Source organism: Dermacentor albipictus, chromosome 3 (assembly GCF_038994185.2).
Source record: "Dermacentor albipictus isolate Rhodes 1998 colony chromosome 3, USDA_Dalb.pri_finalv2, whole genome shotgun sequence".
In the NCBI taxonomy this organism is placed as follows: domain Eukaryota; kingdom Metazoa; phylum Arthropoda; class Arachnida; order Ixodida; family Ixodidae; genus Dermacentor; species Dermacentor albipictus.
In genome coordinates this window covers 43,278,688-43,350,436 of record NC_091823.1, presented here as the reverse complement: position 1 = coordinate 43,350,436, position 71,749 = coordinate 43,278,688, and the positions used below count along the sequence as shown (strand labels likewise).

The 71,749-nt window shown below is 47.2% G+C and overlaps 2 protein-coding genes, 1 long non-coding RNA gene and 1 pseudogene across 4 annotated transcripts; 1 reads left to right on the top strand and 3 right to left on the bottom strand.

The window, feature by feature from the left end:
• Positions 1 to 4,113: 4,113 nt before the first annotated feature.
• Positions 4,114 to 5,982, bottom strand: LOC135902598 (uncharacterized). Its single transcript, XR_010564545.2, has 2 exons — positions 5,646 to 5,982; positions 4,114 to 4,255 (listed from the first exon to the last, which is right to left on the bottom strand). It is a non-coding gene; the product is annotated as an uncharacterized lncRNA (long non-coding RNA).
• Positions 5,983 to 18,518: 12,536 nt separating this feature from the next.
• LOC135902520 (uncharacterized) lies at positions 18,519 to 29,868 on the bottom strand. Of its 2 annotated transcripts, none has more exons than XM_065432636.1 (3): positions 29,609 to 29,868; positions 23,811 to 23,893; positions 18,519 to 21,621 (listed from the first exon to the last, which is right to left on the bottom strand). In XM_065432636.1, exon 3 carries the CDS (start codon positions 21,603 to 21,605, stop codon positions 19,632 to 19,634), a length of 1,974 nt encoding a protein of 657 aa, XP_065288708.1. In that variant the 5' UTR covers positions 21,606 to 21,621; positions 23,811 to 23,893; positions 29,609 to 29,868; the 3' UTR covers positions 18,519 to 19,631. The 2 variants fall into 2 exon arrangements, with proteins under 2 accessions (XP_065288708.1, XP_065288706.1); XM_065432634.2 differs by having other exon boundaries at positions 29,496 to 29,625.
• Positions 29,869 to 41,629: 11,761 nt separating this feature from the next.
• LOC135902522 (adiponectin receptor protein 1 pseudogene) lies at positions 41,630 to 53,840 on the top strand (annotated as a pseudogene).
• A 134-nt stretch (positions 53,841 to 53,974) lies between these two features.
• On the bottom strand, positions 53,975 to 65,981 carry LOC135902521 (hemicentin-1-like). Its single transcript, XM_065432637.1, has 5 exons — positions 65,665 to 65,981; positions 63,623 to 63,781; positions 62,759 to 63,016; positions 59,199 to 59,377; positions 53,975 to 55,639 (listed from the first exon to the last, which is right to left on the bottom strand). Exons 1-5 carry the CDS (start codon positions 65,893 to 65,895, stop codon positions 54,706 to 54,708), a joined length of 1,761 nt encoding a protein of 586 aa, XP_065288709.1. The 5' UTR covers positions 65,896 to 65,981; the 3' UTR covers positions 53,975 to 54,705.
• Positions 65,982 to 71,749: the final 5,768 nt, after the last annotated feature.

The window sequence follows — 71,749 nt, the reverse complement described above, 5'->3', positions numbered from 1 at the left end:
TTGACGTAAAGCCGGACGCACTAAGGAAAGGAGAAGTGCTCCGACGGTATCTTTTTTTTTCTGCAAGGCTATGTGGCTAATCTTCAAACAGAGGCAGTAATTATGACAGGTGCTGCTTCCCTTAGTAAAGAAAGTCAGGCGGCGCGCGCATTGTCTAACCGTCTGTTTAATCTTTTTCGCTTTACCTACCCGACTTCAGCTCAGAGTGTCCTGGCTTGACGTAAGCAGTCTTCATATATTTCCTAAGCAGTCGCTGTAACTGACTGCGTGTAGGTTTTGTTTATTCTCACGCCTGCTTTGTTTCTTCTCCGGGATGCCGGTTTAAAAGATGTTGGTGACGTGTTTGATTATGAAAACAAGTGGAGCTAAGACACAGTAAAGCCAGTCGACGCTACGCCATCGGCAAGCCACGTTCTTAAACACGTTAAGTATACAAAATGGGCTTGCAAAAAATCTGTTCATTAGTCTTTGATCACTTCAGCTTGACTCCTATGGCACGAACACCAAATGAAAATTATTTATACTTAAATGCATCTTGCCAATCACTTGTGAGATGCCTTGGGCCTCGCTATTGCGTTGATCTGCCTTTTACAAACATCGGCATATTCTTATAACTGCCGCGAGGTTTAGGGATATTACGATTTTGGATGGTCCTGCTGAATCCTGTATTGAACGGTTCTTTAGGCTTCTAGCAGCTTCGCTTTTTTTGGTGCAGTAGACAGTGTCCAGCACGAAAGATTCAAGTCTCCCCTATAGGTGACTGCAATGCGGATGGCCTTAGCCTAAAGTTTAATTGCGCAGTTCTTCTGTCGCTTCATCCCGTTTCTGTTCCCGGGCGAAAAATAAGAATGCGATATTAAAATGACGCACACATCGAGATTTTTTCTTTTTAGAGAGAAATATCGGTAATGCTACGCACGAAACTTGCCATGAGCCGCTATTTTTTTCTCGACTCCAACGTTTAGTACGTCTACCACCGAGTGACATAAGTATCCTTTGAGGTACAGAATTCAGCAGTCGTAGAAGATCTGCAGCTTTCTTGACGACGTTTCTGATTAAATATTTATGACCTAGCTTCAACGAAGTCTTGTTATGCTGTCACAAAAACTGGGCTAAAAGAAGTTCTCATGTGTGAATACGTATACCTCTAGTTCAATACCAGAATATCTGAAACATTATTAACAGTTTTGCAAGTCTTCTAACCGTAAACGGAGGATACATTGTCTTCTGATTGGCAATCCTGCTGCTGTAAATCTGTTTGTCTGGTAGCGCTATTTACTTTAGATGTACAAAATTTGTGTAATAAATGTACGTCAATGTGATCTTACAAAAGAGGGGTCATTATCTGCAAAAACCAGCAAAAAAAAATTGGGTGGGCTGTTTTAGGGGTGCAGCCGCGCAGAGGTGTACTTGAAACATCTTGTGCGTGCTTGTATGGTACTGAGGTACAAGAATGACGGAACGAAATACAACAGTTGCATTTTCTCACGCATTAGAAAGATTAAGCTCACTTTCCTAACTGATGTTACAGCTATAGAGGGGGGTGGGGTGGGGAGGTGTCTTACGGTCTAATTTTGCGCTCGTGCTCGCTCCCCGTTCCTTCCCTATTCGCTCCCTATGTTTGGACACCAGGGTATAGAAATCACCGCCCGAGCCCGCCGTTCTCGTAGACGGTTTGGGCTCCATGCGCTTGCGCTCCCTACGGAGACTCGCGCATTCCGCCGTGGACAGGCGTATTTTTCTTACTTGCTTGAGTAGTAGTAGGAGGACTATGTTGCAGTTTCGGGGGTGGGGGTGGGGGGGGGGAATCCAGCCTCGAAACTCATGCTGGCAGTTGCTCAGCCCGAGTGCCAGCCTGCTTTTAGAAAAAGCCGTCACAGTTCAGAGGCACAGCTCGAGACGGGTGAGCAAGGCGGGCCGCGCCCAGCGAGGCGGAACAGGACGTGCTCGCAGCCTGTATTCCATTCCGCGCGCACCGTACGTACCGCACCGGGATGCCCGCTGCCCGACGCAACGCTTCGAAAGGAATCCGTTAGCCGCTACTAATCAATGGCCACAGTTACCATCAAAAAAAAATTGGAGGACGCTTAAGCTTCGCCTTCAAGAGTGGAACGCGACAGCGTTCCCGTCGGCCCGCCAAGGGGTGTAAGACAGTGGGCTACGGCGCAGCGACTACGCGCCCCGCATCGGACGCGGTGAGCGTCGAGCAGCGCCGCGTTCGGCGCATCAACGAAATGTGCGCCTGAGCAAGCGACGCACGCCTGAGCCTTAGAAACAGCTCGTTTCTAAGGCAACACCGCATTCACTAGAGACGCTTTTGTACCGCTTTCAAGCATCCAACTCGTGGCTGAGTGGTAGAGTCTCTGTCTCACACTCCGGAGACCCTGGTTCGATTCCCACCCAGCCCATGTTACAAGTTGTTTTTTATTCATGAAGTGCCTGCTGGGATTTATCGCTCACGGCCAACGCCGACGACGCCGACACCGACGCCGACGACACCGGCTTTTCTGCGACACGAGCTCCTTAACGCTGTCGCGTTAAAAAATTGGAGGACGCTTAAGGTGCGCCTTTAAGAGTGGAACGCTGACGGCGTTCAAAGATCCCTTACTGCTTTTCATGCTTCCCGGCAACTGTAGCTTAGTAACCGTAACGTTTACCGGGAAATGCTGGCTGCGAACGGCTATGCACTGTTACGAACGGCCTGCAAGGGTACCGACCTACAATGTTTTCCCAGCCAGCTGTTGCTGCGGGGGTGGCGAGCTTCCCAGAAGCGACCGCGGAACCCCTCCCCACCTGTTGCGGCGACTCGCTTTGTAGGGGCGACGATGTGCCGCATCGTGCCGATGTGCCGATGGCGCCGCTATGACTAAACGCGGTCGGCGGACCAAGTATTGTTAGTGAATTCGCCGTTGCCATCACGGCTTGTTTTAAGCGGTGGAAATCCTGGGAGAAGATGTCTTGCGGCCGTCTCACGGGGCTTAGAAGTCATGGACGGACGCGGCGGCCGTTGTCTGCGGAGTCAACACTGGGATGAAGAGGCGCCTGCTCGGGTCAAGCACCGTGTCTGCGAAAACCCTCTCACCTTGGTGGGGTCAGTGCAACCTGTGCAGAAGTGAGTGCGTAAACCCTCCCCCTCAAAGGCGGATCGGCTACGATGACTTTGCACGCTCCGAATTGGTCGGCGGTGAACTGCCGTTTTCCCTCACCTAGGGATCTAGGGAGGATTATTTAAGGAGCCGTTGGCGGCTCCTCAGTGTGCATTCCTCTTTCAGTCGTATTAGACTGGTGAATTGTAGCGTTCTCATGTAAATACTGTAAATAAATCTCATATCCCTCGTTGTCGATGAGAACAAGTCTCTCCCTTCAACAACGTCCTCAGCGTAGGTAAGTTGGACGAAGGCATGGGCCAGCTACCTTCTATTTCATGCCCAACTCCAATAATTACAACACGAAGGCGAGCTTTCTGATAGAAACGCGGCCTCTTGCGTGAGTCGATCTCCTGTTATTGTTTCGCACTTTTAATATTTAAGTCTGAGAAAAGCTAACATAAAGGACATGCGCTGTCGGTGTTTTTTTCCCCATTAGATTTGTTTCTGAGCTGCCGTTCTCAAAATTCCGAGGAATAACTTTGCAAAGAATGAAAAACAAGGTATGAGCAACTTTGGTGGTGCAGTTGGGTATGCGCTGTTCGTAATCTGGTTCGAAATTTTGCCATAGAGAAAGAAAAAAAAGTTAAGAGCGGCCACTCCCATACACCCCCAGCGGCCCAATCGAACCTAGCGCACCTGGCGGTTGATGAGAGCAACTGGCCTGCACTTCCTGTTTCGGTTCCGCTGGCGCGAAATTTGGATTACCCCGCGTAACCGACGTTGGGCTGTCGCGGAAGCTTGTCATTTCAGACCACTTTTCGTCACCCAAATGGCAACGCTTTTATTTGTCGCTTTGATTTAGCGATTCACTCTTTTGTCTAGTTCAATATTTGGTGTGAATTGAGGTAGTGACGCAATTTTTATTTCGATTAAGTTGTAACAGATGGAGATAGAGGTAATCATAATTCACTACGGCTTTATCCATCGCGCTTGTCTTTTGTGTTTTGGTACAAGCGCTCATATGTATCAAAGAGACAGAGTTTCCGCAATGTTTTTATTGCAAGTCAAGATAGGCTTCTTCTGGGTTCTGCCGTTGTCAAAGCACCACGACACACTGCAGTAGCTGCCGTAGCTTGGACCGCCGGACGGCACGGCATCAGCACGGTCTGAAAATGTCAATAAGTGCACGCTTCATTATTTACCAAAAACATATGCACACGTCATAACTGTACCAGGAAACCGCTTTGAATGAATAGCGAACCGATGCATAATATAAAACCACCGACACATCCTGACCTCTGGCCCATATAACCCGGACTTACAAGGATAAATGTTGATGCCCCGTACAGGGGTGTTCAAAAGTTCCCAGGCCGCTTTCCCATTTAATCCCATGGAGGGCATCGCGGCCTGTGAAGTTTTGGACACCCCTGTACGTACTCAGTATAAGGAGTACATTGGTAGGCAAAATAGCAGTTCACATAAGCGTGATGAAAATACATTCGAAACGTCCAAATACGAGGCCTTTGTTCAAATGCACGCCACGCCACGCCACGCCTACGCGACAATACGTTGTGCAATGTCTTCGCCACAAAAAAATGATAAGGAACCGAAAATTACTAGAATGCGCAGTGCTTCCCAACACGGCCGCCGCAATAAGTACGTGCAGTAGTCACTGGTGACTTTTCTCCACCGTTACTTTTCTGTATAAACAATCCGCACGGACGCATACACCAGCGTCCATCCGTGCGCCTTAGATACACACCTCGCTAAAGTACCAAACGCAATAAGCTATGCTCGCTGTTTATGTCACATGCCATTGTTTGCAAGCAATATCGTTAAAATATTCAGGAGCCCTTACTCTATAAAGGAAACGAGCAAGCAAAACTTCGCTACAGCGTGCCTAACGACCTGCTTTATTTAGGTAGCGCCCGTCCCCGGAACGCCGTTTTCGGACTGAATCAGCGTGGCGTCTTTTATGTTCTTTCCAGCGTTCGTCAGCCTCTAGAACGGGCCAACGAAAAGACCGTCAACCGTGACGCGATCATTTAAACGCGGTTTAGGAATTCAATTTTCTCGAAACCGGAATTTTCCTGAAATGCGCAATTCATGATATCGACCTTAAGCGTTGTCCAGCAGATCATTTTTAATCCGCCAACACGAACTATTTTAATGGAACGCCGATACCGCGGTTATCGCAAACAGCGCTGGGCAAGAACGGTTTACCCTCGCAAACCTAGACGCAGCGTCTCGATGGCGTCTGACAAGCTGCGAGTCGCAGTGCAGTGCACAGCCGTGAACCGGTGGAAGGTAATGGCAGCTTCGCGTCGTTTGATTATTTTCACGGAACGCAACCAACAAAGATTATGCCGTTCTCGGTGGAGATAGCAAGGAAGTACAGCTAGTACAGCCCTCTTGCTACGCGTTTCTCGAGGGGGGATGCTTTTCGCAATGTTCGCGTCTCGCCGCCTCATATAGAGCCGCAAACTGCTTTTTTTAGCGAACCTCGTCGCGCTCACAAGTCAATTACTCCAAGCTTCGCTTAAAAACGTGACTCACCTTTCTCACACACAAGAACACCGCCGCAGTCGACGTTCACGAGACGTTCCCGCTGGCACGCCGCTGGTGTTGATTTCTTCTCCATGGACGAATGGTGATTGGTGTTGATGGCAGTACGAATGAAGAACAAAAAGCACGGAAGGTGTTCTCGATAAATTCTGTTCTTATGTATCAGAAACACGCCAAATTTGGGTGTATAATTATTATTTTGTAAAGCGATTGAGCAGAATTCATTACAACATTTTCTTTTTTTGCGCCTGCGTCCTCTGGCGTTTGATGAGAGCATTCGTTCGTTACGTAGCCGTGACGTAGTTCCTGAGGCCAGATTTCTCGGAGTGTCCGCTCTTAGTCTTTTTCTTTCTCTATGATTTTGCTGAGAGAACGTCCGATGCTGGAAGCCGACATGGACGGACGCGGCGCCGACGTCGACGCCGGATTTCATTTTTTTTGATGTTTTAACGCTTTTGCGTTAAAACATCAGCAGGAGTCGAGACACCTCCTTCCCGAATGTCCAGTGTCCGCGAGGAAACACCGTGTCGTTCACCCCAGCATGTGGAAAGCCTACACGCTGGATTGCGCCAAGCAATAAAAGTTGCGCTCTGCAACAGGTTCAGGACATGCCAACAAATAGTGTTCTGTCTTGCTGCCCGAGTCTCTGCACGCCATTTCTGAACCATATACGTATCGAACGCCAGGGGGCCACAGCCGAGCAAGCGTGAAATTTCTGCAACAAATTGAACGTTTGTGCAAGGTGTCGAATCTAAAAGTCTTTCAGTCTCGGTTCGGAGTCTGGTTCAGGCTTCTGCATACATACCGGTTCGGTTCAGGTTCGGCTTCGAAGCAAAAATATAATGGCTCGAATAGGTTTCAGTCGGCTCATGCAGGTTCATAACAGTTCGGAATTAAGGAGATTGAAATGACTTTATAAAATGACGTTTTGCAGCCTCATTCGCGAATTTATTTGAGTGTAATAAAGTTTAACTTTATTTTTAAGTGACGCGTACCGATCTGCGAGGCCTGTCCCAGAGGTTCATGCAGTGAGTCAGCCATATAGTGGGAGACTCAAACAGAAAAAATGTTGGACGGCGATTCAATCTCTAGTAGAACTCGACGAAAGACAGCCTTCTTGAGCGTGTTGGGGGCACGTTGGGACTGAGATAGGGTTGTATTCACTGCACACGGCACTCTACCGTGTCACCCCTCACGTGAAGGGAGCAAGAGGAGCGTCGAACTACTTCTGCTGGATTGAACAGCGCCCTGTCAGGTACGAGACGTCTAACAACTCTGGCCTGATGAAGAGCGCCGTCAATGGTGCTCTACGCCTATACAGGGGCGCCTGCACGTAGGCTTCCTATGCACACCGGTGGTGCACGAGGTGTGGCGTAGGGAGAAGTCGGCGTTCGCCGTTCTGAAAAACGCGCCAAGCGTCTCGACGCACTCGCTAGCATGAGGGAAATTCTTAAGGGAGTTATTTCTATTAAGGCATGCCTGCGTGGCGCAATGGTTGGAGAAGCTGGCGATACCATGATCGAATCCCGCGGCAGGACATTTCTATTTTTGTTTAGTTTTTGGTTAATTAAACTTCTGTGTCTGTTTAACCGGAACATCACTGCGGCCAGTGGTCCCGGGCCACATACCCAGCAGCACATATCGCCTCACATTTTTTAGGCTGCACAATGTCCGGGATCGCCCCACGAAAGGGTAGCCCCTTTCGTGGGCCGATCCGGGAGATAGTGCATACCCGACACGGAAAAGTGGTGGTAACTCACTAAGAAATCAATGCGAAAAGTTATGATTCTGACTGCAAGTGCAAGCTTTTCGAAAAAAGGATTGATACGTGTTTAGTACGCTTGAATAAAAGACTTACTCTTTAAAGTAAATGCTTTCACATGATTTCTTTATTTTCAAGGCTTTTTTGCATTCTGAAAGTTGCATTGAAAAATATAATTGAGAAATGCAGTCCGAAGACGGGGTTTGCTTGAGGGAAAATACAGTCATGAGATGCGGGACCTCGGCTCCGAGAGGAAATGGAATATTGCTGGGTCCTCTTCCGCGGATTGGGCATGTTTCTCTAGATACGCCTTCTCGAACCATTATACAGTAGAGATTGCCCAATTGTATATGCAATGAGTGAGCAAAGAAGTGGGAAACAAAAATAAGGGCCAGGCTGCTGCATGACAAAGCATAATTTTATGCGCACACTTTCTCTGCAAAATAATTTTTACTCGTTGTAGAAATAGAAATCGACGAATAGACGGAACAAGCAACCGGTACGAAGTTTATTTCTGAAATTTGGTATTGAAATTTAGTCAAGCATTGTGCAAAAATTTATCAAATGTTTGTCACCCTATTTGGACTGAAATTTTCGAAATGAAAAAGGTTTCCGCCAAGGGAGTGCCAGGACTACTGACTCCCGAGGAAGAAATGCGACGAAAAATATATTTTATATAAAAAAGCGATAAATTCCTGCAAAAGGTCATAACCGTGACGATACGCAAATTTATGAATACGACATTGCGCTGAAGTCACAGAGCAAGGACGGGGAAAAAATACCAGCCAAAGCAAAAAAAAAAAAGTTAGAAAGAACAGAAAAAAAAGCAAAGCACACGTCGCAAAATTATCTTCCTACAAAAAAAAAATATCGGTAATGCTATGCACGAAACTTACCATGAGCCACTATTTTTTCCAAAAAGAGGAATTGGCGATAGTCGACCCCGACATCTAGTGCGTCTACTACCGAGTGACCCAAGTGTCTTTTGAGGTAAAGCGTTCAGCAGTGGTCGAAGATCAGCAGGTTTCGTGACGATGTTTCTGATTAAATATTTATGACCTAGTTTCAACGAAGTCTTGTTATGCTATCCCAAAAACTGAGCTAAAGAAGTTCTCACTTGTGAATACGTAGCTCTTGTTCAATACCAGCATATTTGAACATTCAGCATATTTGAGCTTCGTAGAGCACGTGCCCCCAGGCTCTTGCGATTAAGGGCCTTGACGCGGCAGTAATGCTACTGACATTTCTACTTTTCAGCATGCCATAAATTTAAACCATATATTTCATGTCCCTTAATAAACTCGCCAGGCGCTGTCATTAGTTTAACACGTATATACTTTACTCACTTTTCAGAGACAGTCTTCAGGGCCGGTATTTTGTAGCGATGCCTTTTCCGATTCTATGCTTTTTCAGGCTTTTCGCGCTTGGCCACTGGTCAGAGCGACGGTCTGCCCGCATTATCAACGCGATCACGCCGCCGTGTGTGGTGGATGATAAGAATAGCATAGAATAAGGCATAAGGCATCGCTACAAAATAGCGACCCAGGCCTCTTTACAACCACGCTACATCTATACATTCACCATTTGTCAATGACCACATCATCCACCAGATTATACCATTGGATGGCGATGTTTTTTCCAATCATTGGCCCTTGCGTCATAAAACTTCGCAAATCAGCATCACCCCCCCCCCTTCCACCATAAGTGTCCAGTACGTTGAAAACAGACTCCATTCCATTTAGAACTTGAGACTGACTCCAACCAAATAACTGAATTTTATTAGCCCGACGTTTCGGAGCCCATTGGGCTCCTTCTTCAGGGGGTTGTTCTTCGGGGGGTGGCGGTGTGCCTCTTTTAAAGCGTCTTTTTTGAAGAAAGGAGGGGGGGGGGGGGGGAACACGGGAGGTGGGGAGACACTCCACAGACGGAAAGGTGGGGGGGAACAAAAGGAAAGGGGGGTTTGTGTTGTTGACCGCTTCCAAGGAGCTGCGATGACCGGTGCTGGGTGGAGTGCTCACGAGGGTGCCCTTGATGGGCCGCGGGGGGGGGGGGGGGAGGTTACAGGGTCGCGCCGACGTTCTGTGTTGGTGAAACGAGCGGGAGTCTATCTGGCTGTGCGTCCTTTTCTTCTTTTCGTCATGTCGCCAAGGCCATGGACATAGACCGAGGGTAGGTTGCCCTTCACACGGTTTATGTTATTCTCCGTATTCTGAATGTGCCATGACTCCAGTAGTAGTCTCTTTCGCCAGTTCGTTTCTGTTTGAAGGATTTCAGTTTCCTTGAAAGCAATTTTGTGGTCGGCGACTTCAGAGTGTTCCGCGACGGCGCTGCGAATACGGTTGAATGTCCTGACGTCGTTCTCGTGTTGTCTGATCCTTTCTTTTAGATTTTTGGTTTCCCCGATGTACGACGCCGGACAGTCAGCACAACTGATTTTGTAGACGACGCCTTGAGCTTTTTCTTTTGGTGGACGATCTTTTGGTTTAGGGAGGAGGATATTGAAAGTGTTTATTGGTTTGTGCGCCACTTTGAGGCCTTCTTTTTTTAATATTCGGCTGAGCGCTTCGCTGGTACCTCTGATGTACGGGATGGACACTCGCTTCTGGGGTTGGGGAGAAGTAAACGGCTGAAGGTCCCGCATTTTGTTTCTTCTTTTTTGTTGTCTGGTTGTCTTTCGAATGAAGTCATCTGTGTAGCCATTCCTCTTAAGTTCGTTGAGAACCGTTCTCTTTTCTTTCTTTAGATCCGATTCCGATGAGGAATGAGTTTCGGCTCGTTTGAATAAAGAATTTACAACAGACGCCTTGTGGTTTGCCGGATGGTCGGATTGGAAATGAAGATAGCGGCCTGTGTGGGTTGGTTTTCGGTAGACTGAAAATTTTAGAATGCCGTCTTTTCGTGTAACTTGTACATCTAAGAATGGGAGTGATCCGTTCTGTTCGCGCTCATATGTGAACTGTATATCCGGGTCTATGGAGTTTAAGTGTTTCTGCAAGTTTTCGACTTGGCTCGTCTTCACGATGCAAAAACAATCATCCACGTACCTGAGGAAGACTTTTGGTTTCGGGAAAAAGTATTTAAAGCTCTCTCCTCGATGCTCTCCATAGTCAAGTTAGCCATGGCAACGGAAATTGAGGCCCCCATAGGAGTTCCTTTGACCTGTTTGTAGTAGCTGCCTCGGAAGGTGAAATAGGTATTGGACAGGCACAGTTCGAGAAGGCGGCAGATCTCGTCTACACTCAAAGGGGTTCTCTCACTGAGCGTATCGTCACGTTCCAGTGCATCTCTAGTTGCGGAAACAGCCAACTTCCATTCCCATCACTCCCATTCTTAGATGTACAAGTTACACGAAAAGACGGCATTCTAAAATTTTCAGTCTACCGAAAACCAACCCACACAGGCCGCTATCTTCATTTCCAATCCGACCATCCGGCAAACCACAAGGCGTCTGTTGTAAATTCTTTATTCAAACGAGCCGAAACTCATTCCTCATCGGAATCGGATCTAAAGAAAGAAAAGAGAACGGTTCTCAACGAACTTAAGAGGAATGGCTACACAGATGACTTCATTCGAAAGACAACCAGACAACAAAAAAGAAGAAACAAAATGCGGGACCTTCAGCCGTTTACTTCTCCCCAACCCCAGAAGCGAGTGTCCATCCCGTACATCAGAGGTACCAGCGAAGCGCTCAGCCGAATATTAAAAAAAGAAGGCCTCAAAGTGGCGCACAAACCAATAAACACTTTCAATATCCTCCTCCCTAAACCAAAAGATCGTCCACCAAAAGAAAAAGCTCAAGGCGTCGTCTACAAAATCAGTTGTGCTGACTGTCCGGCGTCGTACATCGGGGAAACCAAAAATCTAAAAGAAAGGATCAGACAACACGAGAACGACGTCAGGACATTCAACCGTATTCGCAGCGCCGTCGCGGAACACTCTGAAGTCGCCGACCACAAAATTGCTTTCAAGGAAACTGAAATCCTTCAAACAGAAACGAACTGGCGAAAGAGACTACTACTGGAGTCATGGCACATTCAGAATACGGAGAATAACATAAACCGTGTGAAGGGCAACCTACCCTCGGTCTATGTCCATGGCCTTGGCGACATGACGAAAAGAAGAAAAGGACGCACAGCCAGATAGACTCCCGCTCGTTTCACCAACACAGAACGTCGGCGCGACCCTGTAACCTCCCCCCCCCCCCCCCCCCCCCGCGGCCCATCAAGGGCACCCTCGTGAGCACTCCACCCAGCACCGGTCATCGCAGCTCCTTGGAAGCGGTCAACAACACAAACCCCCCTTTCCTTTTGTTCCCCCCCACCTTTCCGTCTGTGGAGTGTCTCCCCACCTCCCGTGTTCCCCCCCCCCCCCCTCCTTTCTTCAAAAAAGACGCTTTAAAAGAGGCACACCGCCACCCCCCGAAGAACAACCCCCTGAAGAAGGAGCCGAATGGGCTCCGAAACGTCGGGCTAATAAAATTCAGTTATTTGGTTGGAGTCAGTCTCAAGTTCTAATCAATTTCCCAACCAGACAGGCAATTCTGTCGAAATGTTTAGCTTCCATTCCATTTAGTTTGCCCCGTAAGCTTCCTTACGTTGACGCGCACATTTTTTGTTGATGCTGAAACACCTGCAGTGAGGAACTATTATATTAAGATGTCAAAAGGATACATGCATGTGTGACAGGATTTGCCTTTACAAAGGGTGTTTTTTCTGCACAACCTTGAACTGCATTCTAACGACGCGCCGATTCAAATTTCGTTATTTCAAATGGCTGAAACTTAGAAGTTGTCACATGTATTCTTACGCACCTATTACATTACGGATTTTTGCGCAATTTTGTAGCTTGATGAATTAGTTGGTGTAGACGAATTACGTTATGGCGATGGTACACTGCACCCAGAAAGCAGCTACCTAGGTTGTGTTTATCGTAGTTCAGTCGTCGTATTCGTAGTTACATCAAACTGCACCGATGACCTGGTATCATCCAAGTATCTGTACGAAGTAGAGAAAACTTGTGCCGCACTGAAAATTTGCTGGAGTTCTAAATAAAAATATTTACTTCTTTATCAAGTACGCACTGGCCTGTAGTTTCAACGGAGAGCGTTCTTCCTCTATTTCTTTCACCGTCATTGTCACACGAAACATCGTCGGACCACACGACTTTGTCCGAGGTTCCAACTCTGACGCGTCCTCGCAGAGCGTCCACAGTGCCTTTCGAACCGCTTTTCGAACCAGTTCGCAACGGTTCCTCCAATAAGTTCTGGCTCATATTCGGTTCCAAGATGGCGGAATAATAACGGTTCGGATCAGTTACGGTTCCGCTGAAAGTAACGGTTCAGTTCCAGTTGTCGGTTCAGTTCCGCTTCAGTTCGACACCCTGAATTTGTGGACCTTATAACTCTTGATGAGCAACAGTTAGAGCTTTGTGGATAACACCTACTGTGGCCGTAGTGAGCTCTCTCAAACGCGAGCATTCTTTCTCGGATGTACAAACGTGCCGCCGAATCACGCCTCACTGGACGCTGCATGGGAGGCTAAATTTAGCTCCGCTTACGTCATACGTGGCGCGACAGTGGCGCCATCTGCGCACGCGACACATGCATGACCGAGTAATGGCTTCTTTCTTCAACACAACAATCCCAAAGTAAGCCGCGTGGGTAGTACGGTTGCAAATGTAGAAGCGATAATGCTATAACAAGTTCTCGTTGCACGCGGTTTCAGTCAGAGACCCCCTTGACCGAACTGAAAGTCGTTTTGCGCCAAAAGTACATTGAAACGCTTGGTGGGCAAATATACGGTTATACGACGGAAACTATCAGGAGCAGCTTTCAGTACTCGAGAAACGTTCGGGGAACAACTCGCCTACCACGTGTTCTAAAACATAAGCGAATAAAAAAGGTAACGAGACATTTTCTTTCAAACGCGCGAATTTACGTGTATAGTGTTACTGGCGACAGCATGCGGAACGGGTCCCTTTCCTTCCGAGACCATTGACGAACTTTTATTCGGCAAGAACCTACGAGACGTGTCGGGAATGCGCGTAACATGTGTTCGAGTAGCGTGGCCCGGCAGCCAGCCGCCTCTTTACGGTAGCTCACGTTCGCCGCTTCATGAGGCGCACGTGCGGAGGTCGGCGCATTGGGGAGGGAGGGAGTCGTGTGTTTATTGGGACGATGTGCGGGCGCGAGGCGGAGGGGAGAGACAGCACAGTATATATACGGTCGCCCCGTCAGTGCTTTTGTGGCGTCTAACAACTGCTTCATCACCGCGAGTCGGCTTCACGCGGCCGGCTTGTAGACGCTGCGAGCACAATGCTCTCTCATATTGGTTGCACTTATTTCTCCGCGCGTCACGTTTGTCTTTCTCCGACTCGGCACTTAAGGAGGACCCGCGTTTGGCTTTTATGCAATCTTTTCCTCGTTTCTTTGTGTGCCTAAACGAATGACTTATACGTTAGAAGGCGTACAGTTATAAAGGAAGCATGTCAAAAAGAAATTAAACGATTGAAAAAAAAATTACAATGAAAGCGAAACTGTTCTTGGGAGGCGGTGTCGCGCGGCGTGCCGCGCCTAATGCGCATCGTCCTTGAATAGCTATCTTCCGCGAATTTAAGAGCACCGACGCCAGGTGCGGCGCAGCGTGTCTGTCTATTGTGTCTAAACATCAAGCTTATTGTGTCTCGCGCAGCGCCCTCGGTCCCCTTCAGGTCAGGTTTCCCGTGACATACGAGAGGTGAGCATATTCATAGCAAAATATATTGTGCTACCAAACTGTGGTGTCTGTTCTGGAACGTTTCACACGGGGAAGATGAAGGAAACAGGGTAGGCACACGTCGTCTCTTTACGCGTTACCTGTAACCGATGGAGATGTAAACGTTAGCGCCATTCCGGGAAAGGGCAAACCGGGATGCGAAGGCGCGCTTAACTACACCGTGTGTCTGTTTTTTATCGTTATGCTATACCTTATAGTGCGTTTATGTATACTGGCTTATATCTGTAATGTATACTGGATAATTACCACTGTTGGTAAGCAGTTTAACATAACGCGTGTTTTTCTTTACCCTTTGTTAACGTTGAACTACACTGAGAGCAAAGCCATTGCAGCATGCGCTTGAGAGCCGTGTGCTAGACATGTCTTTATTTGTTATTTTATGTCAACATGTATAACGTGCGACGGATGTGCTTTGCAACCGCTAAGACTTGGTAAAGGTAGATGGCCCGTCTACGTGAACTTCCACTCACCGCCTCACAACTTCTTTTAATGACAAATTAGTCCAGCCGAAACCTTCATGATGGCGAAAGATTCATGAAAACAGGGAATCCACCCGACAGTATAGTACGAGGCTATATAAAGGAAAAAAACCATACAGGTTCATGAAAAAGGAAGCTTCGAATCTGGAGCAATATTCATTCTGGTTCGCGGATGATAACCGGCACCAAGGACTATCCTGGGAAGTTGCACTACCATTTAAGCTAACCAGTTTTTACTAATCAGTGACAACCAATGCTAACCAACACAGGTTGGCAAAATATACGTCATAAATCAACGGCAAGTAAACGTCAATAAACGTCATGCATCATTTAATTACATGTTTCATCTTTCGTTCAGATCTTGATATCACTTTCTTTGGTTTTGCTTCTCTTTTTTTTTTTTGAAAACTTATTCGGATATTTGTTTTCGGATACGTTACGCCGTCATGAGGCGGCCTGTTCAGCATCAGCCAGCAAGGCATCCTGCGTCGGGTAGCCACGCTTTAGCTTTGAAACGTAGTTATCAATAATTGTAAAATGAACGTTACCCTGCGTATGTCTCTTCCATATACATAACAACTGTTTTTCAGAGCTCGTATATCCACTGATCCATAATTTTTGTTTCTCGTCTTGCGGTTTAATGGCTCCACGTTGGAAGTAAGCTATAGAAGTTGCGGTGCTGTAAACGGACAGCGGGGTCGCGTGGTCAGCAACGCAACTTGCTTGGGATACGGGTATGACTCATTGAAAAGTTACGTAAACGGATTTTTTAGAGCCAGTTATTCTAATGACATTGTTTGACGTTTGGAAAAGAAGGAATATAGCAGTAGTAAGTAAAAATTCGAAAAGGGCAGGGCTCCCAACAATGGACTCTATATATATATATATATATATATATATATATATATATATATATATATATATATATATATATATATATATATGTGTGTGTGTGTGTGTGTGTGTGTGTGTGTGTGTGTGTGTGTGTGTGTGTGTGTGTGTATCGACCAGCAAATTTTACAAGATAGCTGTGTTCTCACTATCGATCGATAGTCTTCTAGTTTCATGCCAACAAAAGTCGAAGAGTGGCACAGGGATTCGAGAGGTTAATTCCTCCAGTATTTCTTTCATTACATCCTAGCAATTTTCAGTCTAAACTAAAAGCGGGACATGTTCCAATCTGCCGAACTCCACTTTCTTTTTCACACAAATACAGCACGTCTTCTCTTCCCGAGGCCTCGCAGGTATAGATTTAGAAACAGCGGGTTCAGTAGGCTTAGCGTTGCAATGTAGCATTAGTCAACGATGCCGCATACGCACAAGTCAGACTCCCACTGAGTTCTTTCGCACGAAAAGCGGATTGAACAAAGAGACTTTGGACCTCTGTTTCTAAAGTACCATAACGTGTCGCGTATAAGCGAACGTCGGGCCAGGTGTCGAAATGGGAGTATCCAAGATTGTTTCATTGCAAGACAAAACAGGAAAACTCCTGCTGGAGTCGACTCAGCCTTGTCTTATTCAGTTCGAGCGCCCTACTACAAGCTTGGTTTTAGGCAATGCTTTTCACAAAACGAGTACACAGATGTCAAGGCAGCAACTGATTGAGTGTGCGGTAATGTTAACTCGTGTTTTCAAGAAAAAGAAGCCATAAAACAGGCGTATGCGCCTGGAAACTTCACCGGTTTGATTGCGTTTCCAGTTGCTCGCGATTGTTAGACGAAACTTTCATTGTTAAGGAACCCCACAATCAACATACGCTATAGCGAAGCGGTAAAGTTTTACTTTTACGACCATTGTGGAAGACAATAAGCTTTTTTACGCATAAGGCGAAGTAAAATGTGCCTCTTAGCGTACTGTTCACAGCAGTTCTGCTATCACAGCTTGTGATATATAAGACGGGCCACTTAAAACTTGTCACACGCTTTATGTTTGTTTTCGTTCCTGAATATAAACGCGGCGGGAATTTTCTCTGGCCTCGAAGTATTAACTTTGGTCCACGGAGCAACAACACTCCTCGTTTGCAACTGTTTGGCTTAATGGTCGCTTGTTTTTGACAGCATAATACGCGTGAGTGTTCCATACCACAAGCAGTTTGCGTCAGGTCTGGGTCGGTTCATATAACTTGAAAAAGCTCTAAGGGTCGGTAGATATAACTTGCGCTGAAAATTTCCTTGCAAGTGTGCGTCGATCTTTTACATAGTTAACCAGGTAGCTGCGTCTCTCCTGTGGTTTTACGAACTTCGCAGAAATCTTGTACACGAAGCACCCGTGCCGCAGTGGCCATGTGCACAACTGGCGATTCCCCCAATTGAAGATATGAAACATTTCGGCTGGAATTAATCACTGGGACATCACAATCTCGAACGTTGCAATGTACCCTTCCAAAGTTATTAATCACATTCTGTACATCTTCTGATACCTTTCTATAGCCTTTAATATACGTTCTACAGAAAAGCTGTGAAATTCCCCTTCATACTGTTATAAGTGTAGCTATAGGAAACTGTAACACGCAATGCAATAGAATTAGGGTATCATGAAGTGATACCTTCGAAAAAAAGAAAGGCATTCCCGATACAACCTTCTGGAGAACACAGAAGTCGCGATGGTCATGTCTAGCCGCCGTAAACACACGCATGAAGCGCATTACCAGGCACAAGGTGAAGGCTCGTTCCGCATACTTGTACACCCGATCACAATGGCGATAAGCCAAATAAGTGCCCGAGCGACATTTATGGATCATGCATAAACAGATTTTTCTGGGTACTTTCATGAACCTCCGAAATGTGAGTACTGAATAAAAACGGTGATGCAAAAAAAAAAAAAACACGAAGGTCTAATCACCGTTATAATAGCATGTGCATTACGATATTAGTATCACATAAACAACGCCAAACATGAGATATACTAAGGCGTTAACAGGTGTGGTGACTGAGTGGCTATAGACCTATCCAAATACGCTAGATTAAGTTAGTTTTTCAGACTCTTGTCACTGCGTTCTTTCACAAACATAAATATGCATAGTCAATACGCATGCATGCTGCATTCCACGTGAGGCGATGGTTTGGCCAAATGGTGTGTGTTAAATCCTATACAACTGACGGCGGTGTGTAAAATTGTGTTTACTTTCATACTGTACAGCATGCAACCTCATGTAATGTTTGTTGATCCCCCACAAGAGTCACAAGTTTAACCTCACGCAATTGTGTTCATGCACTACAACCATGCACTCGCACAAAATCATGCGGATGCACAATCCGAGACCTGTAAGCATAGATGTCATGAAGATGAATGTGATGTATGATACTTGTCGAGGAAAGAAGGGTGATAAGGCAAGTGTCACTCTATCTCGAAGGCTGTCAGCGAAGTACGACGCAATATCTAGTTACATTTAAGGATTCTGTACGTCTTGTGTCACATCGGCACATACTCATTCTGGAGGATTGGCCAAGATTAAGCGTACATTCGATGCCTACATAGCGAATGGCTAAATCGAAGGAAATCAACTTAATGAAAGAATTCGTTGAACATTATGTGCTATGTTACTAAAAGATATGGAACCTTTGGAGATGCCTGCGAGCTGACAATATACTCTCATGTGGATGGTGTATGTAAGATATCTTTTTTTTTTTTGTTAGGCAAAGTAGATGTGTGCTTACTGACACGACTTGACGGTGACTGGTTTCGTCACGAAGACTGCCCGTATGACAGATGTTTATTTTTTCTCGCACTTTGTTGTTACATCGTCTTTAGAGTATACTCTAAAGACGATGTAACAATAACGTATAATTGGTATACCAATTATCGTGCTTGATGCGTTTGCATGGGATTTAGGGAAGCTACTACCGCAATTGTGCCGGAAAGGGCAGAGTTAAAGACTTATAACCCAGCCTATTTTTGCCGATATATACTGTCAGCTTTATGTTTGTTGCTCTTTGAAGGCATTTAGGTCCCATAAAAATATGTAATGAATCAGCAAATCGACTACTTTTCTGTGATGATCTCGTTTTATTGGAAGACAATTAAGGCTCTCTTGATGGTGCAGAAAGCCTTCAAAGTTCAGTTTCGTCGCTTGGAAAGCTCGTTCATTGGTGACTCGGAACAATAGAGCCGTGTCGGCGACCTTTGCTCAAATACGTTTATTTACCTATTCAATTCTTTATTCGTATAACAAATGATCCTATTCATGAGCTACTCGCTGAACATACTGTCGGTCATATTAGCCCATGCATTTTTTTTCTTTTTGGCGCGTATCACAGACAATGACCAGATCTGTATACTATACCTGTATGGTCTGGAACCTGCACTTATGACTGTAGATCATGGTGATATATATGTGAATAATAAAGCAGGTAGTAATGCGCTGGATCTGGCAGTGTCGCTATATAGCTTCTGATCGGTGTTCATTTAATACGAATAAACACGGAATGTGGCACCCAAAACAATGATTAAACTTCGTTGGTGGCATGTCGGTGCATCTTGCCATTAATTTACACGAAGTGACCCAGTTTCACACTGTTTTTAGTTGATATAGTTATCGTTCTGTGGCTTTATCGAGTTACATAACCTCCATATGCTATGTCTGCACGTTTGCCTATTCTCTGAGACTGCTATGGTAACAAACAAACAAAAGTAAATTTCGATACTCCTTCGAAGCACACTGCAACAGTGGTTCCTGCCTGCAAAAGGTAAAATGTCCATCTTTAGCTTGTCTTCGGAAACGCCATTAAGTTGACGCGCTTTACACACGGGAGTATTGTATCCATCAGTGATACTCTCACTCTACTCCCCCCCCCCCCTCCTCATTCATGGCCCCAGAGATTGTTTGCACACTCGCCATACAAAAAAAGCGAATGCGTGCGTTGCTGAAAGGTGTCGCAACGTACGTGCTATACAAAACACGAGGTGCCGTCCATAGGCCTCGTTATTACTGCTTAGAACCGATGCTTTTCCACAACAATGTTCCTCATCCCGGTCCCCTAGTGGCTTTCAGGTGCGTCCTACAGTAGCAGAACTTGCGCATTACCGCGTCGGATATGCACTCCCCCTGACTGCCGTACCTGTTTAACCTGCTCACGTCACCGAGCACAACGTACTGTTCCGTCGGCTCGTAGTAGCGTATCGTCGCCTCCAGCAGTGCGTTGCTGGGTTTCACCATCACCGTCACCATGTAATCGAGCGGCGCGGTCACTTTCTTCCCCAGCTGCACTCCGCGGCCGATCACGTCGTGGTAGTGGCGCACGAAGCGGAGCACTTTGTCGTTGGGCTGCGACACCGTCGCGTCGACGACCTTGTAGAGCGCGAGCGGGCTGCACAGTTCGGCCCTGGGCTCCAGCTGGGAGTTGACGGCACTCACCAACGCGTGCGACGCGTTGATCACACCGGGGTCGTTGACGGACACCACCGTCCTGTTCTGACAGGTGCACCAGTGCGGAAAGATGTACGCGTCCTCGCAGCTTCGGTTGAACGCGACCTCGTGGAACAGGCTGACGCCATGCATCGTCCGGTGGGGACGGTCCGGCGCGAACGAAGCCAGGTGCTGAAGCGTGGCGTGCACGTCGAACGGCGTCGTCAGCCGCCGGGTGTTCGTCCGCAGCCGCGACACCGCGGTCGGGTACTGCTGCGCAAAGGCTTCTGGGAAAGCGAGGAACATGATGGGCATGCGCTCTTCGAGCTTGCCCACGTACGTCGAGCGTATGGGCCCGAAGCGCAGGCCATGGTCGCTGAAGAACACGAGCAGCGTGTTCTTGAGCGCGCCGCTGCCGTGCAGGCGCTCGAGGAGCCGCACCGAGGGCGCGTCGGCGTATCCGGCGTTGTTGAGGCTGTCGTGAGTGAGGCGAGCCACGAACGCGAAGCCGAAGTGGGGACGCGACTCGCACGCCTCGACGAAGTCGGCGAGGTAGTCGAACACGACCTCCATCTCCATCTTGGAGCCCCAGCAGTGACGGCCCGCTTTGGAGCGCACGGCCGAGTTCTCCGTGGCCAGGCACAACGGTCTCAAGTAGTAGTCTGCAGGCGGTTTTGCGAAACCGTGTTTGAGGTAATTGAAAGTGGCTATGCTAGGCGCGTCTTCGGCGAACAACGAGCGGTACCCTCTCTTGGCGAAATCTTTCCACACGAAGTCCAGCCCGTCGAAAGTGAACCTGGAGAGGCTTTCGTTCCAGTAGTACTCCAGGAAGTGCCCCGTCAGCAGCGCCACTATGTTCGGGAACGTGTTGTCGCCGATCTTGGTGTAACCATGAAGCTGCACGGCACCAAGAACGTCCTTCAGGAACGCCTTGGTCCTCGGCATGTGCCTTTCGAAGTTGAGGTTGGAGATCGAGTCCACTCCCACCATGAGCACGTTCAACCTCGCCGCCTCCGAATTCCCGGGGGTCTCTTGGAGCCGCTCGAGCTTGCGCTCCAGCTCCGGCGACACCGGCACGAGGGGCACGTGTTGCACGAGCACCTCCTGGTGGTTGTGGAAGCAGTTGACGATGGCGTGGTGCACCTTCAGGGGCTGGCCGAAGGTCAGCTGCCTCGGAGCGCTCAGGTTGTAGCGATCGTCGGCCACGTGCGCCGGGGCTTTGGGGTTCCTGAAGACCTCCCTGTAGGTGCACTTGACCTGCGAGCGCTTGAGCTTGTAGTAGCGCCAGAGGAGAGCGTCGTCCGCGACCAGCACTGCGTTGGGACGCACGCGTAGGAAGGTGGGTTTACCGGGGCACACGAAGTCGGCCACCTTGCGGTACATGTGGGCCACGCTGGGGTCGAACGGGTCCCACGCGGGGATGTGGCACTCCGGCGTGCGGATCAGGTAGCCGCTGGCCTCGAGGTCCTCGTCTTCTTCCGAGCGTGCCGACTTCCACCAGCTGAGCCAGGGCAGCACGGTCGTGTAGCGCGACAGGAACAGGAAACACAGGGCGCCCAGAGCAGTGGTCAGTGCGAAGGCCCGACGCATCATGCGCTCTCCTCAGGACCTGCATATAGCCAGAACACGCTTTCCCTATACACGCTTACCCAAGAAACGTTAATGCGGAATGCAGTGCCTATATTTTTTCTGTGTTCAAAATTAAGTTTCCGGGCTATTCGTTGTAAAACCACGATATGATATGAGGCATGGCGCAGTGGGGGACCCCGGAATAATTTTTGCCGCCTGAGATTCTTTAACGGGCACATAAATCTACACGACCTTTTTTTGCAATTTGCCCCCATTGAAATGTAGCCACAGAACCCGCAACTTCGAGCTCAGCAGCGCAATGCCCAGTAAGCTAAAGCCGCGGGTGCAATTCTGCTGCCTTTGACGCTTGCAGGATCTTTTGCTTTACAATATGTATCTAAGTGGATGTTGGTCCCTTCATATGTAAGACGTCGACCTCATTTCTTTTTCTGCTTGAACGTGTTAGATATTCGCTGCGACAAGGCAAGAATACAGCTGCAGCCTTCCAAAAGTTCACGAATGTTACTTATCAGATCCGAATGAGGTCCATCATGAGTGTCAGGCCACAAAACGCAGCGCTCGCGGAAGTGCAAGCGAGGTCTTTGTTAGATTCACCGCCTACCCAGAGAGATATGGCTCGCTTGAACAAAAAAAACAACTCCTACACTAAATGCGCCTGTAAAATAATTTACACCCTAAAAAGTGAAAAAGCGTATAAATGTGTCTATAACTCACACCCTTAGGCGGTTATCTATATAATGGACTTCCTAGAAGGGCTTGAGTTATAGACACATTTACACCCTTTTTCACTTTTTAGGGTGTATATTATTTTACAGTGTACTCGCGTCTATTCATACTCGTGCACTAAGGCGTGCACATGGCTTTCTGCACATTGGCGCATTAGCATTTTAGTGTGAACTCTTTGCGTGAAACGAATATCTCAGGACATGACATGGCAGATGTATTCGAACCAGTGTTCTCGCATTATATTACTGCATCGTCAAGTGGGGTGTTCCTATACAACGCAATGAAATTAAGAATGCTTTGTATATGTGAAATATGTCTCGATTTATTACAGATTTTTGACACAGCATCACGATTTCAGTGCAACTATTTGCTTCACTTCGTTACGAGACATTTATTTACGAATAAATACCTTGTGTGCGCTTTGCAAAAGTTGGCGTCTATGCGTTATTCAATGCTTGCTTTTGTAAGATCTGGCGGGGTGCGTCGGCGGCACCTTTCGCGTGCTCTAACGGGCTTCTTTCAGGCTTAGAAAAGACATTTATGTAGCCCGTATGTGCGAGCCTTTCATCTATTAGAACCTACTTGTTTACCCGACAGATGAAGTTATTTGTAACTTGACGTGTTTGAATGAGGCGACTGTCCCCAGCATATTTTATCTTGCATCAGATGACATTGCGACAGGTTTCATCATACTGTTCGGTTCTCTTGCACGAGTTGACCCTATTTTCAAGTTTCGCTTGAACATCTGTACAGACGAAGCACTATGCACCTCTGGAATAAGATTCAAATGAAGGCTCTGGCCTTCTTTTGAACCCCTTCGAGGAAACCTGGTGAATTATTTATTGAGCTTCCTTTCGCAACACCTATCGCGCCAGAGGTGCTTTTAAATACTCTTGTTTAGATTGTAAATAAGCCACCGTATTGCTCTTTCGATATGCATCTAAACAGGAGATTATGTTTCGCCTGAAATTGGCCTTATGTTACAGACTAAATGGGCACACAATCACACTTTCACACAGTATTTATATACCGGCTGATTCGAAAAAGAGATACCTGAACGTTTTCTCGTTATATATATATATATATATATATATATATATATATATATATATATATATATATATATATATATATATATATATATATATATATATATATATATATATATATATATATATATATATATATATATAGCAACAACTTCTGGGGGCGAGAAATGCGAAAACACCCGTGTACTTGGATTTAGGTGCATGTTATGTAACCCCCGGTGGTCAAAATTTCCTGAGCGCTTCACTACGGCGAGCCTCACTCATAATGAGATCGTAGTTTTGGCACGTAAAATCTCGTAATTTAACAACTGCTGAACGTCGACTTTATTCCGTGATCCACAACCGCTTATTTTACGGCGTTAACAGCGATGAACGTGGCAGTATATCGCAAACAGAATCGCACACAAATCACGCGTCACGAAATTTCACTCACGTATGGCGGCGGAGTGCCGTTTCCGCGGGCGTCGGTTCGGTGTCCAGGATCAGTTGGAGACGTCCTCCTCTCTTCCTTACGTTCTGCGCAGGGTGACATAAAATGGCGTGAGGGGTCCATGCCAGAGAACAGAGGGCTTCGTCGACGCATCCCATCTCCCGACCGAAGTTGCGTGCTTTACATGCAACGGCTGCTTCGCACAGAGCGCGCGTCGGCGATCGTTCTTCTATTGCGTCGGGGTGCGTTCGCCCGACGCAACCTCGACCACGAACTGCCGCACCTCCGGCGATGAGACGGAGTGATATCCGGCCGTTGTGAGGGGGGGCCAACATTGTCCGGGCATCACTGTCAAAGTGTTCGGCTCTGCACCTGCCAGGCGTTTCGAGCAGACGGCATTCTCCCTATGTATATAGATATGATAAAGCCAGACGGATGCAAATGGTGGCACGTTTATTGTCGCCCTGAGAGTTTTACGATTCTTATTTGTCAGGCCGCGCAGAGGCTGTTCCTCACAATAGGCGCAATCGAAGTTGTCTATAGTTTACGAGTTTCCGTGAACATGTGTGCTGAAGCCGTTTTCCGCCACTCACGCAAGGTCCTCTTCGTGCTACCAATTGTTTTTTATTATTATGATTGATTGAAGTGTGTCTTGCAGTTGGATCTTAATGACGCCAGCTTATCCCCTGTGACACGCAATTAAGTAGCGTCTGTTTACGACATTCTTCTATAATTTATTTCATCGTTCTGCGCATTAGTAAGTTGTAATGCCACACCGACTTTGTTCCCTACCGCGTTCCACGCCGTATCGAATTCGCGTCACGCTTTTGCATGCTCTTATCCGTTTTCTTTTTATATCGCTGCGTTCCCAACTAACATCGTATTACTGAGTGCAACGCATTTGAAATTTCGATGCTCTTGGGTGCATTCCTTCTTTTCGATAAACGTATACTTCACCTCACGGCCCTGGCGACAGGCATTACCTTCGAAGCCATCAGCCTATAGAAGGAAACGGGTGTTACATCGTTGTTCGACCTCTAAACCTTTATGAAAACACTACTGCGGCTCGCGTTGTCGTCATTTTTCACGTCTAAAAAAGATCCATAATGTATACAAGTAACATTATTGGCATTCTGAGCTTGGATACGTATGATGCAACCGTGCAAGCGGCCGCCAAAATTATACAATTTGTGACATAATGTATTTGCATGCATTTGAGCAACTTCCGGGTAACCAGGGCCGAATCAAGCGTAATATCGGAGCACGCTTATTGTCCCGAATTTGTTGTTTGCCATCCGGCTTCATTGCTGTATACCCCGAAGTGATACATTGTATATACCAACGTGTGTGTGTTCGGTTTCGTCCACAAACACTGGCGCGAAATAATAAACAATATGAAATAAAAAGATAACCGCGTAAATGTTTACCGAATGTAACTGTTTTATAGATGGAACGATTCTCAGCTATATGAAAAAAAAAGTGATTGAATCGCGTGATTTTGTGTAAGGAACCAAGCAGAAGCGCTTTTCAAACGGCCTGGGTCGGGGAATTCTACCATTCAATGGAAAAAAAATGAATTGGTTTGTTGAAATGTTTTCGGGACCGCTGTGCCGATAAGCGCATATATACGTATAGCGGAGGAGTGGACTCGCGCATTTCAATTAGGGCGATGACGTCATGGGAATCGCGGCGATTTCCGTAGAACTTACTTATGCTCAGTCCCGAGGTTAGATATACAGCCTTATAAATGACGCCGCTTGCTTCCTTGTGTTAATTCGTTTTGCTGTCCTGTTTTTCGCTGTTGGCCAAAAGCCAGCGGTCTCGCCTTGTGGTAGAATCGTAAACGTCGCACTCCTTTCACTTCTGCGTAAGGACTTTGTTTCTTTTTTTGCTTTTCTTCCTTTCTTTCTTTCGTTCTTCGCAAGACGCGCTCTTTGTTTACAGGAATCATTGGCCTAACCGATCTAATTGCCGTTACGTTCAAAGAGCTTCGCTTAAACGGAAGAGTACTCGTTGAACTCGATACACGTTGGCCTTGAAAAACTTGCAGCCTTCGTGGCTGCCCGCGCACATGCCGTAGAAAGCATTGTATGTTTCGTTAGAAGGCGATTTAGAGTATTGACGCCCTTATGTCAAATATGCGAAAGGTCATGCCGAAGAATAAAATACACGTAGGTCTGATCGAGACCCGGTGGCCGTGCACGTTGAAATATGACTTTGTGCGTTTCCGTCGCCGTGTTTTGAAAAGTGACCGACGGGATATGCCGCCAGTGTTCACCTGTTTGTGGAACGTATGCGCCACTGAAACTGATACCTTGACCGTGAAACGCTAAATATTTGTGGCGGGAGGCAGCGAGAACGCGTTAGCAAAAAATGTACGTTGTTTATCATTCTTATAGTTTATGTCCTTATAAAGCCCTCTGCCTTTCCTCTTTCTTTCTCTCGTTCTCTTCTGCAGTGCACTGTAGGCTTCAAGAAAGGCTTCATAAATGTGCCGGCGAAATTAAACGAAACATGATTAGGGTAGAATGCGAAAGCTGTTGGAGCGTGTGCTGATATGCGGGATGGCATGGTTACAGATCAGCAATGTCAGGCCATTACCAAACGTCAGTTACAAAAAAAAAAGAATTGGACATAAGTAAGAGGCCTACTGCTTCCAACTTCGCCAGTAAAGCCCCGTTTAGCCCTGTCTGCCTATACTGGCCCATGGATATATTACCTGGCACCAAGAGAAATTCCGCGGAAACTGTTTTAACATGGGAAACAGGACAGGAAATTGGAGGCTGGCGTTGCCTCTTGACCTTTATATAATTTCACAATTGCCCCTCCACACACACACACAAAGTGGCGCGTGATGACTATTTTCAGGAACACAAATGTTCATTTTCTTCGCATATTCATGCTTGGCTAAGTTGTATGCATGCACGCTTCCCACAAATTATTTCGCAGACTTCGGATTATAGCGAAAACGTGTGCTATGGAAAGAGCGGTTGTATATATGCCCTCGATAAGCATAGGTTGAAACCTAAGCTTAGCGTTCGATTGCAAATATTCAAAGAGCGCACGAGCAAGAAACATATAACGAAATGACGCTCACGAACCATACCGGGTGTCCCGCGTAACTTGTGCCAAATAAAAAAAAAAGAAGAGTATATATGCAGCTGGGCAGTAATGTTGTTTGCGGTCACTTTGAGCAAGTCACTTTCTTTTTGCCTTACTACTCTATTAGTTATTAATTATTAATTCACGTATCAAATATTATAATCAGAGCAAAGTTGTCAATAAGAAAATTGTAGGCCACCATGAAACATTTCCGATCCATCTTTCTGTTGCTCAATACGTGCTACGTAAATGTTTCTTTTTTCAGGCGTAAAATAAAGCCCGCAAAACACGGAACAATTGCAGCGCGACCAGTCGCGCGGAAACTTTTCGCGTGCTCTTACGAGCTTCTTTCAAGCTTAGAAAAAAAAAAAAACGTTTACGTAGCCCATATGTGCGAGTCTAATGAGGCTTAATTATGGCCCATGTACAATGAAGAGCATTTTATTCCCTCACGGTTTCATGAACCATTAAAGGTATACATCTCGTATAAATCCGTGAGCAGCGAGGCGTACTTTGCGTCTTGTGCTGTAGCGAAAACGTGTTTCAATGCGGTTCATATAATGGTTTCCTACAGATAATGGTTTCCTACGAATTGCGGTTTCCCACGAATAATGGTTTCCTACTATAAGCTGACGTCAACGTAATACTCTGATCGGGCTTCGATATATGCGTGAGTGTGGCCAGAGGAACACGTCCTCTGGGCATCATTGCATACGTCATTGTATTCATGCGGAGTGGAATGGTACAGGCAAATTGGGATCCTGGTGAACCTCTTGGCCTGGTATGGTGTAACAGAAAGATGGATCGGGAATTTTTCATGGTGGCGTACAGTTTTATGATTGACAAGAATGCTCTGATTACGATATGTGAGAAGTTATTTATTAATAATTATTAATTATGCAATTAGGCGAAATACAAAATATTGGCTGCCTAAACATTACGATGAACACTATTACTTTGTTTCTGTGCAGCTACGTGGCACATGGTACTAGCATATTTTTAAAGGGACACTAAAGGAAAGTATAAAGTCGAACTAGATCGACAGAGTATCCGTCTAGGAGTCTTTCGTCGTTTTCTGCATGTCGATATATCGATTTTATGCCTAGGACATTGACGTTGAATGTCCCGCTGCTGCTTCTCAATTTGAACTGCCCGCGCCAAAGCGGAGGACTGGACGTCATCTCTATGCCGTTGTTGTGGCTTTTGCAGGTGAAGGCTCTTTATTTAGCTCTTTATACGAAGCGTAGTGCTTGGCGGATGTAGGTGTTTAGCTTTTGCAAGTCCCTCTGGGACTCACGCGACACGTAAGAGGTACCTCAGTCGTCAACAGATGGCGCGCCTCTGATTTTCTATTCTCGTCATTTTCTCGCTCATAAAAGCTCTGTTTTCATTATAAATGACCAATTCGTTATTACGGCTGGAAGCATAATCTTTCAACCTAGCTCGACTTAATAGTTGCCTTTAGTGTCTCTTTAAATTTTGGTACAATTTGCAATGGACACCACGCCGTGGCCGGCTTCCCACACATCGCACACATCCACTTCTTTTCACTTTGACTCTCCTAATGCTCACACAGTCAAAAAGAAGCAAGAGAAAAGTAAAGCGTTCGTCCGCAACGGCTCATCCCAACAACGGAAGTCACGGAGCTACACATCTTTCCGAGTGGTCCTTAGTCAGGTCCTTAGTCAGGAACGAGGAAGCAGCGCTAACGACACGTGGGGAAGCAAGACGTAAGACCCACACAGGCGGCTAACTAACCAACTTCGCTTCAGTGTGTGTGTGCGCGCGAGTCGAATGAGCTCCTGGCGTGTGCCTTATGCAATCATACGTCCAGGTCTTCTTTCGCTCTACTTTACCGTTCCGAATGTCGACCCACCTAGCTACCCTTAGCCGGTGTCCTCCGCGTAATGATAACGACGTTGGGTCGTAGCGCCCAAGCGGTACTTTCATTGAAGTTGCTTCTTCGGCTGAACCGCTCGTCGTTCGCTACAAGCAAAACGTGTGGCCTCGTTGACGATGCGACATTGCGGCGCTTGCGGGTGAAGCGCAATCTGTCACGCAAATGCAGTGGCTCTAGCAAACAGGCAGACACTAAAGCACGACTGCCCGACAGTTCGCGGTTGCTCAGCCCTTAGATGCCAGGTTGAATTCGATTCAATCAATTGTCTCGAACTTGTTAGTAACGCTTAGGAATTGTACGAACACAGTTTGAAACAAGGCCAGCACAGGCGATTATTATAGCCGCCCTCACAGCCAGTCATAGGGAGAATGCCTTGCCACACACGGGCCATACACGCGTGTGAGGGTCAATGCGCCCGTCTGAGGAGGTTCCTTAGTAAAGCGTCAAGTGCAAAGGCAATAGACAACTTCTAGGGCAGTGAGCACAGTGACGCTCCCAAACGCAACGCAACTTCTTCGAGAATCGAGTTTTACTTATACGCGCAGAGAAAAACAAAAGAAGCGAATAGCGAACGGTTCGCGGCTGTCCACGAAAAGTGGTGAGGCTAAGTTCAGTGGAACGAATAGTTTTTTGAACTCGAATACGACAACGCTGCCAACAACCGTACACGGTTATCACCAGCCCACCTCTCCCTCGGCAACGACGATGACGGTGCACGATGCGTTGAAGAGCTCCCAGTAGCTGCTTTCCTGCCTGTCCGTCCGTGCGTCCCTCAAAGAAGACGCCGTCAGTGACGAACCTCAGAGCAAGGAGAACACACGTCTTCCCGGAACGTGCGCATCGTGAAGCTGCAGTGTTCAGATGCGGCGGCTGCGGCGGCTGCGACCAGCTGAGCCGAGGAGCGTACAGCGTCGTCGACGGAAGAATGGCGGATGGGGTTGCTCCTTGCGGGCACTCCGCGGCTGCTTCGCCGGCCGGGGACTGAGACCTCGAGTTCGTCGTTGACGCTCCCGGCGCGCCGGCGCTGGCGGCGGCGGCGGCGTTGTTGCGAGGTGCGGCCTCGGCGGGGCTGCTGGGATGCGGATCTCCGCGGCAGAGCGCGCACGGCGCGGGCCCGTCGCGAAGCCGCCATCGATCCGAGCCCGGGGAGCGGAGCGGATCGATCCGTGTTTCGGGAAAAAACTCCGCGCGCGTGCCGGTGGGAGCGAGAGCACGCGCTTCTTTGGAAGCGTTTCTTCGCTTGACGTCTCTCCTCCCTCGAGCTATATAGGTGCGCAAGCGGGGACATTTGCTTCCTCCGAGTGAAATTTCGTTGGCGATCAAATCCTGCCGGTCTGTCCGGCTCGAGTCTCTCCAGAAGGAGCGCCTGTTCGTTTCGCGTTCGACGATTATTGTTGTTGCCTCGGCTGTCAGCGCGGAAGGGTTGAGGATTCTTTTATATCTTCGCACATTGCCCCCCGGATCGAGGCGACGTAGCGTGCCTTTCGTTGCCAGTTGGATGTTGTCGATGCCCACCGTTGGCATTGCGATGAATGAATGAATGAATGAATGAATGAATGAATGAATGAATGAATGAATGAATGAATGAATGAATGAATGAATGAACCTTTGTTCGTGTTGTATGTAGCAGAAGAAGCGTTACTCTACATCCAAGTCAATATGTGATCAGCGTTTTCGAGCTTGCAAGTTTGCGAAAAAGAGCGACGATCATTAGCAATCTTAACGGGTAGCAGTAAGACGCGTGTTACGTATGACCTCTGACAGTGTGTTCCGGGTCTCTGCCCAAGGTGAAACCGACCACTTTTCGCACCCTCGCTGTGAGATAACTTCTCATGGACACGCCGTCGTGTTACGGGCGTCTGGATATAGCTAACTTTGCGGCTCATCTCGAAGTACTCGGCACTCATTCGCACTCATTCGAATTCGAAAGCACTCGCTCTATCGTTTCCCCCTTTTTTTCTTTTTTTTTACCGGTGTCTCACGGGGATGTAGGAAGAGTTCATCCATCTTTTATGTTTCCGTAAGCCATTAGTTGAGCTTCTCGCAGTTTCTCTAGCCGTTATCGAAAGCGTGAAGCGTTGCAGGAGATCATACGGCAAGCTTCGGCTGACCGGGAGCGTAGCTCAGACCACCAACTTGACGGCCACCCACGAACTATTATCACCACGTGGTTCACTCGGAACTATTACCATTTGATAGCATTTAATAACTGTGCGTTACAGGCCGTTGCTTCGGCTCTCTTATAGTACGATCCAAAATGAGATGCTGCAATCGCGCTTGCTGCAATCGAGCTTCTCGAGCCACGCGCGCGCGTGCGTGTGTGTGTGTGTTTGTGTGTGTTTGTGTTTGTGTGTGTGTGTGTTCCTTTTTTTCACTTTTCTTATCCTTTTCTCTCTCTCACCTATCGCATCCCTTTACACCTCCCCCAGAACAGGGTAGCCAACCGGAGATAATCTCTGGTTAACCTCCCTGTCTTTTCTTTGCCTTTCTATCTCTCTCTCTCTCTCTCTCTCTCTCTCTCTGTTGAGCCGCGAGAACACGCAAGAACAGACGGCACCCCTGTAGTCCTCAGCAAAGGTATTCAGATGTGCTAGTTGAATCAGATCTAAGTTTAGACGGCATGCAAGTAAGAAATTACATATATTAGAAATACTAATTTTTATGTTTTACGTGCCAAAAGCACGATGTCATTATGAGGCACGCCATACGGGGGGCACTCCGGATTAATTTTTACCACCTGGGATGATTCAACACGCGCCCAATTAATGCCCAGTTCACGGGAGTTTTTTTGCATTTCGTTCCCACAGAAATGCGGAAGCCGCGGCCGCTATTTGATCCCGCGGCCTCGGGCAGACTTAGCAGTGCAACGCCAAAGCCACTATACGACACCACGGCGGATAAAATACAAATATAGACGGGGTTTTCTTTCTGTGTAGTCTGGTTTGCACTGTAAACACGGACACGAATAGACAGTGCGCGCACGCGTGAAAACGCCAGCTTGTGTGCCAGGATCTCGCCGTCTGCAGTAATGAGTTTTGCCGCGGGCCAGCTATACGACCAGTCCTGACGGTACATTGGTGCATGCGCAGATTACGCATGGTGCGGCCTTCCGTGTCGGTCTTTTTTGCTCGAAACGCGACCACGGGACTGCATTTCACATTGGCTCGCGCTCTATCTACAGTCATCATCATTATACAGTCAACTGACCAGAGAAATTAATGCGTTCACAAACGATACGAGGTATTTGTGTGCGATTGTTTGCGCACATTGTTTGTATCTAGTTTTAAAGAAATCGAAAGGTCGCTGTCGTTAGGTAATGCGGAAGATAGTACATTTGTCAGGGTGTGTCAACCGTGATTTCGGCTGGATGCGCCGGGAGAATAAGTTACGGAAAGGCCACGTCCTGCAATCTGAACATCGTGCTGCAACAACAACTTAATGAACACTGCCAGTCCGGAAAGCGCACGCGGATAGCGAAGCTGGCGGCCTCTTATGCTTCTAGACGCCCATTTCAAGGTGGTTTTACTAAGGTCGCGCGAAACGCGCTTCGCCCGAAGGCGGCACGCTCAATCCAGCGAAGTCATTGTCAGGAAAGAAAAAACAAAGCCTGGGCTAATGCAACACGCCTGCGATTTCCTACCAAAACGCATAAGCTTTAAGTCTTTCGCATCTACGTTTTGCTAATGGTAGCAACGTTTCTCTTTGCACAACCTGAACATTCCAAGGCTGAGTGTGAAGTTGTCTTAAATGAAGACGTATATGTTGCATAACTTAACCACGCTGCCTTTGCATTTAGGATAGTATCAAACGAGAACGCATTAGGAAATAATGTATTGCGCAAGTACGACTTCCGCAATATGCTTATGATGAATAAGCGATCACGTATGCCCTTGGAGATCCTCCTCCGTAAGTAGACTACCGGCAGAATACCGATCGTTATAGTTAGCCTTGCAAAGTGTTTTCTTCATAATTTCGTAAAGCACTTAAAAGGCGCACAAAACTTGAAACTGTATATATATATCGGGGAACTCATAAGTTGCTTCGGTTTTTCCTTGACTGTAGTTTCATGTCGATGGCATTTGAGTTATAAACGCTCTCGTTTGGTTAAGTGTTAGTTGATTAAGAAATGCAAGAAAATCGAAGGTGAAATTCTGCTTCCACGAATTTACGAAAACAGGCGAAGAAACCTTGCTCCTAAAGCTTTTATATGCCAACATGCACGTGACCGTAAATCTCTCTGCGGAATGCGTGGTTAAGATCGCGACGCATCCGAGGCATTAAAGATCTCTGAATGATATGACAAAGTCATCTCCCACCCGAGCCATCTATATAGAGCTTTTTTTTTTTTGTCCAGTGCATTCATGACCACAGAAAACTTCCAATCATGCATTTCTGACAGTCAATGTTAGCCAATAAAACGGAAGTATTTTGCCCATAGTTTACTGTGGGCACATATTCTTGATGTGTTCAGGTACAAAGAAAGTGCGGCATTTGTCGATCTCGTGCATGGGTCTTTTTTTGTTGCCAACAAAATTCACTTGTAGAACACTCCAACTTCACAGCAAAACCGATGCCAGCTGGATGATTCTGTAAATGTGTAGACTATTGTAACTTGTGTTGTTCCAGCGGGCTTAACCGGAAGTCTTCTGGGAAGCCTGTTTGTAAGCATGAAAAGGGGTTTCTAGTGCAAGAGCGCCCCCGGTACACCAACAAACGGCCCAACAGCGTTTCTAACCGCGCACGAATAGCCGTTGGGACTTTTGGAAGCCGCTGCGCGTGCGTATTTGTGCGTGCACCTAATCGTTGGCAGCGTAATTTTTGTGCCCCGTAATTCGCAACCGCTCGCACGATGCAAAGCATAGAGTGATAAATTGAAGTGAATTTGTCCAAGTCGATGTGCGCATGGCGTGCAAGCGCATTCTCGGCAACCACGCGATGTATGCTCAGCCCAAGGCAGCGTGCCGGAATTCCTGACCGAACTGAACCGCAGGGACTGATGGGTCTCGCATAAGTGATAAGTATGTCTCACAGTCAAGTTGTTATTGCCAATGGGAACGTCCGTGGTCAATGTCTTGGATATTGCTATCGTAATTAGCTGACACCCGGAGTCCTGCAATGAAGTTAGATATGATACGAGTTAGATAAGTTAGATATGAGTGCCTTTTATTCCTCTTTATTTTTAATCCCTTCTATTACTTTACCCAGCACAGGGTAGCCCGCCGGTACTTACACTGGCTAGCATCCCTTCCTTTTTTTCTCCTCCTCCTTTATTTATGAGTGACCATTGGGATTGACCGGTGCTTGGATACCATGACTGGGCAGAACCTTGGTTGACTTAATTGGCCGTCATGACTGTTGTCGGCTATCGTCGCTAGTCGATGGCCTGTCTATCATCATTGAATTACTTTTGGCCGGGCTATGTCAACTCATCTTTCCGAGTAATGTTGATAATCATGGTTTATCTACTCTTTTGCCAGTCGTTATCAACCATGCTTGCTATCAGTATTGGCATATACCGTTGCTATTGAGATAGAATGACGTCTTGGCTACCGTAATTGTCCACGCTTGGCTGTTGTACTTGAATGGTGCGGCGTCTGTCTTTGGCTGTCGTGACTACAACATGACTGGCTGTCATGAACGATCCATGCCTTCGCTATTATGATTGATTGACGTCTTGGTTATCGCTGGCCGTCATGACTATTAGCAACTGGGCACTGCTATTATTATTATTTGTTGACGTTCTGAATAGCTCGGTATATCACGGATCCTAGACGCGTGTTGATGTTTTTTAACCACCGCAAAGTGCGAAAATTGGACGCCTTACTGATTGTGACTGACAGTCACAGATACTATATTTATTACGATGCGATAATTCCCTTTCCGTGGCAGTTAGTGGCCACCGTTGCTATCGTGAATCGGCCACCTTGATTGTCGTTCGCAGTGGCAGTTATGATTGGCGAATGGTTCTTATTGTTGGTTACTGAGTGGAAACCCGCTAATATCTCGCCTCCGGCATAATACAGCAATGTAGTACATCTGTGGTTATCCTGCCGAGACGTGGTACGTGTCTCTGTAGATGTTTCGTAGCCATTCTGTAATCTGTATCGTAAGGGTTCTACATCTGCGCCAAGTAGGGCAGCCAAGTTATTTTTAATTTCTATTCATTGTTTTATCCCAACAACAACAACCCATATATCACTGTAGCCAACGAGTCTGCAAGAAACTTGGTGAGTTGTTAGCGCCCCGTATGCTGTGAACATAACATGGCTGTAACCAACACGCCAAGTGCTGGTAGATCATCATTAGAAAAAATATGTCACTAATAATTAAGCAGACAGAACATTGCATAGCGCCCAAGCTGCTTAGGCGTGGTGGAAGGGGATTACACACCGTGCGTGTCTGTAACTTGTTTGCAGTCACGTAATATTACTTTTCAATACTGGTACGCTGATACTTGAATTAACTGGTATGATTTTAAGTCTAACCGTTCACCACACGGCGTGATAAATGCTGCATATGCTTACTTATGTTGAAACTTGCAATGCTGCCTCGAGCACCATTATTTCCTGTGTCACTGCCTTCATAACGGTTAAAACGTACACACTCTTCCAAACACTTCAGGAGCTGAGGCGATTCGTCTTGTTTCTATATAAGCATTAAGCTATATAATCAACTTGTTATTGTAAAGGTTGAGCAGAACCGATCCCTTCGATACCCCTCCTTACAGAATAAAACCTTTCTGAAAATGTTTCGCCTCTTCTTCTGTTGCTCCTTTCTTTTTTTATTAGCTCTGAAATATATGCGAAAAAAAATGGTGACTGAAATGGCCGGCTTTCCCAAAACCTCAGCTAATATAAATAACAAAAAGAAAGGAAAAATAGCAAAATATTGTCAAGACAAGTTTATATTTTTTTCTTTCCTTTACTTGTTTTGGTTACACGGTGCTACTGATTGCAGGCTGTCTTCGAATATCGATATATTGTCGAAAAATAACAAATAAGAGAAGCAGCCTCAATTTGGGTGCTAGACTGGCATTGCATTTCATAGCGAAATCTCCTTCAAACCATTTTTTTTTATTTCCCCTGCTTGTAACCGGAAACACGATCCGCCAGACCGTGCAGCCCCATCAAAGGGGGGCGTACAATTTTTAACCGTGCCGGATCGCTGAGCTCATCGTGGCCTCCGTAGTATAAGCACGATGAGCTTCTTTCTTTTTTTTTTCCGTCAGGCTGTCATTGAAAAGCAAAAGAAGGTGATTATAAACAGAACAAAATAGAGCTTTCGCTTTCCATTATACACCGGTCCAACACCACAAAAACAAAAATATCGATGTACCGGAAACAATGGAATACAATATCTATCGAAACTACGGAATAAGCTTCATTGCGTGCATGCTGTAATGTGACGATTGGCGCCACAGTCACACCTTCAAGTTGCTCGCGTAAATTTTATACCGACCGACGTTGTCGTTTGAGAACGAAAAAAAAAAAAGAATGACGTGCCATCGTGGCTGTTAACTTTACACAGAAAAAAAAAGTAGTGAGATGAATTAAATTCTGGTGTTTTTCGTGCCAAACCCACGATTTAGTTATGAGCCGTGCCGTAGTGGGGACTCCGTATTAATTTTGACCACCAGGGAGATCCTTAACGCGCCCCCAATGCACGGTGCGGGGGCGTTCTTGCATCTCGCCCGCATCGAAATGCGGCCGCCGCGGCCGGGATTCGATCCCGCGCCCTCGTGCCTACGAGCGCAACGCCATAGCCACTAAGCCACCGCGACGGGTAATACCGAGATCTAACTCAATGTACAAATGTAAATGAAGCGAACCTCCTTTTGGTTTACAAAAAAAGAAAATGTGGAAACCTTTGCGCATGTATGGGCTTGTGCGTACGCCTATGCGTACAGTATGTGTCTGCGCTACGTCTGTGCTATGCGAATTAATTAATCTGTGCTGATCTGGGTGTGATAGTCATGCGAAGTCACGTGTAACACCCGATATATGGGCGATGAGCAAAACGACAAGGTAAAAGCAGGAGCCGACGTTTCGACATGTGGACTTGTCTTTTTCAAGGCTGGCTCCCGTTTTTACCTGGTTCTGGTTTTGCGTATCGCCTTGAATTTCCATCTCCGGCCTTCCCCGAGCTTGCCCGATATGCAGGGTGTTTTTTAACTGCACGAAACCTTTAGAATGGTCTGTGGCAAACAGCACAGCTCTAACCTTTTATCTAGATTACTCGATGAGACGGTCATTACTTCTACGAGAAATCAAAGGCTGAATCGAATAATTAACGTAATTACGCTATTTTCTTTAATTATATAGTTTGCTGCACATATTTCAATCTTCGAATTGTAGCTAGTGACCTTGCAGTGCATATTGACTTGGAACGAACCCCGGAGACATCGCTGGTTTCGAGACATGCGTCTTCAAAGTTGCGGTAAAGATGCACTGTTGTACCACTTTGTAAAGAAAACACATTGAAGCACCAAAACAACTGGAACGCCAATTCACTTCATCGGACCCCCTGAAAATTATTATTTTGAAACTGGTGAAGTCCTGAGAGTTCGTTCCAAGTGGATAGGTCTTGCGAACTCACCGGCCACAATTCGCAGATTGAAATATGTTACGTAACGTAAATAATTAAAAAAAATTATAAGTGCAATTCTTTTAATTATTCAGTGAAGCATTTTGATTTCTCTTAGATATACCGGCCGCCTCATCGAGTAATTTAGATCAATGGATGGAATTGTGCTAACTGCAATAAGGAATTGTTAAGAATTCGTTTCAGCTAAAAGAATAAATAATAAACACTGTGTTGAGTGCGCGGCAAAGGAAACTTCTCTTTCGGAAATATCTTCCACCCGTTAGCTATAGAACGAAGCTATGCAGAAACCCTTACGGGTTCGTCAGAGGGCGTCTCAGTTCGGGGAACGAACCCTGGACCAACGTATTTTCGGAGCGGTCACTCTACATGAAGCTAAGCTGATGGCCTGCAGCGCAAGGCTTAATCATGCGGCTGCTCGAAGCACCTGAAATAACGAATACGCAAAACAATTATTCAACAGTTCACAAGGTGTTAGATCCTGATGGGTGCCGAGATACCCATTCTTACAATAAAAAATTTGCCAAAGGGAATTACAAATAGGGCATGCAGGCAAATGAACAGGGGTAATAAACAGGGCGCTACTTCCAACTGGCGTTTATTGAAAAATTTAACAGACTATACACCGAGAAAAAAAAACACTAAGAAAAAACAGGCCTGTGTTCCGTTTATAACGTGCTTTCTCAAGATTACTATGGATGACATAACTCGCCCACGTCCATTCTCAATAGAGCTAGTGAGCCGTGCAAGAAAGAAAACTATTTCTTAAACCCAAGTTTTCCTTCAAGATTTATTTCGAGAATGCCGGAAGGAATTTCCGAGAAGACATAACTTCAGTTTTGCTGTAATTTTAGTGTAACATGAAGACCCCAGCTGCTGAGTCATGCATCAATCTTTGCGATTTTTGTCTTTGATTCTATAAGAGCGCCCCAGACACTGGTGCACATGCGCCACCCATCCACGTCAGCAAGACTCCTGCGCGAATATCGCTGGTAGGTTTCAACACGAAGAGTCGGATAGGGCGGACGAGGTAGAGGAGCTTGAAGCGGCCTAATTACAACGAGTGATGTCGAAATATGGGTTGGCCAGTGAAGTTGGTCTGCCAGGTCACGTTTGGCTACAACTACAGGCGGACCTTTGCTGAGGTCGGTTATGTATCGATATTGTTTTGCCATGATTATAAGTCGAGCCCATCGACTTCTCCCTTCTCCCCCTTTTTTGTCATTGTGCGTTCTTTTGGAGGCAGAAAGAGAGAATTAATTTCTGAACGGCTTTTGTAGGAGGAGGAGAATTCGCGTTCGAATAAAAACTCGAGGTAATACACGGCAGCTGGGTATGAGAACGTTACTCAACGTCCTTAGTTTACCTGCTTTGTCTGGTTTGGCGCTCTGTAACAAGATGAAACACCAACAAAACCTGCTGCAGATTGTTTCTGGTTTCTTGGGCCCTAACAACTGTGTACATATATATACGCTCTAGGTATACTGTTGATTTGCATCCTTAGTTTGAGTTCTTTCCTCTTTCATTTCCTTCCTTTCCCTATCCCGATGGAAAGGGCACACAAACACACACACACACACACACACGACGTGGATTCGATTGCTTCCAAGCACGAGATCAATCTTAAGTGATCTTTTTTTTTTTTGCGCCATTGATGACCGGCGGATACTTAGTGGCACATCCCAGTGACGCAAACTGACATCCAAGCGGGACATTGAAGAGCGGCGCATATGTAGTGGCATATACGCAGTGTCACATAATCCGTGAGCCAAGAAGTTCAGGCGGTGGGTTTCGAACCCGGTTCTCAGCACAGCAGCCTGGTGCTCTAACCAATCGATCACGAACTACACAGCTACCCAGGTTGGCGGGAAAATGGTTACACACACACATACATACATACATACATACATACATACATACATACATACATACATACATACATACATACATACATACATACATACATACATACATACATACATACATACATACATACATACATACATACATACATACATACATACATACATACATACATACATACATACATACATACATACATACATACATACATACATACATACATACATACATACATACATACATACATACATACATACATACATACATACATACATACATACATACATACATACATACATCAAAACCCAGTCAGTTTTTTTATCATTTCATATTTTTTTTATTCCATGAAATGACTATGTCGAGGCGACAGTGACGTGACCAATTGTTTTATCGACTCTAAACCTACCAATCATTCACAGTTACGCTTTTATAACAAGTAAATGTCTTAAGTTGACAAATTTCCAACTTATTTCCCAGGTAAAAGGCGCTACGGCACAGATACGATTTCTCCGGGATACGTGCTAAAGAATGCTTACGCATTAAAAGAAAATACTTCCACACAGCGCGTAATGCCCTCCTTGCAATGCGTCGAGCAGGCTACCGTGCAAGTAAATCATGATGCTGACCCTGCGCGTCTTATTTTACGTAGAAAGTGGTTGGTGAAGGTCACAAGTCGCTAAATTTGATGAAACAAAGTTTCTACGTCTCTCGGTAAGTTAGCCGAAAATCTAAATTTTAGTTCAGAGTGCACTGCATCAAGAATAGGTCTTTTCGCCACGTCGTCGAACCACGTTGTCAAAGATCATTCCAAGCAGAGTTTCTTCACGATGTGTCTTATGATATGGCTGAAAAGAGGGATAACGCACAATTAATCGTGTTCATGGGCCCGCTTTGCCATTTAGACTGTCCACACACTGAATTACAACATCATGACCACTAGATCATGTGCTGCGCCCATATTCCCTCAACTGAAACAGCAATCTCCATGTGTGATGTTATGGCGTGGATGTTAGTGAGAAGCTCTAGCGCCGACTTCGAGTCAGAGCAAGCCACCCAGTTAAAAGGGGCTTCACTTTCGACAATGAACTTCGTTGCTTCTAATATGGCCCTCATATGGACGTGGCCTTCGCTACACCAAGACAAACATAGAGGACTCCTTGTCATTATCAAGTGCAACTTGTTCTTTGTCGAACGTGTTATTTCGTCCAGTAGTGGCAACGCGTACCCGGGTGTTGACCCTACCAAAACCACATGGAGCATATTAGCAAGATGTCTGTAGGGCCCCTCCCTAGTGCACCGCCAAGTAGCGCAATACACGTAGCACCTTGTTTACCTTCATCTCCATCTGTTCCAAATGTTTTGTCCCTGAGATACGCCTATCCATGAAAGCGATGCATTTTGACGATTTCCAAAGGCTGGTTGTCAATGTATAACTTGAAATATTTTAGGCCGTTCACAGCAAAAGGCAGCATCGCGGGCTTTTCAGTGGAGGGGCTCACGCAAGGCTCAAGGAGAAAATTGTTCGCTTCTGTCAATCCGGGCAGCTTTTGCCGGAGATGCCTAAGTCAAAATGTATATATCATCTGCGTATATCGAGCATTGGGTATCTGATGGAAGACGCTGTGGTAACGACGTCATTAGTTCATTAAAAAATGCAGGGCTGAAGACACTTCATTACAATATTCGCTTTCGTGCTTCTGCTCGTTTAAGTTCCACACGCTTAACACCAATGAATTGAACACGAATATGTGATCCATTCATATTGGCTTTTCGCAGTCTTGTCACAGCAAATTTCTATTTTCTTGCTTTTAAAATGTTCGTCTACAAAATTTGTGCTGCTCGTAGCTTCATGCGATTCTTGTTTGCGCCTACTGAATAGCCCTATAAAGCATACATGTCGGCAATGCCAGGCGCGGAATAACAACGTTTCAAGGACGCAAGGAACGTGTACACCGACTGATCGACGAGACGCTTAACGTTTTGCTTACGGCATTCTTATACGTATGTTGCTGTATTTGTGCCGTTTAACGGCGGCAAAGAAAAAGAGAGGATAGAAAAATAAAGAAAGAATGAAGCCAAGCGATGCTACGTCGCCCTAATTTTGTTAATTTATCATTACACAAGCTTCGCATGTATCGATTAGAACAGCTGTACTTCCACCGCACGTCAGTTGAACGCAAACACAGTCACGAGGGTTCAAAATCGTTTCGAAGCGCGTCGGAACGGTGGACGACTCTCAGATGATGATCCCTTTCTTCTGACGTTCGCGGAAAAACACGTCGCGCGCATTCGGCGGTGGGGCCTGGTCGGTGACGTCGGCGGCGAGGGCACCTTTGCGTCACCCACGCTCTCTCTTGCTCTCGCCTGAGATGCGAGACGGCTTTCCCCGTCTGTATGCGCGTACACGGGACGACCGTAGCGGCGCTATGCCACTGCTTTCTACGCCCTTTCTTCTTGTTTTTCCTCGAGGGCCGTCGGACCGTCGCCTCCTCTCTTCCTGGCCGCCGCTATAACAAGTAGCGGCCCTGTTTTTTCGTTCAGTGAGAAAAGAAAGCGCAACCGAGACAAGAGCTGTGTTCGTGGCCACGCTGGTGCTCTTCTTTTTTTTAATCCCGCGGTAAAGAACAGGCCCTCTGGACGCGTGACCATATACTTGTTGTGTGTAGGCGGCCGGGATGAAACAGAAATCTTCTTCTCCAAGGATCCACCTCTCCTCGGATGGCAGCAAGTTCGTCGAATTCGGCATTGTCCGACAGGGCCGATGCGGTGCGCCCGAGGTTCACCTGCGGTGCCGCATCACGGCCACGTCGCGGCTCTCGCCGCACGACTGCAAGGCCGTGTCCAAGGTCTCTAGCAAGGTCGACGGCGAGCGCTGCTGCCACAACGTCGCGTTCCAGGAGCCGGCGCTCGTGGCCGGACCCATGGCCGGACCCGTGTCGCGACTGTTCGGGCTCGTCAAGAGCGTCGTGCACCGCGTCAGGTGCCTGAACCAACCGCAGGTGCCGCCCCTGGATGACTCGAAAGTTGAAGACCAGCTTCCAGAGGAAGATGAAGGCGTGCTCTCTGACCTCCCTGAGCAGGTTCCGGTGGAAGAGAAAGTGCTCGAGTGGGCGGAAGGCGTGCTTCGAAGCGGCCTTCCTGACATCCAGGTGTGCCCTCCGGACAGTGACGGAGGTTCAGACGCGGACGACGAGTGTGACGGTGACGAGGAAGAGGATGGTAGTTCCGGCTTCTTCAGCGACGAGCTGAGCGAGACGGATGCCGATTCGGTCCTCTCTACCAGCGATAAGCAGATTCAGTGCAGCTTGGGCCGCTACACGTTGGGCCAAGCGCAGCGCCAGGAACGAACTAGGCTCAGGCTCGTTTCTCACTCGGAACTGCCGGAGTGGCTGAAGAACAACGAGTACCTCGTGAAGTACCACAGGCCTCCCCTTTACTGCTGGCGCGCGTGTGCGCGCTCCATCTTCAGCCTGCACACGGAAAGCGGAAACATCTGGACGCATCTTCTCGGTGCTCTAGGCTTCCTAACGCTTGGATTTCACTTCTACCGTTCCGATGCTCTCAGCCTGGACTGGGCCGGTTGTCTGGCCTTCGGCATCTACTTCGCCGGGGCGGCCTTGTGCCTTACGCTTTCGACGACGTACCACACGTTCAACTGCCACTCGGAGAGCGTGGGGAAGTTCTTCTGCAAGATGGACTATTTCGGAATCACGGTGCTTATTCTGGGCTCCTTCTATCCGTGGCTCTACTTCCAGTTCCTCTGCGAGCCCCTCAAGCGGCTAGTCTATGGTCTCCTGGTGACCGCTTCCGGTCTGCTGACCATGCGCGTCTCCCTGTCGCACAAGTTCGGCGAGGCGCGCTATCGTGCCCTTCGCGCCGGAATATTCTTCAGCTTCGCCCTGGTGTGCGGCGTCCTCCCGTCGGCGCACTACGGCATCCAGCACGGCTGGAACGACCTCATGTACAGGAGTTCCTTCGTGTACATTCTTCTCATGGTGGCCATATACGTGACCGGCTGTTGCGTCTATGCGAGCCGCGTTCCTGAGCGCTTCTTTCCTGGACGCTGCGACCTGGCCTTCCAGAGCCACCAGATCTTCCACGTACTTGTTCTCATGGGTGCTCTGGCGCACTACTACGGACTGTCCAATCTCGCCACTCTCAGAATGTCCCAAGGTTCGTGCCCGTTGGGACAGACCGACTCTCTGCTTCGGAGCTTGGCGCTTGTATGAAGCAAGGCCACGGCAACTGAGGATGAAAAAAGAGTGACCTATATTTGTCAGGTGAGAGCACTGAATACTTGGTAAATAGACTTTTCTCGTACAGATAGAGGAAAAAGAAAGGCAGCCGTATACGACTGTCATTACCACTAAGCCACATATAATTTCTTGAGTTCATTTGCAACTAAGTTATATTGACTTGTGTTCCACCTGAAACATTTCTTGTCTTATGCCTTCTTGTGCCCAGTTATCTAACATTGAAGTCCGAGCATGAAAGCTCCGTTAGAAATATCAACACCGAGCTCTTTTGAGTTGTGTTAGTGGGATCGCCATTTTGAAGCAGTTTTATGTGATAAAAATGTAACGCTATCAGGAATCGCATGCATTCGAAACAAACCCGTGCATATTCGACCTGCGCCAAGGACGGTGATACCAATCGCGATGGAGCGTTTAACCACTATCACGATGGCCTCGAGTGGTCGTCTGCACAGGGTTCTTTCAGCGGTGTCCGACCTGCGCAAACTAGGGCAGTCGTGGAAAGGTCTGCAATGCCGTCAAAGCTTATTATTAGTGACCCTGATTCCGTGCGCAGCCTCGGCCGGGGCAAGGCCGGCTACTCGTGGCTGAGTGGACTTGACGCTACAGCATTTAACGCGAACCAATGAGGCTCCCAATGAACGCTTCTACCGAGGGCCGTCAAAGCCGCGAATGACAACTACAGTAGAGCAATAATGAACAGGCGTCGACTTTGAAAAGTTTTTCTTCGTTTGTAAGAGCTGCTCTCCCTCGGCCGGCTGCCTTCGGGGATAGTATGCCCCAGTGTTACGGTAGGCTAGCAATTTGCTTTTCTCGAATAGCTCTTACCGTAAGTGCCTTTTGTGAGTACGAGCGCTGATAAGTCGGTTGCCTCGCAGGTTATAAGTAGACTTTCGTCAGGATGACCCGAACTACTGGCTGACCAACGGCTGGCCAAAATCGCGTTGCGTTTCCCGCGGAGTACATCCAATTCGATGACTCGCTCACCGTGTTATTGTGCTTGTGAGCACTATGGGTCATGGGCTTGACTCCTGCACGCTGTGACTGCATTTCATAGGGGTCAGAATGCGCATGCGTTCGTGCACACACACTTAGGTACACCTTAAAGAACCCCAGGTGTTTACAATAAGTTCGGTGTCCAACATTATACGGCATCTCTCTCAGCTTCAGTATTGCTTTGAAAGTTTAAACCTTGTCAATCAGGTTTGCCGACGGATTAGAGACTTACTCAAGAAGCGCGGGTGACCGTAACATACTGTCGGTCGCATTCGCAGCGTCGTTACGCCTCTTGTCATGAACGCCGCTGTTTCTTGCGAAAAAGTGCCAGCATATCGAGCCGTTTGCGAGTGGTTTATCACTCTTATGGGAGAACAGATGACCAGCGATGCAAGGTTACAAATTTCACAAAGCAAAAACAACCGTAATTATCATGTCTTTCAGTGAAAGCCGAGCATGCCAGAAAGAGGAGCGCTTTATGCGTGTTATTCATATATATAGACGCTTTAGAAATGTGCGACATGGTTGTCCCAACAAACGTGTTAGTCGTGTAGTGAGACACTTCTACAAGAGAGAGAGAGAGAGAGAGAGGAAAGGGGAAAGGCGGGGAAGTTAACCAGAGGGGAAGATCCGGCTTGCTACCCTACGCTGAGGAGAGAGGGGAGGGGGAGGTAAAGTGATAACAAAGTAGCGATAAAGAAAGAAAGGAGCGTAGGCATACACTCACACTTTTACAAAGATACGCTAATCCCTACGTCGTTCGCTTTCACAATAACCTCGGGGCATAGGTTCTCCTTAAGCTCCAAAAAAGCAAAGCGCCGCTTATGATCATTTAATTAAGTAAAGTCCAGCTATGGGTGCTTATGCCGTCATCGAGCAAACTCATTCGTTCCATTCATGTGACGAAAGGCGTGGGTATTGCCCGTTTGCCTCTGAAATGGCCAAGTGTGCCAGTCATGTATATTTATTTTTGAGTGCAACTGAACATCGCGGAGGTCACAGGCCAGCCAGAAAGCGGCTACGACAGAGGCGAATTTACACCGTCATCGAATTTACTCAAGCATAAATAATAACTAACTTGTGTTCTAACTCGCAGTCGTTCGTGTGTTATGCACCACAACAGCAGCATTCCTGTTGGCGCATTAACCCCAACGTGCGACGTCCGCATACAACAATATGATACGATAGGATCGGAATTTAATGTAACGTTACTATCTGAATTTAACGCGCGAATAAAGGGAGATTTGTTAGCGAGGTATGATTTTATATCACCAATGCATATAGGCAAAGTCAAGGCACGGGCAAGAAACGACTGTAGTATAGAGTGCTTGGTTTACGACAGGTTTATTACCGTTGGTCGTGATCGTCACTTGTTGTTGGTGTGGTGTCAGATTAGGCGCTCTCCTGCGTCCCCCCAATTCGCAAGCGCATCGCCTTCATCAGATATGCTGTAGTCCCAGCGAGAACGAGCATTCAGGAAACGGCGCAGCCCGCGTAAATCAGAGAACCGGTGGGCGACTGACAAGACATCAAGGACTTCGGAAACCGCTATTTTCGAACACTCGGCTCGTAATTTCAAAGCCGCGCAGCCTGCCGCTGTGCGTATACAGCATGGCTCTGCACCACGGATAAGAACTGCAGCTTGTCTCGGCGTGCTTTTTTTTTTTTCCTCGCGCCCTGTCCACTCATAACTCGCGCACTCTGTTCTTCTGCTTATTCTTTTCATCCTTCGTTTTCTTTTCTCTTTTGCTTGCGTTCTTCCACTACGGCTCGAGTGACCCGCTTTCCCGACAAGCCTATAACGCCATGGACAGGCGCACACGCACACACTCGCGCGCGGCTGCGCAGACTTCCTTCCTTCCTTTTATAGCCGAACGCGGAAGCGTGCGTTGCAGCGCAGGCCCCTGCCTCCTTCACAAGCGAAGCGATGCGCCTTCGGGTACGCGCAAGACCGGGTGCGACCTTATACGAGTTCGAAAGAGAAGAGAATAAATGTAGCGTAAAAATTGCAGGAAAACATTAATACGGCGAACTGCCTGGAATGCGCACGATCCGGACGCATATACTTGTTCCGAACAATGCCCTCGTCCGCTGGTTGGTTCTCAAGGAAGTGAGCGTGACTTCACGGTATATGAGGAGGAAAAAAAGGGAGACGCGGTGTTAACAACAAGAAAGAATTAGCCCTTGATAGTCACGGTTACGTAACGCAAACAGGGAAGACGTGCCCAGAAGCACTCGGAGATAACTCCTTCCTATACGGACGAAAGACGCTAACGAGAGCGTGTCTTGCCTGGTGAATTTCCGTACGCTAATTATGCTACACAGCCAATTTTGTCGACGGAAAACGGCAGTCGCGCAACACTGTGGCCTCGATTGATTGATTGATTGATTGATTGATTGATTGATTGATTGATTGATTGATTGATTGATTGATTGATTTATTTATTTATTTATTTATTTATTTATTTATTTATTTATTTATTTATTTTCTTGCGTCCCGCGCGAGCACAAATTCGTCATTGCGGAAGGCAATCAAGCCTGCGTCCCTGTGCTCTACAGCAAACCTCCATAACAAACCAACATGCGTCAATATCGTACTCACTGCTTGTAATCTTAAACTACTCAAGACAGACTTACAGGATCTGTACCACGAAATGCCGCTGTGAGCGTTTCATTTGTCCTTGCAATGTAAACACATAACTGACTGAAAAACGAGCGCGAAGAAGGTCGCCGAGGGCATGTGCACGAGAGACACAAGGCCAGCGCGGTTACTAAGGGCACCTGGCGAGGAAGTTTAACTCGGCAAGCTTGCCAGTGTGCAACTTAGCCAGCGTTTATCCGACCGTTATGCGATTGTGACACACGTATAAGCACAGTCGACCAGCGGCCTTCAGCAGCGGTTCTGTGCTAGCTGACGGTGTCGAGGTAGTTCTGTTTTGCTCGCAACGGTGCCCTTTTCCTGCGTTTGTTTCCTGCTTCTGAAAAGCCACTTAGTGTCGCGCGAACTTCTAGCCATTGCCACCCCGCACCGAGCCCTGCGCATCTGTCTTTCGAGTCGGCCTAGCGCGATAAAGCCGGCTGCCTTGAGCAACGAAGGTCTCCAGCGAGTGAGAACGCTCCGAAGGGCAGTGGCCACTGTATAGATGCTCTCCGCTTCCAGGTCAAGCGGCGCTTTGCCTCAATGTGCCTTTCACTCCTTTTTGTTGCGTATTTTAGGAGATTTTGACGGGTCCTCTCTAATTAGGGTCTTGCCGGCTGCGTCACGCCTCCGAGAAACTTATGTAAACGGCAAGTTCAATACAATTCTTCTTTTCCATCGTCAACCTTCTAAAGTCCTTCGAATGTTTCATTTCTAGTCTCAAGACAGTGGCTACTGTGTGTCTTCCACCGCAACGTATTCTGCGTGATTAAAATCAGATGAGTAAACAACACTGAGCATGGTTACTGCGACACATCAAGAAAGGTGGGCGCGAATGAATACGAGGGTTTGTCATTCGCGCAGTTAGTTTTTTATTTATTTATTATAACATTTAAAGTGATATCTGAAGAAGCTTCACTTCGGGGCGAGTTTCCATTTCATATCGCTCCTTGTGTTGTTACGTTCTGCGTTTACTGCGTTAAGCCTGAAATGCTTCGTAGTTTGCTTAAAACTGTAGCCAGGACATAGATTTGAACCGTGCCTCACATGATGTCTTGCGTATGAGCAATTACTGAGACTATAGCGAAGTTGGCTAAAACATAACGTTACGAGCCGTAGACGCCCCTCCCCCCTCTTGTGCTTCACTAAATCGCGAAGCAGAACAACGGCTACTTATGTGAAACTCGTAGTTTTCGTGCGTATTATTGCTATATAGATTGGACGGCCAGCTGCAGACGGCTGCTCCTTCAAGTGTGACAGGTGGTTGCTATAAATGAACCGAGTAAGAAGTTTGCATTGACCTCGCATCGCCTCGGACATGTATATACTTTATATATTCTCGTTTCTTTTGAATGCCGAGTTTCTGCTGTCAGCGTCCTTATTCTATTTCTAGAACCGCGCGAAGTTCAAGGAAGTGCGCTTTTCTTTCTACTTTTTTTTTTATGCCAATGGCACGGCGTTAGTGTTACACGGTTGACGGCCTGAACTCTGCCTTTTCCCGTGGACCCAAACGAAACGCTTGTCTGCCTCCGCGGCTGTTTACCTGGTGGTGAAACGCGAGAATGACCGCGACGTCGGCTGCTACCTGGCAGAGTGCCCGGTCTGGTCATGGGAGGTACAGCGCGGTAGCCATAGTGACGTCATTGCTGACGGAAGAGCCGGCCTTGAAGAATTACCCGGCTTTAACGCTCCCACAACTTTGTTCTCTAGCTCTCTCTCTCTCTCTCTCTCTCTCTCTCTCTCTCTCTCTCTCTCTGTGTGTGTGTTTTCATGTACTATCTCCTTCTTATGTAACGCTCAAGCACACCGGTCCGGAATCGATGCTGTCAAGGGCGACGTCATGCCTTGAATTCGAAAACGATAAGGCAAACGGGACAGTATGCACGGAAATGCTATTTTTGGAACTCAAGGCGAAAAGAAAGAGAAAAACACGTCTTTTAGGAGATTGAATGCACCGATGCTTTTTGATGAGGGCTTCAGACATCGCTGAGTAAATCAGATACTGGTGCTCTCTCCGGCACCTGTCCGGCACCTGTTTAAGATTCGCAGAATAAGGCTGGCGCGGTGTCCCTGTCACCGCTTTCGCTTCCATTTTTATCTAGCAAGAATACGAAGGTTATCGCAAGTTTAACCTCGTATATAATTAATGATGCAGTTGGATGAAAAAAAAAATGCAGTTAACCTTGCCTATGTCTTTCCTCAGTTTCAATGTCTGCTGGCCTCGTCAAGTGCTACGAGATGTCGAGGCCTCGAGTGCCCATATTGCATGCATGCATACATACTAGCGTTTAATTATGTTTATACCGTATTCAGGATATTGTCTTTCGATAGCCTCGAAAATTTTGTTTCGTTTATTCGTTTCGCTTCAAAGAAAACTGGATTCTCGAGAGAAACTCTGCATGTCGCCGCATTACGTGCTTTGCTGACATTCTTAAATGTTTCCTGTTGGGTTTCCACATCATTCGATAAACTTTCTCTGCGAAAGCTATTGAACGAATTTTCGCGAGGGTCGCATTGTGGAGAGATGCGACACGCAGTGTGGCCGGCGAGTACAGCCTCATGGAGCGACGGTATATACGGGCGCGTTTGGTTAACTGCAACACATAGATGGCACAAGGCCTTCGCGCTTTGAGCCAAGACGGCATGATGCGAGTGGCGGACTTCGCATCGAGCTTGGTGGTAAGATCAGCCCACTCGTGTGCCGTCGCGCAGTTCGAATCGCTCAGACTTCTCACACTGGAGGGTGTACCGATTTCGCAGCACGATGGCGATGAGGACGGTGATTACGGTGCGGCAGCGGCGTGCTTGAATTGCCGATTTAGCGGGGATGCTGCTACTTCGTTAGAAGGTCTTGGGTGCGGACGAGCAATCGACCGAAATCTGGGCTCACGGCGAGGGCGTAATTGCCCGGAAAAACTCGAGCCCGTCGGAAATCGATCCAGAGCAAATGCACTGCGGCTCCCCGCCATTCTGGTGCGTCGCTTGCGCTGTAATTTATATCGCAGTTGTCGCTACATTAACTCGCCGTAAAATTCCACAACTTGCTCAAGCGGGCGCAGCGGGGTTCTCATTAACTGGTTTTTCCTCTCTGCACACTCTGGCCATATATTCGACAGCACCTCGTGTGGTGCTCTCTCTCTCTCCTTATATATATATATATATATATATATATATATATATATATATATATATATATATATATATATATATATATATATATATATATATATATATATATATATATATATATATATATATATATATATATATATATATATATATATAGCACCAGCCTATCTTTTGACCACTGGAGGTCGAAGGCCTCTCCCTGCGATCTCTAATCACCTCTGTCTTGCGCTATAGGTGATTCCAACTGCGCTTGCAAATATACATGTATTCATAAAGGTGAACGAGTCACTTTTTATGGTAGTTGCGTTGGCAGGGAAGTTCATTCACACGGATCCCCATCTTCATGGAGGACCACTCACGATAATTACTCGAAAATAATTTATTTGGAGTGCAATGATGATTACCCAATTGTAGCAAAACAACAAACATGTGGCAAATCGAATTCGACGCAAATATTTACTTCCCTTCGTCTTTATTATCTGCCGTATATTTTTCTACGTCATCCCCGCAATGCGCCGGTATTCGTAGTGGATGTTGCGGAAATCCGCGGCCCACGCGCAGCGCGCGGGAGGCTCTATAGCTTCAAGAAAATATTACTGCGACATTCAGCAAAACAGTTGGTATAGATGTCGGCAGCAACAGAAACTGATTAGGGAATCAGTGGAACGTACGGGTCAGTGACCTTATTTTTTTTTTTTTTGCAAGTGCAATATTTCTGACGGGGGCCGCGCGCACTCGCAGTGACCCCAAACACGTATATACCGGATCCGACACCAAAAAAGGACTGGACTTCCGGTCTGTCACCGCTCTCCACTTTCGCCCGCACTTCGGACTCGCCATATATACCGCAGCCTCCACGGTGTGTCGCGTAACGGCACCCCGCGACGTGTACCCCTCTCGCGTGTTTAGGTCGCATTAATGCGCTAACGGTGCCAGATTATGCAACGCAACGCGCCCCTTATCTATCTCGGACGCGACATCAGTTTGGGAGTACCGGCAGCGCAAAATTTTATATTTAGGTCTCCGCTACCACCGAGGCGCGTCCCCGTAGCTCGTGTCCTTCGTCACTGCCACCAACGCGTGCACGCGCAAGCAAATGAGGCCGGAAGAGAAGCACTGCCGCGGTTACACAACCCTTGCGTCATCGTCAGGGCGTGTGTGAAATTCGCGTATCGGTGGGGGAGGCTATCCGCACCTCCAGGAAAAGGAGCCACTCGAATTTGAGTGTCGTCGCCCCGTGTGGCCGGCTCGCTCGAGGCTGGCGCGTACGAGGCGTATATACGGTGACCCACGAGGAAATGTGCGCGACTGCGGCGTTTTAGGAGGAAGCGATGCAGGAAGGAAGTCGCGTCGACACTCTCACTCCCGAGAGCTGCGTGTTGTGTACGAAGGCGCGAGCGACATGTGTGTGCGCCAAGCGTCGCCTCTCCTGTGCGGCACGGCGTGCGGCTAGAAAGAAAAGAAATAGAGAGTCAAGCGTGGAGAGAGAAAATTTATATATACTGGGGTATCGTTTTCAACAACGACGTCGTTATGTCATTAGAGATTCTCGAGGAAACGATTTTTACGGCTGCGAATAGAAAATGTTGCCGATTGAGAGATAGTATACATGTGTATACACCCGTCCACCCCCTCTCCCTCTACAATTGCAGCTGCCGCGGTCAGTAATCGAACTCTCGACCTCGCGCTCATCAGCACAAAGCAATAACCATTGAAACCTTTAGAAACGTGACTATGTATCTGTTCGCCTAAACGTGGTCTATAGTGCCTAGGGCAAATAATCATACTTCCACAGTGCAAATCCGCATCTTTTATTCCAGTTTCACTTGCCACATGGCGCTCAGTATCTGTTTTTTTTTAATCTCTTTCCAGACTTGGACCTCCTGGCTTCCCGTCCCGACTGGCTAGCGAGGCGAGGTCGCCTCCGATGTAGCGTCGCAGATCGCACGTCTTCTAACACCACAGCAACGTGCGCGGCATAGAAGAGCCCCGAGAGGCGATAGGTTTTCGCAACCAACCTGTCCGGAACTGCGATGGCCAGTGTTGAAAGCGCGGCGCTGCATCACCCCCCACCCGTCGGTCACGAGTAACAGCGACTGCAAGACCAAGGAGGCGACCGAGGAATTCGACGGCACACCCGAAGGCGTTCCTCACGTTCGACCACGAATTCTCACAAGACTGAGAAGAAGGAGAACGTCCCGTATACGCAACTATGCGCGAGAGCGTAACGCATGGGTGCAACTCAAGACCGGCCGGGCAATGTAATATCACGTGATAGCGTTGAAATAAGGCGCGAAGAGCAGCGTTCCTATAAGACCCTTCGCTGTCGCAACCATCGGGCCACGAGTGGTATTCAAACACGCAGCTGTAACATCGCTCGTGACGACATCGTGAGCTACGACGTGTGCAAACGTCATATATACACGCATGCCCCCTCCCCCACCCCTCAAAAAAAAAATCTGAAGGGCGCGTGCGTGTGGCTGCCCACGACGAGCTGCAGGTGTGAAATGCCCAGCCTGTGGGAGCGATTCCCCGTAGCGACCGAGAAAGTCAGAATACTCGTCATTTCATTCGCTTGACAACACCGCTGTACGAGGGATCCTCATTTTAACCACTGCCAACGGACACACCAAAACATGTACCATGCACTTCGCTCCTACCAGCCATTCACGCTCAGCGGTGTGTGCCAAGTGTTCCAGTCAATATGCCATCTGCCGGAATTACGTCTTGTATATATAGTCCTGTGAATCATCCCGTGTGAACAGCGTTCAATCTCACCCCATTTACTCTCTTTTTATTAACCCCATATCCCTTTACACCCAGTGCAGGGCAGCCAACCGGTCTCGCTGACTTCCCTGCCTTTCCTCTCCTTGCTCCCTCTCTCTCTCCATTGCTTTTCAATAACCGAAATGTGTATATAAGCGAGCATACGGCGTTGTTTATACAATGTCATCACTTGTAGAGCATAACTTAATAAATTAACGAACATTTTTGCCACGTACTCTGGCCTATAGGTAGACATTGTAGATATATACTTACTCTTTTACTTGTAGCGCCGGCTGGCGCTCAATAAAAAGTTTTCTCGAGTGAAAATGGAGTTTATTATTCTGCATTGTGCACACACCACATTTTTTTTCTTCCAAGCTTTCCACATTCGAATGTTCTTTCTTGGCACCTGAAAGCACACACAGGTTTATGGTAGAAATACGACGAAACCCTTAACGAAGCAATGTTAATGTTCTCGCTAATAATCTGAAAGGAGATGACAAGCCAGGTGCTGTGTTTATTTCCTACCGATATGAAAACACAATAAACATTGCAACTAAAGCTAATATCAGAAAACCCTGTGGGTCATTCTTTCTTACTTTCATTCGTTACATTTTTGTCGCATTCCAGCACGCATGTTGAAATTGAAAAGCGAAGTTACCGTGAAGCGCTTAAATAAATGCATTGCAACCGTACACGCACTGTCTATTGAAGCATGGCGATTACCTGCCTGCCAGGCAAGACGGCAAAGAAAGGTTTGCTTCAATAAATATTCTTCTCATGACTATATTTGCTGCGTCACTGAATAATTCAACAAAAAAGCAAGGCAAGCAGCCAGCACATATTATAGAGGTAATAAGAGTGGGCGCGCTGTCCTGTGTCTGAGCTATTTCGCAAGATGACAGCAACAGTAGAAAAGTCGAAGGAAGTACAGCAAATTTAATTTCGTTTCAAATACAACGAAGCTTTCAGACAAAAATCTCCCGAATAAACTGATGCGCATCCACAACAAAGGCAAATAAATCACGTTAACAGCCTTGGACATCATTTTTACATGAACTTGCATTAACAGCCTACGAAAAAAATAGGTTGCTTCACTGCAAAGTCGTGTGTTTTGGCGAAACGAACAGCGTTGATACGTCAGTATATCACTCCGAGTCTGGAGAGACGTCAGAAAAGCTGCGGGCCATATGTTTTATACACCAACTAAAATTGAGGGATATGCAGTGACGCAGTGCTTAAGCAACGCGGCAACGCACTTGTGAAGCGACACTCATTTCAGAGATTGAATGAACGTGGCGCTCTACGCGTTCCTGTAGCACGTGTGCAACGAGACACACAGCCAACTTCGCTTATCAATAAATACTCCTTTCGCCAGCACAGGATGAATTCTAGGCACACATCGAAAAACGTTTCTTTTTTTTAAGTATTACCGCATGTGTTGAGCTTGTTGCGCAGTTTCTTCAGCGGCCGACAATCGGGCAAGACTTCGGGATAAAAGAGAAGGCTGCATTTTGTTTGAGTCGACAGCGCAGGGCTAGGTTTATTTAGTGTATCGGGAGCTGCCCTGCGCCGCGATAAAGGCCGCCTATAGAGTTACTAGCCACTGTGCTATGGCGGGACGCCAGCCCGCGCGGCTGCTTCGGGAGGCTATGCCACAGCAGGGTTCGCGCCTGGTGCCGCGACTGCACCCTCTGGACCCTCCGGTGGCGACTGGGCCTCGTGTCCGGGCTCGTGTTCCGCCCCTTCTTGGCCAGCGGCTCCTTCCGCCCCGGGCTCTGCAGAGGCCGGCGGCGGTTCCGAGGCGCTGGCCACGGTCGCCGGGGACCGCATGGCCTTACTGAGCGCCTTCTTCTCCACCCAGTAGATGATGGCGCACAGTACGGCCACCTCGACGCAGATGCAGACGAAAGGAATCAGCGCCGCGTACTTGCCCTTCACCTCGACCGTGTGCTCGAACTCGACGTTCTCCTTGGTGTTGTCCACCTTGCACACGTACTTGCCGGCGTCTTCCGTCTTGAGCTGCTTGAAGCGGAGCAAGGCGTCGTCGACCTCCTCGAACTTCTCCAAGGTCACGCGCTCGTCAACATGCAGCGGCTCGCCGTCCTTGGTCCAGACCAGAGTGAACGTCTTGGGGTAGCCGACGACGGCGACCGCGATGAACGCCTCCTTGCTCTCGACCCAGGCCGAGGGTGCGGTCGAGTGCCGCTCGCTCAGAGTGGCCGACAGCTTGAAGAAGACGCTTATGGAGACCGCGTCCGCTCCGGCCATGCACTTGTACAGGCCGGCGTCTTCGACGGTCGGCTTCTCGATGGTCAGGCTCCACGTGGTCATGTTTTCGAGCACCTTGAGCCGCGCGTCGTCGTCGGCTATGGGGCCGTCCCCTTCTTTCTCCCACTTGACCGGAACGCTCTGCTGGCCCGAGTCGCAGCTCAGCACGAACGGCGCGCTCGGGTCGATGGTGAGGCCGCTGCCGGTGGTCTCCTCGTTGGTGGTGATGGCGAGGGCGCTGACCAGCAGCTGGGTGGACACCTGGGAGGCGAGCCGGTCGCTGCAGTGCATGTGCGACGCTCGACACGTGTACCTGGAGAGGGAACGCACCACCCCCCCTGGCGGTCATCCAACGGCACTTCCCAAAAGGAGTCGAGCAGATCAGTTCGTGCGGAAACGCGAGCGTGGGGGGCAAATATCACGATTAAGAGAAGTTCGGTATACCACTGAGATTGGGCGTGCTGGTGTACCCCTGAAACCAAATGAGCATGCAGCTGAAGAGAAGCCACGAAAAGAAAGTGAAAAATATTATCTGGATCACACCCGTTGTCGGAATTGGGTTAATCCAAGCTTTCTTTGGAGTTTTCGGGGAATTCCGTTTATGTTAACTCTAGGGAACATCTGTTTCCTCCACACTCGTAATTTGGCCCCGTTTGTGTTGTAGCTCGCGTCTGTCCTCGGTAGATATGAATAAATCACCGCTGGTTGTCCCGGTCAAACAGCGCAAGATAGCAGTGAGCACACAGAAAGTGGATGGCAGAGGCAAAAAAACCTCTGCTTAGAAAAAAAAAACGACAAAAAAAAGAACGCGTGGATTTCTGAGACATACAAACCCATGTGAATTTTCTTTTTTAACTTCTTGCTGTACGCGAAATTTTCAGATGTACATTCAGATGTACGCGAAATTTTCTTTCTTTTTTTTTCGAATTCGTCGGTTGAGCCGATTCCTGCTAGCCTTTTCTCATTGCAAGTCAGTGTTTTGCGCACAGGCGGTGGTCCCTACTGATGCGTATCGACAGCGACACGAGGACTTTGCGTTTCGGACCACTTTTGTTTATAATTCATATTAATGACCTGTGTGACATCCCCGAGTCTCCTCAATTAGTTATGCATGCAGACGATACTGACATATTCATTACAGCTGCTACTATTACAGAGCTTGAACGGAAAGTTAACATTTACCTCACGCAACTTTCTATCTGGTTACAACATGACAGTTACAAATGGATTCTTCTAAAACAAAATATGTGATAGTTGTTCCTACTAATAAACCACGTAACTGCAATACGCCTATTCTTTCTGAATACAAGATGATAGAACATGTGAAACTTCAGGAATTTCTCGAAGTGTGGTTCCAGGAAAATTTGGCCTGGAACATGCACGTCGACCGAATTGATATGGAACCAAGTAGAACTGTTGGTTGCTTATATAGAGTGAGCACCCTGATTCCTCCATGGTTGCAACATTGCTTGTACTACACACTTTCTTTATCTATTGCATAATTTGGGGGGCACTACTTCGCAAAAAGTTATAATAAATTGATAGTACTGCAAAAAAGAGTCTTACCTGCATTCGAGTGATACCGTGGCTTTGTACAAAACTTTAGAACCAAGCCACCTTTTATAAAACATGCCATGGTCAAGGCAAACCAGGTCTCTTACTATGAGTTGATGCAATGAACGACCCCACGTAATCGCATTACGTGAGCGATGCTCTACGAAATGAGCACCGCCGAATATATATATATATATATATATATATATATATATATATATATATATATATATATATATATATATATATATATATATATATATATATGTGTGTGTGTGTGTGTGTGTGTGTGTGTGTGTGTGTGTGTGTGTGTGTGTGTAGTATGTATGTTCGGCGGTGCAAACGGCAACATGGAAATGATGGGTACGGTACTTGGATTTGCCTAGACTATGTCCTTCTGGCTGCGAACAGCTCTTGTGGCTGTATGAATACAGTTAGCTTCAACAAAATATTGCGTTCTATGTGGAAGAATTCGCAATAATAATAAACGTCTGCGGAGACTCGTCGCACTGCCGCTTTTAGGAAACTATGATTGCTTGGAACATTCAAAAGACAAAGCGTAGTGAATAATGCCGCAACCAGCTCTTGGAGCAAACAAAAAAAAAAGAATACAATGCCGTGTACTACTCGTCGTTCGCATAAATGAGAAGCAGGGTGGTTAACCGAGGGGCCCGATTTTTATTAGACATATCATAACAAGCCAACAACACTGATACCAAGGACAACATAGGGGAAATTACTTGTGCTTAATAAATGAAATAACGAAACGATAAATTAATGGAGATGAAAGTGGATGTGCGAAGGTTGTGGGATTGTTCCCCACCTGCGGCAAGTTGCTTTTTCATCCACTTTCATTTCCTTAAATTTACCGTTTCTTTATTTCATTTAATAAGCGCAACTAATTTCCCCTATGTTGTCCTTGGTGTCAGTGTTTGTTGGCTTCTTATGTCATTGTTCGCATGCTATCTAAACAATCGCTACACCATGTTTAGTTGTTTTGTACGAAACTTCGCGAGGGCTGACTGCACGGACGAAGAGCCGTTTCAAGTAAAGTTATTCATTCATGCGGGCCGTGCCACAGCTCGTTTCTTCATGCTTCAACGCTCTTGCTGTTCCACGAGTGGGTGTTGTTCGTTCAGCCAACCGCCTAATACCCTAGTTGCACAGGCAGCTTAACCGCGGTTAAACTTAACCGTGGTTAACTCGCTCTACCGTGGTTAACGCGAACCGTAGACCACCAGAATTACACGGGCTAATCCCAATCACGGTTAATGGTCTGATGACGCTTCGCGTGATCTCTTGTGTACAGGCTGCATTTTGAATCATTTTTCTTTGACATTTCATTACAGTGGCATAAAGATGTTCTTTTTCAGCAAAACAATTGTCACATTTGGGAGTTTTAACGTGTAAGACTGCGTTTTGCACGTGTAGGTTATTTATTTTCGATACTCCTGCTCTCTGTAGTGAGCATGCCTGGTGGGCATACAACCATATAAGAAGTCAGAATTAGTGTCACAAATGGGTAAATATAAAATAAAGTCCACTGAACGAAGAGGTAAAAAAAATTTCTTAATCTTCAAATGAATGTTTCAACTAACAAACATTGGTTACATAAGTAAAGGGAGTACAACTTTACGCGAATGCATTTTGGAACTGTACGCTTGCATTTACAAAAAAAAAAGAAGAAGAAAGGAAGAAAAGGCAGTGCTTTCAGGTGTTAATGTATGTGCACTGCGATTTCACATTGCACAAATTATCACAAAAAAGTACATGTTAAAAATGCTGAAGTTATAAGTGTAAACGCAGTGCCATGAAGCTGGATAGGAAAGTGAGACGCACACAAACACAGAGCGTTTGTGTGTGTCTCACTTGTCCAAATTGATTGCGCTGTTTTTAAATTTTTAAATTTGTGCGTAGCCGTCATCTCTGTGTAGAGGCGCGCGTTTCGACTACTTGAGCGTAGAGCGGCGAGATTATCTTCATAAATACGCATCAGTGCCTCGATTGTCGAGTCAGGCCAACTGATACGCTTTTTGAAAGATATCTGGGAAGCGCCAGCGCTGCACTCGGGAGAAGTACCGTCCGCCATTTTGCCCGAAACGTCGGTTACACTAAACCGAGGTTGCCAAGCTCGGTTGGCGGTCAAGCGCGGTTAGCGGCCTAACCGCCGTTTCACCTGCCGTGTACGTAACCGCGCTAACCGCGTTTAGCGATTACCGCGGTTACGTTAACCGCGGTTAAGGTCGCTCGTGTAACAGGGGTATAACATGGCACCAAAAATTGAGCTAAACTTTCCATAGACCAAGGTCCTTCCTTACCTGTTGCGGTCCTGAAGAGAGACGCGCCGAATAGTAAGCTTGGCGTTCTCGACGCCGTTCTTCCCAGGCGACAGGAGAAGCCGATCCGAAGGCGTAAGCGGCGCGTCCCCGAGAAACCACGAGACGCGCGGAGGTGGCTGGGTGTCGATATTGCACATGATGCTGAAGGATTTGTTCACCTGGGAGAGAAATGGCGGCTTGAGTGGGTCATCGCTCTATAGGTTCGGAAGACTATAGGCGCCCACTGTTACTTTTTCGACATGGGGTAACCGTCTAGAACAAAGCACAAACAACCGTCGTGGGAATGATATATGTATATGAACTAAAACATGCATTATGTATGACACACGTCTTAACTGGGAGCAGCACATGAGCCCGACAGTGGAGCACCTACAGTGTTGCAGTACCCAGCACGCCATACGGCAGTACCGTGGTTTCATCGCTCTGTAAGAAAGCTTTAAGAATACAGGTAGGGAGACGAAACAAATACAGGAAGTTAAACGACGACACGGGCAGTAACTTCTGACTGGCTTATTCAGTACGCAAAAGCAGATTTGAATATTGACGCAACAAGGTGACGTGCGCAGAAAACGCGAAATTGAAAATGACAGAGCCGGGAATACAAAGAATTCCTATCGGGACGACCAGCTGTCGAAGATGACGGTTTCGGAAGCGTGCAGTGAAACGAAAGTTTCACCGATGCTGACGATTCCATTAATCTTAATCTGCTTCTGATTTAACAACCGTTCAACCGGATTTAAGTAACATACGTGATTGGTGCCTCACCTGGCGCATGGAGCTCAACATTAATAAATGCGAATCTATGCGCATTTATTAACAACTTGCTCTATCTACACCCTCAATGTCTGCACATTGCAATTTGTTGAATTCTGCCGTTACTTGGGGCTCATATAACAACCGATCTGTCTTGGAAGCATCATATACCATACCTAGTGTCTAAAGCTAACCGCTTCTTAGGATACTTGAAAGATAAATTTTTTTTCGCTTGCACCTGTTTCATTAAAGCGACTGTTGCGCACAACTTAGGTCCGCCCCCAATTGGAATATGCCTCATCCGTCTGGGATCCTCATCAGGTCACATTAACCCACTAAATTGAATCAGTACAATATGGCTCTGTTCGTTTCAACCTAGCTAACTACCATCGATCGCACTGCTAGTGTTACATTAATGAAGACTACCCTTCAAATCCCTTTATTATCGCGTTACAGAAAGAAATCGCGCATTTCGTTTTTTCATAGAATCTACTACCACAAGGCATCCCTTCGCTGCCTTCGGATCCACCAAGCGCCTTATTTTTCATCTCGCCGCGATCACGTACATAAAGTTAATGTGCTCCGTCATGACACTACGTGGGCTCACAATCATTCCTTCCTAGTAAATCGATCGACTGGAATAATCTACCTGAATCTGCGTGAAGCATCAGTGAGCCCACTCGTTTTAAGAACGCAGTCATTAACATGCCATGATGTGTGGTGCCAAACGGTATGATTATATTCTTATTCGTGGACATTTCCTCTTTGGTAAAGTGTACGCTTCGTGTATTTAATTACTCAATATTATGTAAGCGATTTTTTTCAGTTGTTATTGAAGCATTACCACTTTTTTTTCAACGACTTCATTTGATCCCTGTACTGTGGTTTCTTAGAGCTAATCCTGTGTTTCTTTTACTGTTGCATTGTATTCTCGCCCGTCCCCTCTGCAATGTATTACTATGAAGCTTGAAGGCCTTACAATTGCATAAATGAATAAATAGAACCTAGGAACAACTGAACGCGGGGGGGGGGGAGGAGGGGGGGTCGCTCTTTCTCTTCCAGAGCTCGACTGCTTGGGAAGGTGTTGACTGTGTTCTATGCCTGGACGAGGATGAACAGACCTCTCCCTGTTTTCAAACAGCGTGACGTCAGTGCCAGGGCCCCTCCCATCCCCGGCACCTCCAAAGTGGCTTTACACGATTTCTCTGCATAAGAGTGCTGCTTCTACATCAACTGCCGCGATCGCAAATTCCTGCATATATTGCTACTTTTTGAAGCGATAGCATTTACGAACTGTGCTTGGAAAGTGTGATCGTCCCCGTTTTACCGGCACTGCAAGCAGCGTTGTTGCCCAGTGCATGGTTCCCTAAAGGCAACATGTATTGATTTCGTAAGTGTGTGCCTCTTCAGTAGATCAAACAGCCACAAAAAATTAATTACTATTCGAAAGCGAACGTTTTATCAGATGATGCACATATTCAGGGTGCCGAAATCATACCTCGCTAAAATGACTGGTCTTCGAACAATCCTTTGTAATCCTTTGTCGTGAAGGTAGTAATTTGCGCTCCATTTACGCTGTGGCTTTAAACAACATACGAGATAAACTTCGTCTACAACTATCAGCCACACTCATCGCGGCGGCTCAGTGGAGCCGTACCAAGTGGCGGAGCCCAAATTCATATGACGCAGGAATGCTTGATACCCTAAATTTAGGAACATATGGTAAGAGACCCACGTGTTCAAAATTAATGCGAAGCCTTTCCTTACATTGTCCCCCACAGGCCACTGTGCACCATTATTTTATTTTAATTATTAGCCAAGATCATGTGAATGTACAAAGCAAAAGCGTACGTAAGCACACAGTCCTTTGCGCGGTAACTTCACTGTGTCTGTTGCCTCCCTTTTCTGCTCTCAACTTTGTAAGACCCAACTGTTGCATGTTTATGTGCATCACCAAAGCATGAAGTCCTTGCCGTAAAGGTGAGTATAACAATAAAAAAAAAGGACAGCTTAATTTCAATTAATAGCCGTGACATCTGCGTTAAAACGCGATAATTTCAATGGCTTGCCTCTTCGGCACCCCCTGATGAAATGCATACACGCAGCTGCAGCAGTGTTCAAAACATGCTAGGAGCTCATTTATAGTCTTACCATCCAGTTGAAAGATGATTATTCAGTATTTTCCCTTTTCTTCCTTCTTTTTTGTTTTGCACACAGAGCAGATGGCACCGAGATACGTGCACTCACTAATCATCGCGTCTCATTTATTCCCACCTGTTCAAGAATTACGAGTCCTGAAGTTCTATCGGCGCCTGATCTCTTCTACTGGCCTGGCCTTATTACATGCAACACGCGTCCACAGACTCGCAAGCGAGATGTATTGCTCATCACGCAGCGCGCGCGCGCGTGCGCGTGTGTGCGTGTGTGCGTGTTTAACGACTAGCATGCGCTCATTCGGAGCTTTACGGTACCTGACCTGTCACGCTTAAGCACCCTCAAGACCTGCCGTGATTGGTTAATGGCAGTGATGTTGGGCTGCTGAGCACGAAGTCGCGGGATCGAATCCAGGCCACGGCCGCCGCATTTTGATAGGGGGTGAAATGCGAAAATACCCGTGTACTTAGATTTAGGTGCACGTTAAAGAAACTCGGGTGGTCCAAATTTCCGGAGTTCCCCACTACGGCGTGCCTCATAATCAGATGGTGGTTTTGGCACGTAAAACCTCATAAGTTTAAGCATCCTCAACCGACCACTCAAAGTCACCGTGGGTCTAGCTGCGGACTCACCCTGGCCTTCTGGTAGGCCGGCATCGGTTCGATGGCGATCGGCGCGGCTACGCTGACGCTCAGGCCGGCGCCGCCGCTGCCCAGGCACGTGTAGGTGCCGGCATCCGAGACTTGCGCGTCGTGGACGATCAAGCGTCCCGGCTCGACGACGTAGCGCTCGCGGAAGCCCTGGCGCAGCGCCTCGTCGTCCTTGTACCAAGTCACCGAGCGGCCCGTGCCGGACAGCTCGCACGAAATCTCCAGCGACCTGTTCGGCGACTGCAAATACCGTCCTCGTTGCGCACACGGTGACGCAGCCGGCACAGCACGGTCCCTACAACTTAGTTTTTCCGAAGACGCGGTAAAATCGTCCCGGGTGGTAGCACGGGATCTAAAGCACGCTTTAGAAGGCTTCCGGACGTTGCGAAGTCCAGGAGCCTAGCTTTCTCGCGTACCCTCCCGGACTTTGCGGACCGTGGCGGCGGCGGCGGATGAAAGAACATAACCGATCTCAATAATTACAAGCTTTGCGATAATTTTGAGAGATAAGACTAAGGCAAAGCTTATTTTGTCAGCATTTCTTGCTATCGTGATCAAGTATAACAAAGGAAAATTTGGCTCTAAGCGGGCGACCTGAGCGCCACCATATTGTCACGCTGGTCAGAACTTAGGCAGACCGCGCTCCTCATTTAGGCTTTCCACTCTTGTCAGGGTGTGGCTCGGGCCGCTCAACTGACGCCGCCAATCAGTGGTATTTCGTGTTTTCACTCTATGCACGTCAAGGTCGAAGAAGTATACATTAAATAGCGCGTGCTCAGAATATCGGATGTGAGCACAACTTCACGTCCTCAGGCACGTGACTATATACGGCAAGGAAACACGAACCAGATGACGGCAGTCTCGCTGGACGTCTCTGCTCACTAGCCTGCTGCCAGGCGGTAGCGAAGGCAGCACGCTTAGCCGGTGTGCGTCGCGGAGGTTGATACCGCAGGAGTAGTCGCCCGAATGGCCAGGCTGAGCGTGCGCGACGTACAGGGTGTTCATCTGCAGGGCGAAGCACAAGGCTTGACCAAATGAGGCTCACGCTGCTGGCCGCAGGGCCGCATTTGCGAAGACGTCCGTAAACTACATATACACAGCGGTTCGCAAAAGACGGGTGCCGCGGCTAATCGTGATAGGCAACATACACTGGCCATAGGCTATATATGACTAACATTCACAAACACTTCAAACGAACGAAAATGAACTCTCTTTAAATTCAGTCCCAGTGCCCTTATTCACACTTCCTTTATATAATTACAGTCTGCAATAACGAGGCACATCGGGTCTGGTTTCGCCATCGCTTGGTTAGATATCTTGCTCAGCAGGCGACAGTATACCTCGCAGTCAAAGAGTTTTCTTACCTAAATAATGCTATTCGGATCACGGGCTGAATGAATGCACAGAGCTTTCATTTCTAAGTGTTCTTTGCCATCATCAAGTTGCTTTCGCTAATGACATGTCCAGAATCAGGATAGGCTAAAATTGCTATTACTAGCAGTTATAGCGAAATAGAGATTTAGTGCCTAGGGGTCAAATTCACGAAGCTTTAGGCTCGTAAGTGCGGTTTGCCATTGACCGGCCGCCTTCTTTTGTCACGACTGGACATTACGAACACTTCTATAGTAAGTGCTTGTTTTAGTATGTGTGAACTTGACCCTTCACTCAGGACCCGGCTTCACATAGCCGTTCGTTTCCAATTATGGCTCGCGCGGGCGAGCGTTGAGCATTCGAATGGTATCGCAGCCAAAGCGGCGCCTTATATATGGTCGACCACCTAGTTCGCAAGGCGCCAAACTTGTGAACAGGCGGGTTTATTGGGCGATTAACGCGCATTACGCAGCATCTGTAATGATTGTCGCCTGCCTTTTTATTACGCCTATAAAAGTTACTTTTATCAATTGTTGCTAAACATTGGGACACAGCTAGTAACATACGTGCTGAGACCAACCTTCGCATCAAGCAAACACAAGAAGCGTTCGCGCATTAACAGGCCAGTGTTTTACTAAATGATACGCGCACCCATTAAGCGAAAATTAACATTTCTGTGAGCCGGAACGAGCACGCATGGTTTTGAGAGCGTTGTCTTCTTTTGTAGGAATACCGTAACGCTACTTTATCAGTTCACACAGGACAACACGCAGTCTCCAACGATCGTCCTACACGCTCCGTCAACCAAGGCTACGTATGTTCCCTCTCTTGACCAATACACGCTACGCGACAACAGAAAACGCGCACCCAAAGCGTGCGCTAGGAAACCCTGAACAGCAGCGTCCCTGCGTACTGGGCTTATGCAGGGACACTAGAGGTAACAGGATTGATCAAACATGGTTCCTTTGCCAAAGTTGCCCACTATAGACGGAACACGCAAGATAGAAATGGCAACACTGAAAGCGTCAAGTTAATCGCAATGTTTAGCGGTCCAAATGCCTACCGTAGCATATTTGCTTCAATCGGGAACCACATGAAACTCATTTCGCTTATATTTCAAATTTAAGCAGTCGTAATAGTAAACAAAGGACGCACTGGTGCCAGGCGGTGTCACTTCCGACTCTATAAAAAGAAAACAAACAAGAACGCTGGAAATGCATTTCATATAATACCAGTTTAAATCTCGCAATTTCTGTGTATTGCATTGCGCAACGCTGTAGACGAAATCCGTGGGTGCTGTTCTGCCGGAAACTATAAAATTCTACCATGCTTGCGTTTCGAGCCAATCGGAGAAAGCGTTGACGCCCCGCGAGCCAATCATGGAGCTGGCGAGATGACGAATTCGTCGTCTCGCTCCGCGGCGGAGGGTGACGGCGTGCGTGCTATAGCACCCGACCCAGCATCGGCAGCCGAAAAATCTACAGCCACGGAGCTCCCAAGCCCTGTCCGGATAGCACCTTTCTGCCGTCGTCGGTGACGTCCTCGTGGAAAAGGAAGTGGCCCCAGGAAGGTAGCGGCAGCCCGTCCTTGTGCCAGTCGGGCTCGGTGTGGGGCTCGGTGACGCAGGCCACGAAGAAGCTGTCACCTTCGGCCACGTGCGCGTCACCAAGGTACGTGGCGACCCGGGCGCACTCGGCCGCCAGGAACAGCTGGAGGAGCAGAGGCAACAGCAACGCGGCGGCGTCCATGGACGGCCTTTCTTTGTCTTGCTGGTGAACAAGCCGGAACGAATGGCGAGAGAACGCGCCGCGCGTGCGGGCAGCGAACGATGGGACCGTGACACGAGCGCCCGTGCTGGGATGACGACGACGACTCTGAACAATGGCACATACCCGCAACCTCGGATGGGCTCATGGGAGCGGTCGGTAGGATCAAAAGCAAGGAACAAGAGCGAGAAAGAAAAAAGATGTAGTAGTAGTAGTAGTAGTAGTAGTAGTAGTACTAGTAGTAGTAGTTGTAGTAGTGGTGGTGGTGGTGGTGGTGGTGGTGGTGGTAGTAGTAGGAGTAGTAGTAGTAGTAGTAGTAGTAGTAGTAGTAGTAGTAGTAGTAGTAGTAGTAGTAGTATTAGTAGTAGTAGTAGTAGTAGTAGTAGTAGTAGTAGTACTAGTAAAATTAGAGCCTATAGTTTACACGCACGTGTAGTTCAGTAGTCATCCTGTACCATAAGAAACACAAAGCGAAAGTGTGATCACAGCTAGAGGACCATGCTGTGTTCTTCGTCTGCTCTGTATACACACGGCGCACGCCCATCCGTATTGGTTCCACTATTTTCACGCGCTTTCCGTGTTCTTATTACGGAAATGATGCGTAATCGATGGGAAATGCTCTCTGCGTGAATTTTACGAAAAGCGTTTGGAAGCAGCGCCTTTTCAGCACATTTCATATTCTTTAGTCACTTATCATTTATCTTAATTCCTGGCGTTTGGTCCCGCTACGCGTTTCCCGAAAATAATTTTTAAAAACGAAAGAAAAATTGTCGTTCTCTGTTTCTCAGTCCTGTATATTGGTACACTTTGTACCGACCTGTTGACACCATCGCACTATCCATACGCTGTCGCTTGCGGTACCTAACCTGCTTTCCTGACGCCTCGCCCAAGGAGTCACAAACCAAACACCCCTATTTGCCAAAGTAGAGTTTACCGTACTTTTGGTAATGATGTCGGCTGTGTCGTTTGTAGTCTTCAGTATATTATCATCGTCAGATCCTTATGCACACTGCAGGATCTGACGATGGCATACCTTATGGACCTTATGGCACTGCAGCGGTAATTAGAGATCTCCCAGAGATCTCCAATTACCCCTGTCTTGAGCCTGTATGTACTAAGAGGCAGTGCTGCACCACGTACTGAAAGTAGCTTATTCATAGGCTCAAGGCAACGAACATGAGTGCTAAGTAAAGTTTACTTTGTGAAGAATAAAGCGTGTAGCACTGAAGAGCGAAACTAAACAATGAAAAAAAACGAAGCTCGCTAGTCACCTTCTCCTGCCTTGCAAAGACGGCCTGTGTATAGAAAGCTATCTTGGTTCTCCACAAGAAAAGCAGAAAGTTACCTATCAAGAAAGGGTTCAGGCAGGGAGACAATCTCTCCAGTGCTAATTCACTGCATACTTAGACGAAGTGTTGAAGCTATTATATTGGGAAGACTTAGGTGTGAGGGTCAACGGCGAATATATCAGCAACCTTCGGTTGGCAGATGACGTTGCCCTGTTCAGCAACACTGGGGACGAATTACAACAAATGATTGAGGAGTTTAACAAACAATATGTAAGAGTGAGGTTGAAGATTAATATGTAGAAGACATAAATAATGTTCAATATCCTGGCAGGGGAACAGGAATTCAGTATCGACAGTCAGCCTTTAGAGTCTGTACAGGAATACGTTTATATAAATCAATTATTCACAAGGAACCCTGGTCATGAGAAAATTTACAGAAGTATAAGAATGAGTTGGAGTGTATACGGCAGGCATTGCCAAATCCTGAGTGGGAGCTTACCTCTGTCGTATAAAAAAAGTGTACAATCATTGCATTGAATGAATGAACTCGGGGGTTTTACGTAGTGGGGACTCCGGATGAATTTTCACCACCAGGAGATCTTTACTGTGCCCCAATGCATAGGACATGGGCGTTCTTGCTTTCTGCCCGCATCCAAATACAGAGTCATTGCATTCTACGAGTGCTAACATAAAAGGGGGAGAAACTTGGAGGTTAACAAGAAAGCGCGCGAACAAGTTAAGGTCTGCGCAAAGAGCGATGGAACGAAAAATGTTCGGTGTAACGGTAATACTCAGAAAAAAAAAGCGGTGTGGTTTAATGAGCGAACAGCGATAGCCGATATTCTAGTTGACATTAAGAGAAAAAGCGGAGCTGGGCAGGCCATGTAATGCGCAGGGTAGATAACCGGTTGACCATTATAGTTACAGAATGGGTACCGAGGAAAGGGGAGTGCAGTGAAAGACAGTGGAAAACTAGGTGGGGTGATTAAGCTGGGAAATTTACAGGCGCAAGCTAGAATGAGCTAACGCAAGACAGGGGTAACTTGAAATTGCATGGAGAGGCATTCGTCCTGCAGTGGACATAAAAATTGACGGCGGCTGCTGCTTGCTGCTGTAGAAAGAAACTGGAATTATCATAATGCTCGTTGAAAGGTAACTATGGATGTGTAACTCATAACCTAAAAGGTCGAACACTGAAAGAGGGGCTAACGGGAGCGATAACGCTGCAGTAGTCGGCGTAAATGCGACGACGGAATGGTTTCCCCCTCGGTGACCAGATGCTGCGAGGACGCGATTGCCTCTAAGGTGACCTTACAGCGATACCCGCGCAAGCTTCGAGCAATCTTGACGTTATCTGTGCCCGCCGACAGGCAGCTGAATTTCTCCTCCTAAAGTATTGCCGCTCCGCGCAGTAGCCTTAATATTGCAAGGTCTCCCGCACGCCCCACGGCACTGCGCCATTTAAACAAAGGGAGGCAACCAAGGTAAGCGGCCCGTCGGGTATGTACGCGCCCGTATCTGCTCAGAATTTCCGTCCGGCCGGGTGAAAGCCGAGATTTCCCTGTCGCGGAGATAGGTCCAAGGCTGCCGCATCGGTGATTCGCAATGTCGTGGGTAAAAGCCGTTGCAATTAGGAGAGATATCTCACGCATCTGGAAGGACAGACTCGGAAATGAACGACGTAAGACGAGGCCGTGAGCATAGGCGTAAACCGTATAGGCGGTTGCGCGCGAATGACTTGGTCATTGCGTTAGAATGTGCTGTCATGATGTCGTCACATCTAGAGAGAGAGGCATGGACACCATCAAACGACCCCCGCAAACATATTCATGCGTGCGAAAGGCTTGCAAGGTAAAGGCGCGAGAGGCACTCATGTTTAGCGAACACGCCGTCCTTTAGAAACGTAATATTCTTATAGTGCGTGCACCAAGCATCGCGGTGTCTGTCCTGTTCGAGCTTCACGATGAATTAAAATAAGTAGGTACGTCTGTACGCGATAAACAATGTTGTGCGGACTGGGGAAGTGTTCTGTAATAGTCCACCTAGTGGACATGTCCATTTCGCCTGCTGTTGAAGTTCTGATTGGCTGGGCTGGGCTGCGCGTCCACGGAAGCCAGATGCCACAGCCAATCAGCACTTGAGCAGCAGACGAAATGGACATGTCCACTAGGTGGACTCTTACAGAATACCCCCCCCCCCCCCCTGTATTGCAACAATGTTCTCTTAAAGGTGTTCACTTCGAGATCGACCTACAGGTGGCAGCACCGTCGCCGCGATAGTGTGAATAGATAGATGCTCGACGGGTCGCATTGAAATGTACATGACGGCGTTCCGCTGGTAAAGATTTGGCCCGAATTTCTAGTATAGTGAAACGTGCTAACTGCCGTCAACTGATGTTATATTGCTCTCGAACGGCACATTTATGCGCAAAATGCGCAGAACGTTTCTATTTGCTCGACGAAAGCACAAACTGTCATTCAACGGGGGACAGGCATTGCATGGTCTGTTTCGGCCCTTTTCTTGGGGCTTTCTGTGTGCGTTTCACTTGCGTTACACCTACTCTGTCAACATTCTCCGTGAGCTTTGCAATGGCTTAAAAATATCTGTATTCCTGTACAATGAAGGTAAAGTTGCAATTTATTGGGCACTCTGTATCAGTTGGATGTTTATTCGCTGTTAAGTGCAAACTGTTAATGACTTCATTTAAACAAGATAGGCCACTGTTGCGACTCTGGGGTCCGAAGAAGTGGGATATATTTTGATCGTGGAAGAGTGAGGGAACGTGGGACTGGGTCCAATATTTACGACTTTTACCACACACGTTTATATTTACATGATTCGCAAGTTTCAAAGAAGTGCGGAAAAATAAGTTCATGAAGAAGTTGTAGCAGCCGATCACTCCAGCAGTCCGTCGCTCTTTTCATTCGCTGCGTGGTCATTGTTCAGTCGCCTCCCCCAATCGGGCATCAGGAGACCGATGACCTCAGGGGCCACCAATCCGGAGATTTGTTACCCTTTCCCTCTGAAAGGAACTTCGTCGGAAACACACGCACATCACTGGGCACAAGCAATGGGATGGGGGATAGCACACTGACCCCGCCTCCGGCGTGGACACGCCAATTTGGGCGGCTGGCAGGTCAAGGACTGTCGCCACGCTGATTGCCCGAACGCCTCCTGACAGAGGTGCTCCACTGGTGGCAGAGTGAACGGGGTCACGGAATGAACGGCCGATCACAACACCACTGCGAGTTACAGTACGAAAGTAGAACATCAGGGTGCTTTAGACAATATTATTTTTATCGCCCTGGCATGGTTACACACACGACAGTGGTGCGACAAAGTTGTAATTATTTGTTGCAAAGTTGTAAAAGTTATGCTGGAAAGTTATGTTGCAAAGTTGTAAAAAAAAAGAATACTTAAAGCATGTCGATATAGTTTACCTACTTCGCTGATGCTACCACATGGCCATTTTCTGATCAATCTAAACACGTTCACCTTCCGACGTCAGTGTTGTGTTTAGTCACCAAGTTGTGACGCTGGCAACTGCAGAGACCTTTCGTTCAGATGTTAGCCAACTTCTCTGGGGTGGCATTATCCATGAAACTGGTGCTAACATAGCATATAAGGAGCTTGTAGAGGTATTTTTTTCTGTTCGCAAGAAACATGTCTATAAAATTACTAATGTGGGCAGTGGTTCCTGAAAGCCACGCGACCTACTGCGAACAATTAAAAAGAAAGATCAAATGTTTCAAAAATTTATTCGCACGTGCGATGAGGTTGATCTTACTGCCTTTAATGAATTTAGGAACACAATGAACAAGAAACTACGAAAGGTCAAAGACAGTTACTACTTAGGATCATTTTCTAGGTGCTCCGTACGGCAGGATCCTTTATGGAATCAATTAAGTTATCTGTTAAGTAGGCATGAAAGGACCGCCCCCGTCAGCATGATTCTAGATGATGGAGTGATCCTTAATGGCATGGACATGACGAATTCCCTCAATTCATATTTTGTACTCAAAAACAGCAATTTAGCAAGAAGTACATTTACTGGTACGTTGGGTCCCGGGAATGCCAGCGCCATATTTTTAGAGCCCACAGATAATTACGAGGTGTGCTCCGAGTTCATGGGTCTGAAAAATTCGTGGAGCTTTGACGCCGACGGTATACTGATTAGGCCCTTAAAGTATGTAATATACATTATTGTACCGGTCTTAGTAGATATCTTTAACCTTTGCATATCAACAGATGCCTTTCCGTCTAAGGTGCGGGTAACGTGTGATTCCGTCGTATGAAAAAGGCACCAAAGCAGTTTATCAAAGTACAGGCCAGTATCGATTCCTCCAGCCTTTTCGAAGGGTCTGGAGCGAATAATTTTAAAGAGACTCTCTAGGTTCTTCAACAATAACAACATCATACCAAAAGTTCAATATTGCTTCCAAAAAAGAGCGATCCACTGAGGTTGCTCTGCTTAACCAAAAAGCATACTTGCTCCGAAATCTTGAGGATAAGAAAGTAGTTGTCAGTGTTTTTACGGATTTCAAGCA

What these genes read in the sequence shown, in the direction of transcription:
- LOC135902521 (XM_065432637.1), bottom strand. Translation starts at nt 65,895, where the DNA reads ATGGACGCCGCCGCGTTGCTGTTGCCTCTGCTCCTCCAGCTGTTCCTG. An exon ending in TCACCGACGACGGCAGAAAG is followed by an intron (nt 63,782 to 65,664) that starts GTGCTATCCGGA and finishes TTCGCCCTGCAG; the next exon opens with ATGAACACCCTGTACGTCGC. An exon ending in AGCGAGACTGCCGTCATCTG is followed by an intron (nt 63,017 to 63,622) that starts GTTCGTGTTTCC and finishes CGGTATTTGCAG; the next exon opens with TCGCCGAACAGGTCGCTGGA.
- LOC135902520 (XM_065432636.1), bottom strand. Translation starts at nt 21,605, where the DNA reads ATGATGCGTCGGGCCTTCGCACTGACCACTGCTCTGGGCGCCCTGTGT.